Here is a 69,545-nt window from a genome sequence, read left to right as displayed (position 1 = left end):
CAGAACAGATTTGCTCTCTGTTGCATATTGTGAACCAGCCTTAATGGTCATGATGCACATCTGTAGATTATGTTGCTTTCAAGATGATCCGGTCGATTGGGTTATTTATGCTCTCAGGTTAGTTTATACAAATTGAGTGACTGTGTTGTGTGTGATCAAGGTACTAGTATTGGTCGTTACACACCAATGAAGTTTTATCAAGCATACTGGCATATTACTTTTGGCCGTGTCACACATGCAGTGGTATGGATATGAGCATGCACACACACACACACACACACACACACACACACACACACACACACACACACACACACACACACACACGTGCGCACACACACACACACACACACACACACACACACACACCTTCCTTCAACGCTACTCAGCTACGAGCTAATGACTCCTGAACAATGTATGAAAAAAGAAAAACATATTATATTGTCCGATCTTGATGTTGATGAGCTTGCATATGAGAAGCAAGTCCAGCTTTAGATCGACGTGTTCTGGACACAAAGAGTATCTCAGAGATTGTTGTATGGTTTTTTAGACGTTGCTGTGATTTCGCTTATGAGCAATAAGTCCAATTTGTGATCAACAGCCTTCATAAGATGTACGACATATATGTTGACTTGTGGTGGATCCAGTACGGATTTCATGACGCATTTGGCACTTTATCTCAATTTCTTTACTCTGTTTCTTTTAAAACTTCTTAGACCAGACATCATTTTCTCTTTCCAAGTGGAACGCTTACCTCCACACACACACCACACACACACACACACACACACACACACACACACACACACACACACACACACACACACACACACACACACGCACGCATGCACACACACACACACACACACAATTCAATCATGCCCATATGGGTTTAGACCTAGGCCTTGCAAAATAGAACACCATGCTTGCTGATTGCGGGCTAGTTCAACAGTCAAGTTGTGTAGTTTAAAATCCGTTTGCATGCAGTATCTATACCCAGCATTGTTGAGTTCCACAGGCTGGTCTTTTTGCTAGTGAAGTACGTCTACTGTGATAGACTCGTGCCCAGTTTTTCTCCGCGCTAGGTAGTTCCACCACGTGTGCTAGCTGTCACAGCTGTCACGTGTGTATAGATAGGTCCATGTGGTTTCACACGTGTGTTTGGCCTAACCTAGCGTCGAGGAGGAGTAGGCAAGAGTCTATACTGTGAATTGTATAGGTTTGTTGTCTGCCATTGTTTCAATGCCTGGTTCTCAGCCACTGTAATTTCTTTCTTTATCTGCATCGGCAGAGGCTGGGTCTTTTGCTGTGGCGAGATTTTTCTTACTAGTGGTCTTAATTATTCCACTTTGATATGTCAAGGATTGTCTTGATAAATATCACGTGAATAGTCCTTAAATTTCTAATATTCTTATGCATTGGAGCCAAAGTCTCACGTCAATATAGTTATACTATTGTTAAATTGGTAGAACCAGATACTAGAATACCTTTAGTTTGATGGCTCTAGAGAAGCTTCTCTTGCTATAAATGCTTGTTTGCATCAACAACTGAATAGGTAACAGCAGGCTGCACACGTGCAGCATTCACTTGGAAAGTTTCCAGCTCTTTGTGCTTGTATGATCGAGAGCTTACTGCATGGTTGCAATTAGCAAAATCTAAATTTATACCTTTTTACTTTAGTTGAAGAGCTAGTAACACGGCATGACTATCATTTGACATCATTCTGAAAGCCTCAAGTGTTTTTAGTTGTTCCATTTGATTTTTAGTTGTGCAGTTTTAATTACTATAACCTGTAAGAAGTTTAGTCAGTAGTTGTTGATAATACAAAGAAATACTGAATTTATCACCAGCTGTGTAGTCACTTGCTTTGTTTATTTGTATCATTATTTGCCCTTTCTTCCTCTTTGCAAGAATTTAACTCACTACACTGTTCTTTTTACTTATGTTTATGTCTGCAGATATTGATTAACTTTATTCAACTTTGCAGGTGGAGTAACCAATTGGATCGCTGTTGAAATGTTATTTAGAAAAGTGCCTCTACTCCTTGGAAGGTAGAAATATCCATTTAATGAATTATAAGTAGGAAATATTATCAACATTGATAATTGACAAATTTTACATGCTATTTTAGTTATGAGTTCTCTTTCAATCAAAGCTTTTAGTGCCGTCTTGTACTAATAAAGGGTGATTTGGGATTTCAAGTTTGTTAGTTGATTAATACCCCGGTGCTCCATTGAAGTTTAAGTTGAAATGTGTCATACTGGTCGAAATATTGATATTATTGTAATTGTAAGACATGCACTAAAAAATTGATTATTCATGACATCTAGAACTGCATGCCAGGGCCGGCGGAGCACTCCAAATGTTGGGTGGGCCATGCAGGTCTAATTGTGTGCCCAAGTCCCACCCACAAGTGAATGTAAAAATTAGCTAATCAGACGAATCTATTTAATTACTTGAACCAATATTTCCGGAAGTTGTTGCCAAAAGCACGTTGACGAAAGTCCTAATTTCATAAGTTGGGTAGGCCATGCATATAGGTATGACCCACCTGGCCCACCCTGCTCCACCAGCTTTGCATACAGTGTAATTCTTATCTAGTGGCTGTACTGATGCTATATGACCATGCATGTGTGCTCTCTTGCAGTGGAGTGGTTGTCAGACACTTTGAAGAGATTCGTGAGACACTAAAACAAACAGTGTTAGACACATTCTTTGAACCAGTCTTTATGCAGCAATACGTTGATGCCAAATCAGATGAGATTTTAGACTCATTTCACCTTGGTAAGGAAAGAGAACAAAGCAAGTCTTATTTTTTATGATTGCAAGAGCTAGTTGTTTGTAAAGAAGTGAAGTTAGAGGCATTTCTGGACACACCAGTTGTTCAAGAAATAATGGAACAACACTTCAATGATGTGTTCACTCAGCCAGAAGGTACTCACAGGCTAATGTTGCTTTTATGGTCGAATTTACTGTTTGATGAGATTTTACTATAGGTCTAATTCTGTTACTGATGGGAGTTACAAGAGAAAACCTGTGTGGTCACATGAAACCATTTATTATTGCTACAGCTCATGACTGTGCCCCACTGGTAATTTTGTAAATCTTATATATATATACACAGTGGTGGTCGAAGCATATAAAGTGGTCAGGCCTAATGCTCATTAAGAGGTGTGGTTCTAAATTAGCGCTAATAGACATGTAACCCACGTGCTTTGTCTGAGAAGACACCTTGGAAAGCTAAGGGCATCATGCAATGGGCAGCCACAGCCTTTACGGTAACAAGGAGAGATCAGGACAGTGTTCATCAAATATTGCCAGGCTTTGAGTTAGATCAATAGTCTTTGATAAATTAAAACATAATTATCTATGCAATCGTCTATACCTCTAGACTGGAAGTAGGTGCCAATAGTCCTAGCGAAAGAAAACCACTTAAAGAGTGGTCCAGCCATAGTCGATCTGACCAGCCTGACTGGCTCCGTTCTCTCTGTATATATCTAAAGCACACTATAGACAGTTGCTACCGTAGACCAACGCCATGCCACAGCTCTACACTTATGTTGCACTGAATGGTTACTAAAACTTTGAAAGAATGCATGTCATTGTGATCGATGAGCAATGGTTAATGTATGGCTTGAGCACTGCTGAGCCGGTTAATTTGCCCACAACTTTACTTTCATGTCAGTGTCTTCTTTTCTTCTTTCCAGCATACAATATCGATGTAGCTTTAGTCCATGGCCTTGTTCTTGTTTAAACTATGGATATTTGCCAAAGTCTTGGACTATATACGTAGATTAGAATATAGCATACGTAGCAGCTGCATGATCTGATTGTGAGGTCCACTTCACTGAAAGTACGTGCCCATGTCAAAGCTAGTTGATCCTCTGCATGGTGCTGACAATATAAATATAACTGTAAAAGCTGACTTGGACTGGTATAGTGACAATTAGTCTGTACAGGTGAAATATACTAAAATTTTTAGCTTTTGTTTTTGTGATATGTTTGTAGTAACTATCTACTACGACAATTTGGAGATATCATATTAGTTCTGACCTGTTTTATTCAAAGTCTGAGTCTGCCACTGCATGTCTTGACATCAGATGAGCAAGAGGTTCTTCATCTTTCACATTTTCACCGGAGATAATCTTTTGCGCTTTGACATTTTCCAGAAGTCTAATTAAACGCCACGTACTATGTGGGAAAAGATTTGGATACTGCACAAGTTCAGTGCATTGGTGACCAAGCTTAATCATTAGAGATATCAACAAAGGAGTGTTATTTGCAACATTCTCAATGTCCTTGAGTAATATGGCACTCAGTTGTAGTATAGATATACAAGGAGATTACTTTCAATAATATGCAGTAGTTGGATTGCAAGTAGAATAATTCATTTGATCAACAGCATAGCTTGGCACAAACTTTTGAAACGACCCTTATCTACATGTGCTTTCGCTAGTTACATTTTATGAGTTTAATAGCAAAATGACATTGTGAAGTTTAATTGCTGGAAATTGTAGCTACTGCACCTATAAATACTAATTGTTTGTATGCTACAGTTAATACAAAGTGTAAGAACACAATATTCAATTGATGCTCTCAAGCTTCATAAGCAAGTAACATTTACAGCTTGTAATGAGCCGTTGCACGTTATTAATATGGAAACGTTTTGCAGATTAAACAAATGATGGTTTCTAAAGTCAACGACATGTCACCTCAAAGGGTTAGGCAGGTGTGGACCAACTTGAGACAAATACTATCTCCTTAGTTTTTACTGTTGTCTCGCTATTGCAGCTTATTGAGGAGATAATGAGAAGTCACTTGGGATGGCTAGTTATTTGGGGCAATGTATTTGGTGCTGTTCTTGGAGTTCTAGCAGAAATTATTCCCATGTATGCTACAGGCAGCTCATAGCCAACATCATCTCTACACAAACTTCTATTTGGCAGCATTACATGATTTCATGAACTTTATTCTACAATCAAGACGAGCTGCTAGAAAAATATTTGAACACCAACATCATATTTAATTTTTAATCCGAAGTGTCAGTAGTTATACAGGAGGCTCATTGCTTCACCAGCCTTTCTTCTTACAATTGGTGCAGGATCTTTTAACAATAGCACCAGTGCTACACAAAGACATTGTAAATTTGAAAGAGATCGGCATTATTGCTGAACAAATATACCTCCACATATGTGCTCCTTTGATATAATCAGTCGCTCTTGAAGTGGCAGATTTCCTAGTAAGAACCCTGAAAAATACAATAAGGTCAATGTCAGTTCGCACATTATGTTTCCATAATATTCTACACAATGAGAACTGTGCATCTGCATCTACAAGCCTTTTGTGACATGGTAACAAGCAAGAGTGTGTTGGTATCTCACCTACAAACATCGCAGCATTGGCTCGGATGCCCTTCCAAACGCTTTTGAAGAAACCAATACAACCCATTGTATAAAAGCTTATTTTGTCCGGGAAGTCTGCAATCTGAGTATATTAAGGACAGATGAGATTTCAAGAGTACATCATTCTGATACGACAAAATAACTGACAATTAGTCGTGATAGGTCATTCATAAACTCTCCATAGTGCATCAGTTGAGCATCTTCCAGCAAGTGTTTTTGGAACATGTTGTTCACAGAAGTGGATCCCAGAAGAGGACTCAGTTTTCGGAGAGCTTTCTTGCATGCCTAAGAAAACAACTTTGAAAGTGAACTCTTTGAAAGGCAACAATGGTTACAACAAGGAGCAAAGCCAGATTTACCAGTGCAACCTCTGGTTGTTCCTCATTCAAGTGCATTAGCAAAGATACAAAGTTGGTGTGGATCTGCTCAAGAAAAGGAGCTCTTGACGGTCCATCACCAAACCGAGACACATTTCCAAACAGTTCGAATGCAGCGGCTCGAACGCCCGGCTTCATCTAAAGAAGGAAATTTTAGGTTCATCTAATTAGTAATTAAAGAAAGGCGACAAAGGAAGAAGAAAAACCAAGCACCTTTACAAAACATGGTCTGATCTTGAGACAAATATTGATAAGTATTGGTCGAATTTGAGCCTCATCAATCTCTCCCAATATTTTGGAAAGCCCACTCATAGCCTCAAGAGTGATGAGATCTTCAGGATCTTCTTTGTCATCCATACCCGCCATCATAGCAGAGAGCACAGTTGTTGAATAACGTTTCAACTGCAAGAACAAATAGAATTGAAGAAATTAAAATCATAGATTGTGTCACATCAGACTTGTTCTCCGCCAATACTGGCAATGTTGCCAAGACCACGAACACAAAGCATCCGAACAACATGTGATGTGTCAATCAGACGGCCCAATAAGCTGTTCATAAGCAGTTCAACTTGTGTCATGTCACCAAGACACCGCTGATTGATCAACTTCACAGTACATACAACAAAAACATGAGTAAGTCAATTAGCAGGGTCACTGGTGTCACTTCACATACTTCAGCAAAGAAAGCCGCTGCGGCTACTCGCTGTGGTTCAAATAAGCTAGACAATATAGGAGCAAGGCAGCCAATTACTTTGTTTAGCTGATCAGGAGTGAAATCACAGAGAGCTCTAATGACAGCAATGGACACGTCACGTTGCTGTACACACTAGTTCAGCATGGCAAATGCAGCCTTACTTGGCACAGAGAGTAAGACCTTCGGCAAATCTTTCCTTGTCTGCCATACTCTCCCACTTAGCCCACACGTCGAGATCAGAAAGATTCTGAAGGAACTCCTCCTGTTTTGCTCGTCGCAGCAGTTCTTTCATTGCTGTCATAGCATAACTACAAATTCTAAATCTATAATCGAATCACAAAACCTGGCCAATTCAGTGATACCTAGAACAACTCTGTTCTTGAGGTTTCTTGTTAGTCTCTTCTATAACAGCACACGATCCAATACGCACTAGAAGTGCTGAGAATAGCCTATGGAAATGCTCTTGAACGAGATTTTCTACTTCCTCAACACAGAAAAGCTCTGCAAATGCACAAGTGACCTAAACAACAAGCTCAAAATTTTTATTTATTACCGAAATTAGCAAGGGATCACATACGGCCTTTGGCACTGGCGTTGGAGACCTGGAAAGTACTTGTCCTTGACGTTGTTTCTCATTGTACGGCATGCTGCGGGCAAGAAGGTCAAGTAGAAGATCCAACGTGCTATTTGTAAGATGCTTGTCTTGACCAATGGTCTGCCATGCCTCAATGACATGCCTAAAGATAAACTATTCATAAAATCCACTGGCAATACAAACAAATCCCACTTTTCCAGTGGTAATGGGAAGTCCAAAAGAGTAGTGACAACAAGATTTAAATGGTGGTGTGTCAGGGTCCTCAGTGAACGCAGTGTTCCTGTATGAGTCTGAGCACTGGTGATACAATCAAGTTGGCTAATAATTTGCTTCACAAGATTTGATACCTAAACAGTAAATGCATTCTGAATAACTAACATAAACACAGATCTATGGATCTATGGCACGCACTTCATCTGTTAGTTCTGCACCCCTCAGTCTGCAGAAACTGTTGAGAACAACACAAGCTCCACTCGAGCTATGACTCTCCACATCAATCAAGCCATCCATAAGACGATAGATGAAAGGATTCAACTGATCAGCTGGGAGCTTCTTAGCCAAAACCTGAACATTGACATAAATGGATGAAATTGAAACAGATGAACAACTGTAATGCAAAAGTGATTTCCTTGGCCATATCATTGATGACACCAAACAAAGCGTTTGCCTCATCTTTATCTGCTCTTTCACGGAGCAGCGACACCGCATCCACAAGCTGGTCTTTCGTTTCAGGTAGAGCACCTGGCACAAATTTACAAAAACAATGACAACATACTCTCGTAGTTATAACAAAATCTCTGACCCCGATATCGAGCTGCTATTCGTAACAACAGCTGAAGAGAATCGATGGCATTTTTACGGATGGAGACCAGTCGATCAGTACAACGAGGTGTCACACGAGCTATGAGATGGCCAAGATTAATGAAGTGCACTCCCTAGTATGGAAACTCAGGTGAATGAATTGGCCAGACCAATACACCTTGAGCAGTATTACTTCCTCTGGAACCAGGTGGTCAATGTAACAAGTTAGAATAATTAGTAATGCCTCAACAGATCTTTCTCGTTCATGAACTGCAGCCGACACCATCCAGGGCTCCAAATGCTAAAGGTAAGAAATAGTCAATACGTCTTTGCCTAACATCATGAAGTGATGTACAAGAACGCTACTATTGCAAATCTATTATTCAATAACTCTCTCAAACTAACACACCTTTGTAATGCTCTCCAGGCCACCAGGTGAGATTCGCTTCATGAGGACTTCACACAAAAGTTTTGTCATGCTTTCAAATGTTTTCTTCAATATCAAATTTGATGCTTCTGCCTCCTGAGAGGAAGTGTAAGCAAAAACACCAGTCATCCAATCAAGTTTCACAACTATTCTCACAGGTTTGACTGACCTCTTTCCGGACCACATCACTCTTGCCTTTACTCTTCTCATCATGAAGAATACCACCAGCTGGAAGTTTGAACACAGCATCTGTACAAGTCTTGATGAGCTCAAACTCTTCGGCTTCAGACAAATGTGGCTCCAACATGCTAAATTTGTTCAATACATTAAAGACAGGCAAGAGAATGGTTCAAAAAACATTGTTACACTAGAGTGGCACATGCATTCATTGCCAATGAAACAGTTTCACGTGTGATGGGAAAATTTGTGGGCTCTGCCTTGATGTACGTCTGTATATATGGCAGTGTCAATGACAAATTACAAAGCTAGTGCCATTGCTATCCACTAACCTGCATATGAGCAAGAAGATCACCTCGCTTCTGAAACACAAAGTCTGCTGTTTGCAAGTGATTTGGGTGGAGAGACTTCCCAATTAGATCAACTGCACGTATCAAGTTCTGTTTCACACTTGTGTCCTAAATCAGAGACATGAATGAAATGGGAGCAAATAACAACAACTCACAACAGACTTTGACATTGACAAAATGTGGATTGATACTCCGCAAAATGTTGACTTCAATTCGAGATGTTATAAGACTTATAAGGTGAGAGACAGCACTTGAAGAAAAACAAGTTTTACAAAAGCTACAAAGTTACTCACCCAACTGGAGCAAAGAAAGTGACCTGCCCATAACATAGCATAACAGTGCTCTTTACTCTTTCGACTTCAGCCTCGGACTTATCCTATTTGTGCACAAGGCTAGAGCTCTAATTAATTACAACTATCAGTGAAAAATGAAACATGCCTTCATGAGCCCTAAAAAGCCAGTTGACTTTCTGACCATGTCGTCTTTTGCTACATGTTGAAGTTTTTCAACTGCTGCATCAAGATGTGAAGCTGCACAGAATCCGAGAGCCATGGCACAGCCCTTCACAACAACATTAAACAATTTGCATCATTTAACACATAACATTACCTCTCTCTCTATCTGGTTGGAATGGTCCACTGATGAAAACAACAAATTGAGATGATCTTGCATGAACTGGCGACCGGTTGACTTCCTTAATACAACACCAATGCACTTGAACAAGAAATTCTAGACAAGGCAGATCAACAAATTGCCCAATTTGGAAAACTTCCTGGACAACCTTCTCATTCGGGTGACCATTATAGAGGCAAATCTGAATCCCCATTTCGTACCCTAAGCCACATATCCACTCTTCATCATCCACTTCATCCAGTGTCTTGGACAGTAACTGACATGTCAAGTGCAAGCATAAACATAAGAATTCTATAAACCCCTTATGATTCTTACTTTTAAGACCATGTCTTCCCATCTTTTTTGATTCCAGTCTTTCCCATCGGCGCTATTTTCTAAATTCAGTAAACCAACAATTTACACGGTCTCAATGGCACAATGCAATACAAGTGTGATGACCTTCAAGGAACTCGGTCAGTTTTGGGATAATAGCATCCCACAAATCAACAACATTCTCATGGAGATTAGGACCAAGAGCCATGAGTAGATTCAGCACATGAATACCTCGTCCACCACTCCCATGTGGATGTCCAGCCATCACCTAATAATACAAAGGGCTAAGACTACAAGAAGAATCAGCACAAGAATGGTGTCAATACCAATAGTCTTGATATCATGGCTGGAGGTTTAGGAACATTTACTACAACAAAGACACCAAGACATGAAAACTAAAGACCGTAATATCAGACTGAGCAACACACCAAGGATTTCATAATCCAGTTCATAGTCTTCTGCTTGAATGACTCGTTTCTTGTTAGCTACCTGAGCAGCACTACGACATACAGCTGTCATGGCTTCTGTGTATGGAGTTGGAACAATGCATTCTAGAAGGTAAGGCCAAAGAACCTACACCATCATACAGTTGTGTGACAATACAGCAACAACAGTACAATTAAGTGACATTACAGATTCTGTGTGTTGTACTGTATTTGTAAGGAGCTGTAGCACGTTGTCACACATCTGTTTCAACTGACCATTCGTCACCATGTCTTGGTCAAAACCAGATTGTTGCTTCTGCCGAAGAAGCATGATAACAATACCAGATTAATGGAACGTATGTCAAACACTCTACATCTTTATACATTAATTAAGCCTGGTTCACAATATGATGCTGACGCTCAGCTGAGAGTCAAACTTCATAGACACCGCCTCAACGTCGGCGGCATCCTTTGACGCTGACACTGACGCTAAAATAGGATTCATTTCTATTGTTGGCGTCGATATCACTATTGTGAACCAGGCTTTAGACATACCTCTTCGGGTCCGACCGGTAGAGCACACTGTCTGACAATAAATTCAATCATTAGGTGGCCCCCTTCTAACTCCAAGTACTGGTGATGTGCCATTGCGATAACAACTTGTGCGAGCATCTTCTTAACCTGCATAGGCCAATGGCAATGCTCTCGCAAACAAACAGACAACATACACTTGGTTCACTTGATTATTTGTCTCTGATAACAGAATCTTCAGACCACTAACAACTAATGCTTTCTTATCCTCCATTTCATCATCTGAGCACATACATACCATCAACAAAAAGTGGATTTATGAGGCAAAGAGATTTAACCTGTTGAATTGATGAGATGCTTCAGAACATCTAATGTCCCAATGCGTGAACGTTCATCCCTCACTTCAAGTTTGTTGAGCATGAAAGATAAAACACGATCCGAATATGACCTAGCTACAAACAAAGTAGATGCAGACCCTAACCATCCATAAACGTAATGTCGACTTCTCACCCATGACATTGAAACATCGTAACAGTTCGTTGTGATTCTTCACCGTCACAGGGTTACTGAAATCTGTTGGAATGCATGCCTAAAGAGAACAACAATTACTATGATGTGGTGAGTAAAACAACAATGACTTCACCAGTGGGTGAAGATTGCAAAGAAGAACATCTAGCTGAGGATCTAATATAGCAGCATTTCTCGTCTGAATAGCATCCAAGCACATGCAAAGGCTCTGAAACAAAGAATTTAAATGGAACACCACGTTTACAATTACTGCATTTTATATATAACTACATTTGTTATAAAGTAGTGTTCATTGTGTTTCCTGTAAAGCATGGAGAGTGTTGGGATCAGCTTAGGTGTTATTTCAGCCAGTCGTTCCATTGACATTAAGTGAGTCATTGAACCGACAGCCTCAACAATAGCCAGCCGAAGCTATACACAACAGTCAGTGCATTGATGATCAAAGTGACTTGCATGCCCACAGTGTTAGACCTTTGCTTCCTTGGTTAGCAGCCAGACATTGAACATGACATCAAAAGCAGCATACATCTCACCGTGGTACATTTCGGCAGTTATGGTTTTGTCACTGGCCTTATCCATGTTTGCAAGGTAGTCAAGAATGGCATCACAGAACTTGCCCATGCCTTCACACATATTTATAACCGAGATTACGTATCCAAATCTTTGCACAGCATTCTCACTTGAACAGAATGCCCATCTAAAGTTGTCATGTTTAATGCCTGCCAGCACAGGTAGCATCCGACTAATCACATCCTTCAGTCTTGGTACCACACCAAATGCTACAAACAAAACTCAAACATTGGATGACTTGATATCACACATTTCCAGTACCATTCTCTCCAGCAAGTGTACCGAGTGTTTGTATAACAAAAAAATGAGGAACCGTCCCAGAAGGGAACTTGCTCAACAATGAATCTATGACTTGGCCACCAAACTCTTTCTTCCTCCCTAGTGCAACTAACAAGGAAGACGCAGCTGTCTGCCACTCTGGTACGACATCCTAATCACACCACAAATGATCCAGCCTGCCACCTCACTCATCACTCAACTCACTTTAGTCTGTGTTAGTTCATCAGACCCATGTCTAATGAGGAGTTGTGCTAACTCATCTGGCAAGCGATCAATAGCTTCTTTAACAATATTGTCCATAGATTGCAACAAAATGACACGATGACCTCTATCCAACTAAAGCAAATAAACGAGACACTTTTAGTACTACACAACAGTACCAGCACACCAAACAATATATTATGAATGTAACATCAATTGCTAATAAGTCATGAGACAGTTTGCTGACTGTTTACTTTTGGTCTCTTGGACAGATATCTATGGCAGCTCCTCAGAACCAGTTCTGGACAATGACTACCAATGTCAACTAATGACCTGCACAGTGTTCTCCTCACTTCCGTGTCTTTATCATAAGCAGCATCAATTATTGCTTCTACCAAACCTACACAAGGTAGAACCGACAAAATAAGCTGAGATAGATACATGTGGCCTGACTGCCCCTATTTTGGCTTTTTGTTGAAACAAACTATATAATTTGAATCTAATAATGACAAAATTAATTAAGCCAACATACAATTCCATAATCTGCAAATCTTTATTCGTATGACAATAAAGAACTAACTACCCAGACATGAATAAGCAGTCATTCAGAAAACATTCTGAAACTAACTGTCTACAGAAAACCAGAAGTCAGTAGTCACTAATAAAAATATTTTCACAAATTTACCATACAGTGTCTCTTAAATCAATTATGATGGTGTGCCAAGCGCTGAATATAAGATTTCCAAAATAATAGCAAGCATCAGAGTTTAGGGAACAATTAGCTAAATAATATATAGCCTTGGGAACGACTGCCATTTTTCTAACATAATTTGCCTAAATCTCTCAGCTACCTACTCTGGTTGCCTTCATTTACTAGAGCAGTCACTGGTAGAGGATGAGTATTCCTCATCATTGAAACATAGTCAGATGAAGCACTTAAAAAGTGTTTCTATACTGTAGTTGTTTCAATGTCTACACTTTGACATTGGTTGTTTCAGTTTCCTTCACAATTGCTGCAATTTGCGGTAACAACAACCAACATTTCTTGTCTAAACAGCCAGTCCTTTTCCACCCTGCGATGTCAGGAGCAAATCGTTCGGCAATAGACTCCACCTCATCCCAAACTCAAGGAGAAAAAGAGAACAGTGCGTTTGCACCAATAAGAAGTGACTACTGGTAGGCTTGGCAGTGGAATGAGTTAGATTTGGCTCTAATGACCAACCAGCTTAGAAACAATTATTGTTTCAAAAGGCACCATATTTTAATAGTGTCCTTAATTAAAAGAATTGCAAGCTTTGAGGATGCAAAGTTAGATGGTCACTGCAATTAGAACAATTAAGGTACTACTAAACAGTCATTCTCACTATTTTCCGGAAAGCAAATTACTACCTTGCACAATGAGCAGTCTGTTTCTTCACAAGGTGGAACATATCTCTACTGCAGCTTCAAAACATGATAGTGCTTATACTTCACAATAAACCCACTCAATGGCAATACAACGTTATGTTATCTGCATTTTCCAGTTAAGTGTCCCTGTTCCACACTTGCCTTAGTGGTCTTTGAACATCTAAATAAAGTGGTAGACTAGATTCACCACCTCTGATATCTAAGGCATTGCTGATTTTCCTCTACCCAGTTTCTTCATTTGACACGTAAAGTTCAGTGTTAATTAGTACGACTGCAGTTTGTGTACCATTTGCAGCTTTGTATTTCCAAACTAGCCTTGTGTACCCAGACTAACAATCATGTTCTAACAAGTATAAAAACATTTGAGAAAATGATGGGTAAGTAGGGATGAGTATGTACCTATTTCATTCATGATTATCTCCTACATCACAATCACATCCATAATTACACACCCAGAATACTGTCACACAAGACCACTACGTATGAATGTAAAGATTGACATGCACACAACTGCTGCAAGTGATGTAGGTAAAATATTGTCATGTAGGAGATGAGCATGAATGAAAGAACATAACTATCCCTACATACTCATCATTTGTCAAAATGTTTTATACTTGTTTGATTCATTCTTAGTTATGTAGATAAAGTGGTAGTTTGTCTCGTTCTATCTGTCTAAAAAAAGTTCCATGGACAAGAGCGAATTGTTTTGTATGACTCTCGTCATTGTAGCTGCCTTGTGTCGTGCTAGCCTGGCTAACAAACAGAAAATGTGAAACAATAAATCGTTTCTACTTGCCATGAGACGCTTTAGTGTCAGCGCTAGTAGTCTGGCTGCCATTTGGAACGTTTGCAGTCGGGCGCTAGGTGGCTCTCATATTTTTACTAAATTTTGAGAGATCTGGCTTGGATGAGTTTGGATACATTTGGGCCACCATTTTAGATTAAATGGCAGAAACGTCAGTTGTACTGAGTGGTTAAAATCTCAGACAATTGTGGCAAACATTTGCCATTTGGGCCAAATCAAAATGATTTGTTTCAGGTAACCTGACTTACACCTTTTCAGATCCAGCCAGAATCTATTTTTTATCTCAGTATTTACGTTTGCTTCAAGTCTGTACAATTGGACAGCACTGGATGTAGGAAGTTGAAATCATGCAGCACTACAAGATAGTGTTCAAGTTCACACTTTGCTTAATTCTTATTTGGCTACTGCTGCTGAGAACTGTAGGAAACATGTACAGTCACACGTAGTTATTCCTACACCTGATAATCCAACACCTACTTTCTGACAAAGGTACATGTGAAACCACTTTACATGGGTCACTGTGTATTTGTTACGACAGTTGCATCACAGCCCGACAGTTGCATCACAGCCCGACAGAAACCAACAGGACAGAAGTGGTCGGAACAAGGTCTGACTTTACTGTGTTTGGAGGACTGTCTGGGAATGCAAGAAGGTGCCAGCCTAAACATTATGGAATGCCACAGCTATGCATGTATTCAGAACTGTGTTTCATTAGATTTTTCCAGATATGTATCTTATCTATGTGCAAAACATTTAGAGCGAAATTCCCGACCAACGGATCAACCAACCACCTTTTCAATGCAACTCGAAGTTAGGATTTGTCTACAATTTCAGTGAGTAAAGTCATAACAACATATTTTATTTCCCTTTAATTTAATAATTGTACAGACATGGGCATGATTATGGAGCCACCCCCATATCAGCTGAGGCATGGAAATCAACATAACATTCCAGATTTATGAATATACCTGCTGACCCCATGATTCTACAGCAAATCATGCTATTTGAGTATTATATTGTTCTGATTGGACGCTTTGACAACCAGTAGCAACAAAAGAATAAGAATGACCAAACTAACCACCGTCACCATGCATTACCGTTTCCAAACCGTTCATGTTGTGACGTCCCAAGAGCAGATGAAAGTAGACTCACAATATGCAAGTAAACTGAAACGTATAGTCTTTGAGTATGTTTTCTGACATAAACAAAGTTATTTTATTGTTTAGAAGCTTTTTGAAAACAATTTCCATTATTAATTAACTTTCAAAATGGTTGAACTGACAGCAAGAAGCAGTCATGTAGGTCACACATGATCACCTCCAATCTCAGACATGTGGATGGCACAATCAGAGCCATTACCTCACCATTATGACTTGTTTTAATTACTAAGAAAGTGGAGCTGTTGCTGTAGATGCTGTATTTGCAGTGTCTGAGAAAGTCCAATAATTTTTAATCTAAGTCACATGGTCAGGGTGGCTCCATAATTATGCCCATGTCTGTAATTATTGTTGCAATTCCCACTTGGACGCAATGCTGGCACCATTAAAGCTGCCATGCAGTTACTGTACACTGGATTGCTAGACTGCTGCTGCTCATTCAGAAGTATGAAGTTTAGACACATCACTCATACAACCTAAGATTGACTACAAAAGTGTACCGCCTGCTTGCAAGCTTATAAAAATCTATTCTATTCAAGAATATAGTTTGGAACGAGAAGCGATATTGCGCGTTTGGGAATACAGTGTACCTACAGTTTGCTACTCAAATGCAAACGAATAAGTCAAACAGTTAGTTGGTCTACAAGCAGCTGTATGATATAATGAGAAGCGTACCTTCCACCTGTCCTCCTTCCTTTATTAGAGATCCACTCGAAGATTGACGAGCCATACCGCTTACTGCTGCTGCTACTGTCGTAGGCAGATAAGGCACCAGGTCGCTTCCTACTCTCTGGGGTGCGTCCAGTCAAACTACTGCCGTCACTAAACCTTTGCGCCACAGTACCTGTCGTTGCAACTTGACTGGCGAGATTGACAGCCCACTTTCGCTAGCAGAGCTAAGCCCCACGCGACACGTGACTACACTTTATACGGGGATGTAGCAACCACCTCTAGGCCTCCGGGTAGAGCAAAGATCGGAACTGTCGACTGTCTCTGATCAGATCTGTACACGTACTACTACTGCTACTTACTCTTTTGTATCCAGCATGGCTGGATCTGGAAGTGACTGGGTAAGCCGATTGCTTTGTGATGTTTTTACGGTTCGTGCAAGCAAGTTGTTTGTGAATCTGTATAGCAGTCTTATGATATGACTCTACGGAGTAAACATCAGTCACGGCGCTCACAGGTGCACCACGAACTTAGCCGTGAGTTGCTTTTGAAGGAAGGAGCTGAAAACCTTTTGAAGTGAGTTGCGCCGACCGACATGCATGCCATGAGAAAAGCATGAGACAGACAAGGGTGAGCAAGAGGAGCGTGTGAATTGACGAGTCACGTGTTGATTTTCAGAGCCAAGATTGATTCGAAAGCAAGGAAGAAGGCGGAGATGGAATTGAGCTTTTATAATTGTAAGGTAGAGATGCTACGTGAGGAGTTGAACGAGTTGAACAGCACAGTGCTTGTCTACCAGACCGTGAGGTGCATGTCGATATTGAATCTTTTTACCGTGTTTACACTGAAAATTGAATCGGTCCAGGCCAGCTCGGTAGACACAGAGAAGTGTGAATTATGGACAGGCGCGGGTTTTGGAGGGAGGCAGTCCAACCACGCCCATCAAGGGCACTTTACCTACTGTAAAACAAATGCACAGCAAATTTTATAAACCAAAGTTGAAGTAACGAAAATTAATCTTCCTGATTAGGCTGCAGTTTCAGTTTTGTTAGTCACTTTAGCACCAAATCTGTAATTGCTGATGGTATGCTTTATAACTAACTAACCTACCCTAAGTTGTCTTTCACCCTCTCTTTCACACCTATGTGCCCTCTCTCTGAAGAAATTATTGACTTGCTGTACTCACTGTTTGTTTCCAAACATGGTACTTGAAAATCTGTCTAAGATCATGCAAAGTAACTCATTTAATGTGACCACAAATTCCAACACTGCATGAATTGTCAATCATCATCATAATGGCATTCAAGACCTATGGGACATGGAAGTTGCCTCTGGTTAAAGTGGCTCAATCTCAAGTGTTTTATGCTTGCCTCAGACCTTACTTATTAGGTGGTGTTCATGCACTGTATGCTTCTTAGATGGTGCATGGAATGTCAGATTGCCTTGTATTAGTGAATAATAAAGCATGCATATCCTGGGAATACCATACTGTACTTATGTCAGGAGTAAGCAATACCTCTTGTACTTGCAGTTACTTGTATCAATTAGCATAGTAGAAAACTGCAGCTTCTTACATATTTTGCATTGGAACAGAGAGCTTTCAGAGACATGAAGGGATGGATAGGTTCCTATTCTACTTCTGGTGTCTTTGTAATCTACACGATGCATCACAGTTTTGTAATATTTTCTGCTACCAACCTAGCTATCTCTTCAAGTCTACTCTCTAGTGCGTCTTCGTGCCTTCTAACCACATCCCGGATCAACCTCACATGTCTTTCCTCTACTCTAATTACTGTATCTTACTACACTCCGCCCTTATTAAAAGAAAACCACAACTACAAAACACGTTAAATACAGGTTTAGTCTCTCTGGCGGCCTCCTGGTGTGCAGTGATTACCTTGGTGGAGGCTGATCTTCTTCCGCCGTTGCATTATTTTTCTTGTGCTTCTTTGGACTCATGGATGCAGCCTCAACCTTGGGCGCTGCCTCCTCTTCCTGTTGTTCTTCTTTGGTTCTTTCGGATCGGTCTGGCATGTCTCTGGGGATATGCGGATCTGGTTCAATTAACAATTTCATTTGTGGTACTGTTTTTCAGTCGTTTCCTCTCTCTTCTTGTTTACTGGGTGGGGAATTTCCTTCCTGTTCATTCCAACGTAATCTTCTTCCTATGAGCAACTCTCCTGGTGAGACGCCAGTTGTGGTATGCGGTATTGCCCTGTAAGAGAACAAAAACTTTGCTAATTTTGAATCTCCAAACTCGCAGTGTCCTGCTAGTTTGCTTAGTGCTGCTACATAATTTGATATACTTTTATCTCTGCGACGACTGTTAAATCGATACCTTAATGAAGGGCTTTGGGTTTTGGTGTTCCTTCTGTAATTTTAGGAGGTCTGCATGTCCTTTGTTCGCTATTCCTTCTTGTGCAGCCACTGTCTGGTACATTTGAGGCCTTACTTGTGCTCAGCAGAATGCCTTTCTTTCTCTCCGCCTCTTTTATTCCATAATTGTCCATTAGTAATTTGTCCATTCTTCTTTGTTGGGGTCGAAGAGCCCCACCTGACCAAACAATGCCGCCAAATGTAATATTTTCTACTAACGACTTAGCTGTCACTTCAAGTCTACTCTCTAGTGCATCTTCGCTCCTTCTAACCACGTCCAGAATGAACCTTGCATGTCCATCCTCTACTCTAATTACTCTATCTTATCTTAATGCAGTTTCACTGTAGCTTTCCTTGATGTTGATGATGAGGCAGCTAATATGTTGATGTTCAAATAGCAAGAAGTAGTGTATACACATGTGAGGTTTCGCTCTGACTTATTGTAAGGTTACTCTTAAGAAGATGCCTATTTGGATTGTGTAAGTGTACTGTATGATGGGGCTATTGAGCCATACATCTGCACAATTATGACCCATCCGCTTTAAAGTGGAACTCCAACGGAAATACAACCTGATCTCAAAATGTAGGCTTTATCGTGAAACTTTGTGCTGCGCTGCCTTCATGTCAGCTGTCGCTTTGGTAGCGGAGAAAACACATGTTATGTACAGAGCATGCGCCAGGCTGACAGGTCATTGGCCTTAAGCTCCGCCTATACCAAATTTATTGCCTGCATAGCTCAGTTATCTTGCCAGTAAACTACACGCAAACTAAACTGGAATGGTAACTATAGAGGGATCTCGTGTTTTAAGGCCTTAGAAGAGCTTTTTGTAATGAAAGTAGGATGATAGAGGCTGTTTTCTCCCAGTCGACTTGACTCTCTCCTTTCACGAAAGATGAGGCTAGCACAATAAAACTCAACAGTAATTAGCATCAGCCTTTGCGCTATTGATCTATGAGAAGAAACACGCACAAGGTTCAAGTATGTCAAGGAAGCGTAGACGTCCTCTTCGAGACACCTGCGTATGTCAACACGCCCCTTGTTGTTCTCTAGTCCTACGTCCATGTCAAATTTAGGTAGCAGTCGGTGTGCTGGCGATAAGCATGGCTTCTAGATGCCTCATGAGCTGCGATAGAGGATTGAGTATCCGGGAATGACGAAGGGGCGGTACATTGCCATGGTCACGAGTCTACACACTGTGCAAGGTGTAAACAACTAACGAACTACATTACTAGCTACATCGTCTGCATCATTGCGCTCAGGTTAAAAGTCTAAGACTTAATCGAAGCCATTCTGCATCTGTAACACTTCGCCCAGCCGCTGTTCAAAAGGGGCAAGTCCGCTTACTCAGATCTCTCCAAGAGAACCTCATTTGAACCCTCTGAATGTTTCTCTTCGTAGATCAATAGAGCGAAGGCTAACGCTAATTACCGTTGAGTTTTATTGCGCTTGCCTCATCTTCTGTGAGAGGAGAAGGTTAAGTCTGCTGGGAGAAAACAGTGTGTAGCATCCTACTTTCGTTCCAGAGCACTTTTCTAAGGCCTTAAAACACAAGATCCCTTTATAATTACCATTCCCGTTTAGTTTTCGTGTAGTTTACTGGCAAGATAACTGAGCTACGCAACCAATTCATTTGGTGTAGGTGGAGCTTAGCACCAATGACGTATGAGCCTGGCGCATAGTCCGTACATAACATGCGTTTTCTTTGCTACTAAAGCGACTGTTGGCCTGAAAGTAGCGCAGCTCGAAGTTTCACGATAAAGCCTACATTTTGAGATCAGGTTGTATTTCCGTTGAAGTTCTCCTTTCAGCTTCCATCTAAGTTTAGTGTCACTGTGGAGGAAAGTAATTGCTTTCATGTTGGCTGTTGCAGAAGGGTTGTTTCATGTGTGCATTTCTAACATGTCCCTGTGATTTGTAAGCATGAATTAGATTGTTCTGGTGAAAAGCCCTGTTATGAATATTGGTGGATGTGATTGGCTGTCTGTCAATTGTCTATGGTTGCCACGTGTGACTAACACCAATACTACATGATAGGACCATTTTGACTGAACCAAAGCACGACACTTTTCAAACAGATATAGATACCGTATTACCCTCTTATAATGGCAGTGCTCTTATTGGAACACTAGCTCACCATCCCGTTCTCCACATGGGCAGATTATAGATATGAATATTGCTAATGGTTAGTAAATTTCTATTATTATTATTATTATTATTATTATTAGTTAGTTATAGTTAATTATTGTTAATTAATTTATTGATTGTTGTATGCATTCGTGAAGTATATCTCTTTCACCCCATTCTAATTTATCATGAAGTGTATCTCTGAAGAATTCTATATAATTTCTTTCAGAGTTATCTACCCTGTTCAGTAATATCCCATTGTGATATCGATTATCTCAAAGTAGAATATATCCCATTACAGATCCAGTTCTTTGCCGGGGCTATTGTTAGAACATTTTGGTACTATGTGCCTTTGTACCGTGTGGTTAGGGAATCGGGTAGAAGCCATGGAATTTGTTAGAAGATTGCAGACAAAGAAGACATCACTGATAGCCATATTTCTGATGTTGATTTGGTTGCTTTCTGTACAATTAAATTTTCAGTGGCAACTGCTCTCATGCATCAGTTGGAAATGCTGCAAACTTTCATCAGAACTATAACTATCAGTCATGTTTTTATGTGCAATCCTCCAGGCAATTTCATGGCTTCAGAAGTTTTATCCTATTCCCTAACCACACTGTACAAAGGCACATAGTACCAAAATGTTATGATAACAGTCCTGCCCTTGTAGGCAGGGTAATACGGTAGTCAACCAAGTACGTAGCCACACACAAACTGGAAGTGCTGAAGCTCTTTTTGACTATTGGCTTTTTGTATCATCACGTGACTTTTACAGAGTCTCACAACTCATAGTTGAAGTAAGAGTGCATTTGATTGGGACCTTTCTGGAAATGAAAGACTGGGTCATTTAGGCTGTTTGAATATTGCCACTTTCAAAGCTTTCCAGTTTTCTTACCGTGAAAGTAGACAGAATGGCAGTGTGCAAAATAATAGCCGGACATCGGACATTTACCGAACAAACGAAGGATTTGTCCAGCCATTCGTGATTTCGCCGGCATTTTGTCCGGTGCGTAATGTCAGGTGTCGAATCCCGTATGACCCACCTACAGTACATCCTCGCACATCTCATTGTCATGTCAACAAACGCTGTTTCCAAAGTTCCCACATGAAACAAGTGCCACGCGCCATACGTGTCTTGTTGTCTGGTGCTGGTGGCTAGCCGTCAGGAGTCCCCGTATGTGCGCACCACATACGCTGGGGCTCTGAGGATTGCGTGCACACTAGACGGCTCTGGTGTGCAGTGGCCAGCCCACGTGCCGTTCATACGTGTACGTACACCGTGAGATAGGAAACTCAGCGATACTTGCGTGCAGTGGTTCTGTAGCAGTTATAAGAACCTGAAGACGATTGACAGGATAGCACGAAGTCACTGACTAGACGTAGACTGCCGTTAGTGCATGTAGCCTGGTGTTCTTTGGAACGATAGTTTGTAGTTTTGACCTCTAGAGGTGTAGGTATGGCGCATATACAGACGAAGATGACATTTTCAAAACTGACTGGGTATAACAGTTGAAGAACTGAATGGGCGTGCAGAATATAGGTGGATCACCGCGGCAGATGGGTTACATTTTTAGCCAGGGCGGAGTCTGTCAGAGGGAGCGATGAAAGTCTGTCTGTCTCTAAGTCTTCATTGCTATCTCAAACGATGAGCATGGCCACTGGTCATACTTTTTTGGTAATTTGTCAAGTGGGTTCACCGTTGTAGTTCTAGTAGTGGCATGATTCTTTTATCATAGGCACATAAACATCAAAGTGACCTAGCCATGAAACCTATCCTCGAGCTATAGCTGCAGTGGCAAGTGTCTTTTGTCGATCTGTTTGTGCAGTGTATCCTAAGAAAATTGGTTTAGGAACAGAGAAATACATGGACAGTGTGTTTCTATAACATGTACCAACCTCGAATCACTGAGGCAACCCACTATTGTCATGAATCCACTACAGTAATTCATGTGGTCCTCAACTAGATCTGAATGGGAAACATATACGCCTCCATCCAAACCACTATGTTCCTTGTGCGTGTATACCTTTTAGTGTGGTGAGCTCAGAAGTTGGAAAAAAGTAAACACACTCGCTTGCACGTAGCATTGCTATACACTGCTTGAAGAGTTGCGATGTCTTTACTCTGAACCAGTTTGCTTACTGGACCCGGCAATATATATATATATATATATATATACATATATATATTAGATTCTTTTAGACTCTTGGACTCTTTTAGACTCTTTGTGCTTCTGTCCTTACGGCGGATATGTGTTATCTGTGTTATCTGTATTGTATACAAATATATTTATAAATATATATATATATATATATATATATATATATATATATATATTATATTTTTAAAGACTAACCCAAAACCAACCCAAACCCCCCACTCTACAAAAAGTCTAGAACGTCATCAGAGCAATCTACAGACAATCTCTCTAGAATTATCTTTGCATTATACAACCAGAGTTTTATAGAAAGCCGTTGGTGGAAGTTAGGACGTGGCCTGGCTCATTGTGAGGTGACTGTGGAATGTTGTTCTTTTGCAGATTGATTTTAAAATCTGGAGACTAGACGGCGACCACAAGCCCAGACTTTCAACAACTAGTGGATAAAACACACCTCCATTCTCACTAACAATGTCTTTATATGAGCTGTCTTTCTCTCTTTCTCCAGCTTCTGCCGCAACCCCTGCTTGACAAGCTGCCTTTACCATATATGTTGGTTGGAGAAAATTTCTTACTGTGATGTCAAAGTAAGTTGGTCGCCCTCTCTCAAAATCTGGATGGTATACATCTCCTGGTCTTGCATTCGAGTCACCACAAAGCCGTTGCTCACGGCGACAATTGGCATTATCAGATAATAGTGCTTCTAATACTACGTCAGCAAGAGCATTGTGTCGTCTATTTCTCCAGTTTCCCTCTCCGCAACCCAGTAGATGGTCCCCATAACTGTCTAAAACCTGTCCACAAGAACAACGCTTTGAGCTTGGAGGAGGTGGGAAGAAAGGTATCCCCAACCATGTGCGAACAGCGATTATGAACTCCCTCTGGGGCATGGCAAGGCTGAGATTGGTGTTGGGTATTGCCTTTAGCCATGCTCCAGCGTGAGGAGCAGATATCGTGTTTAGTCGAGCACAATCTCAAACTTGCTTTCTCTAAGATGGTTGTTGAAGCTTGGTGTCCAGGAGACATTGTAGGTCATGTTGACTCGAGGTAAGATCAATGGTGTCAAGCGAGTCAGGCACAAGACTTCGAATATGATCCTTAGCAGCAGACTCTCCAGGAAAAGCACTAAAGTCAGGCGACGAATAATTACTATTGGGCACTGACTCCTCCAGAAGTGGCGTAATTGGTAGAAGACAAGAACATTATGACCGAATGGAGTTACAGCTGCCAATGAATGCAGAAGAGGACATTCTCACCGCCTCTCGTAGTCCTAGTCCCCCTTGACGAACAGGCAATGAAGCCTGCAACCAAGACATGTGTGTATATATATATATATATATATATATATAATATAATATAAAATATATATAATATATATACACATATATACATATATAGCTATACTAGCTACATTGCCGGGCTTTGCCCAGGTGCATTCAATTGTGAGGAATTACTATGAAAGTATCTTGTCTAGAATTTTAGTACGTTACAGTGAGATGTTCTAAGTAATTAGCAGCGATGGTTTTAGTAAATATTAAAATTAACACGTGAAATGGTCGCTTATTGGCATCAATGATGACTTTAAATTCCTGACTGTGACATGAAAAATGTCTACAGCCATGTTTAGGCTTCGTGCATAAGAGTTGGACTGATGAAGCATTGTGTGTTGTAGTTGGTCGACAATGTCTGATCCTAGGCCTTGTATGACTGTTTGACGTACAGAAGATTGGACTATATCGTCACTGACAAAGTAAATTTGAGCAAATTTAGCAGTAGAATTTTCTGGAGGAGCAAGACTTCCAACAGAATGATAGATTTGTCCCTGAAGTTTGAAACAGGGATTCTAACCAGTGCAGGCTTTAATTTCATCGCATCCAAAGGACATCATCTGAAAAGCTGAGTTATACGCTCGCGTGTTCGAGAGGAAATTAATGCTGCGCTTCAACCGATTGTCCCAAAAGTAGATCAACCAACAGGGTAGGCGGTTTGGGTATGGCGGGTAACAAAACTTTTCCACCTTTGCAGTAGATGCCTGGTGGTTCCTTCTTACATGTCAGTGCTTTGCAATGTTTGCACTTGATGTTATTTTGCCATTGTTGTTAGGAGTAGACTTCAGTGTAAGATATTTAAGAAGAAATGAGGGCGACATGCAACATAGAGGAGATACTGTACGTCAAAGGACTGTTTGTGATATTGCTATAACTATGGTTTTCCATGAGCATTGATGTCGGTATGCATTGCCAAAAATGAGACAACTTGGTTAGAAACTATAAGAATATTTTAGAAGTATGTGATTATTGACACACGTGGTAAGCACGTGTTGAGAAAGACGGAGGTGCTCATCATTAACTTTTTCATTGACTGGAAAGAAGTTTTAGTAGTAGCTTTCGCGATCCATCGACGGGCACCGCGCTGGCGCTGTGAGTCAAGCCGGCGAGTAGCTAGCTTCGTCATCTTTTCCTGTCGCAGTGATACGAAATAGCAAGACAGAGAGCGCTTTTTGGAAGGCATTTTGACAGTGTGCAGGCGGGTTTGTTGTAATGATGCAAGCGTTTGTGACGCACAATAAATGTGCGATGTCAGAATAGGTGACGTAACAATGAGTAGCCACAAGATGACATCAAGAAGTACAGATGAATGCCAGCAACGCTTAAGTATAGGACACAGACTACCGAAAACGTCACCAGTTGCTATTCCAAAGTGAGAAAAGGCTGCATGCTAAAAGAGAAGCGAAGTACAGCGGTTTGCGAGCACATAGGGAACAAACTTTTTGTGACGTTACGATTTTCAAGAAAAAACGCCAGCACAAAGCAAAGTACGGGGCACCGGCTACCGCGAAGAGCACCAGTTGCTTTTCGAAAGTAGAGAAGGTCATGTACTAAAGGAGGAGCAGAAAGGAACAGTGGTTTGCGAGCAATTACGAAACAAAATTTTTGAAATGGCTGTGCCCATGGACCACTTTCCTTTATATATATATATATATATATATATATATATATATACAGACTTAGACAAAATTATAGGGACACCCCTCTGTGGGTATGTAGCAACACAATAATTAGGTCACAATTTACCAACTATCAATATTGTTAAGAACTTAATAGTTACCGTGTTGATTGTTAGGTTTCTTGAGAATACTGTAGACCCTAAATTGTTTTCTTTACGTTTCGCATTGCGGAAAATGAAACGTAAAAGTGTATGACGTCATGACTGCGTAAGCGTCATAAGTTAGACTCTCTCTGATTTGAAGGAAAATTGAAGCCCTTCACCAGTTCCTCAGGACCGAGTGTTCCCGTCTCTCGCCCTCCTGATTGCGTCCAGACGTTGCGGAACACTTTCTGCCAAGTTCTGGACACGCGCGGCCGAAATCTGCTGCCACGCCTCTTGTAGAGCATTCCAGAGCTCAGCTGCAGTTCTTGGTTTGCGACGGTTGGCAGCAGTTTTGAGTTCATGCCACAAGTTCTCGATTGGATTCGCATCAGGCAATTTTGGCGGCCAGTCCAACAGTGTGACGTCATGCTGACGTAGCCATTGTCTTGTTGACCGAGACATGTGGATTGGCACGTTGTCCTGCTGGAAGACAAAGTCGTCTCCTATCAGTGCCGCTACGTCTGTAAGCATGTGCTTCTCCAGAACCTGTTGGTACGCCGTGCTGTCCAAACGACCTTCCAGTTTCACCAGAGACCCCACACCATGCCAACACATTGATCCCCACACCATCACACTAGCCGCGTGCTGGACCGTACGATTACAACATTCAGGGAGAAATTCCTCACCTTTGCGACGTCAAACGTACAGAGCACCATCGTTTCCTATGCTGACTTTTGACTCATCTGTAAAAAGAACAGATTTACAGTCATCTGAAGTCCACTGTATGTGAGTGGTTGCCCATCCCAGTTGCAAACGCCGATGGTTTTCTGTTAGCAGTGGTTTTTTCTAGGCCTCCAAGCGTTGACTCCTGTCTCCCTGAGACGACGACGGACTGTTCTACTTGACACCTGCTTGCTGGTTTCATCAGCCAGCTGATACGAGAGCAGTCGTGATGGTGCTCTGCGGTTCTGCAGTGCCATTGTCTTCAGTCGATGATCTTCCCGGATTGTCGTTGCCTTCCCACGTCCAGGTCGTTTTTCATAATCGCTGCTGCCATGGGAAAGCCATTGCAGGCACTGATGAACCGAATTCCTGGAGCGGCGGACAAAAGCTGCGATCTGACGCACAGAATGGCCAACTGAGTGAAGGGCTTCAATTTTCCCTCGTGTTTTTGGACTCAACTGTTTGATTCAAGGCATCGCTGCAACTCGTGAAATATCGCACGGAACAAGAGTCTGCAACTGCATGCAGCTGAACGTTCAGGCTAACTTATCGCCTAAGTTTGGCGGTCTCAAGGGCAGCGGTTTTAGTGCAGCTGACATTTTTGTGGTAGCAGTTTGAGATTTTGCTATGTAAAACGTGGACCAGAAGTGGCATGTCAATGTTCTTTTGTTGCTATAACTTTCTTAGTTTTTGTCTTAGCAGGATTTTTTGTAATTAATTAGTGTTGCATGATTTTTGAATACGTTGAAGTTTGTTTTATTGATTAAAATGGCAAAACAATTCAAATTGTGATGACATGCACGAAATCAATGCGCAAAAACAGATGATTCACCTTTTTTTCATAATGTTGATAAGAGGACCCACAAAAATTGCTTTCACTCTCTACTACAGAGCATTCTTAGAGTGTATGCCAAGAATGAGCATCCAAGAGCGATGAACGTGTACAAAGACAAGAAAAGTAGGAATGGCCGTCTTCCTTCTTCAAAGCAAACTAGATGCGCAGTAGGTAGTAAGTACAGTTGTAGTCTTGAACTCAAGCTATGTTACATACTAACAATGGCGCAATCCACGAAAAAAATTCGAAAAACATTTGGTTTGCTAGAGAAAAATTCAGTGCCAAAGTCAGACTAGACACAAAAATGCCAGGTGTCCCTATAATTTTGTCCAAGTCTATATTATTAGATATTTAAGTTTAGCCTTTGCTGAGATATAGCAGGTCAAAGTTGCTTCCGGTGCTTCAAGTTCCGGTAACGGGCGTGGTGTAGTGTACCCGTCACAGGGGGGAGACACCATGCTAACATGTACAGTAAACAAAGGAATCTGTGGCGAAAGAATGGTTCGGTGTTCCGTATCTGCAGGAGGGACCAATTCGCACAAGTCCTATGCAAGCGTATTTCGATTTCCGAAGATCTCCAAGCTAAGAAAAGGGTGGGAATCGCAAATTACGCAGAGGACAAGAGTTAGACGTTTGTGTTGTCCAGGCATCTACTACTGATTACTACGCAGCCTACTGAGTGGACAGGAGTCTATAGTAGCCACTTTAAGCCAGTACAGCCAGGTCAATTCAAGAGCTTGGTCTGGGTTATAGAAGAGTGAAGTTAAGGCCACCATTCACCATCGACCTGCCTCCACACTTCAAGATCGTAGCACTCTGGAACCTTTGCAAAAGAAAAGGAGAGCCGCTTTTGAGAAGCGGATAAAACTACTGCAAATAGCTAGGAGAGGTCAGACTCTTGATGACTAGACTTCTAGAGGCGCTCGATCATCATGCATGTAGTACGCAGTCGTGTGCGTTACGGTATTGTACAGTGAAGTCAAACCTTGTCTCAACGTGAATTCAACGCACGAACGTCAACTCTTTTTTGTTCACTTTCTCACAGCATTAGCTAATTTGCATGAACTCGATCACCAGTACGGCCCGTACCCTGTGCCATTATTGTCTCTAGAGTATTCGACGTTAGTAACGCGTCATTATTTGAGACATCCTCAGTTACGTTTGGCAACACACGCACTTTTTTTCACACGAGTACACATGTATGTATTCATCATCTCACGACGACTGCAGCTACACGTGTGATGGTTGTTTACTTACCCGGATGTGCATCAGTTATGTTTGCTACTCCTAGTTCTACGAAATTGCGATCTGTGATGGTGACAGGTTATCTGGTGGCCTGTCCTCTTCCTCGTCCGCTTCCAAGGCAGCCGACAATCTCAAAGTTTCAGAGACACTGTCGCTGAGCTCGAACACGTATGGTCTAATGGCTCCCAGCAGATCCTCATCTTGCAATTCATGCGATGACAGAACGTTATCATCACTTAGAACCTCCGGAGGGCTCTTCAGAAGAATAGCTGTTGCTGTCGTCACCTCTACCTTAGCAGCGTTGCCTTGGATATGAAGATGTAGTCATTTTTACAGGCCGCTGACTATACAGACGCACACGCGTCTCCCCTCTGTGATGTGTACACTATACCATGCCCATTACCGAAACTTGAAGAACCGGAAGCAACTTTGACTTGCTATTTCTCAGCAAAGACTTAACTTAAACATCTAAAACTATTTTTCCTGTCATGTATGCAACTAGAACTATCAATTTCCAACATAAAAGAATTTTTGATTCTTGCAATGCAGTTACCTTTTAATTGTAAGTGATAAGCAGTATTTTTATGATTGGAATGTCCGACCAAATGTTTTTAATGTTCAGCAAATTTTATAATTGACAGGACATGATGTCCGGTGGTCAGTCAAAGACTATTTCGCACACTGGAATGGATAGACAGGAAAGAAAACTGGATTATGCGATATGAAGTCCTGGAAGTGTTTTAAAGTATATCAAATGATCACCTTTCTGCTGAAGTAGTCCTCAGGATTTTGTCTCATTGTAGCACACAAGAAAGAACCGAACAAATTTGCTAGTGTGAACGGGCAATGAGTTACCATATCCTATCTGAGATTCTGATTGATTGGAAGAGTTTTTACCTTGTTCTTTTTCTCTTTCTCTTTTGTAAAGGTGCCAATTTTAAATGCATCTTAGAGACAGACTGTTCAACACTTTTCTGCCATAGTTGATGGTTTCAAAATAATATTGTGATTTATGTCAGTCCACTGAAAGACTGCTCTGCGTACAGACTCGTAACAAAGGTCACCTTATTCATTATCTATTAATATATAGTCTTTGGGAACAAGATGTTTTGGCAACTGTTTTCACTTGTGTAAGCCGACAAAGGCTTGGGCTGTGCTTAGACACTCTTCACTAGAGCTTTAATCAAATGAGTGCAACAAATTCACTTCTTGAGTAAATGTTGTTTGTGACATTTGATTGTTCATGAAGTATTTAAAGCTGTCAGTTTTGGATACCAAACAGACAAGTAGACTCAACATTGTCAATACCTCAAATTTCGATTGGTTAAATCTTGATTCAAATTATGTAAATAGGATATCTAAGAATGGAATTGTCGAAATGTGCTTTTACACATGACCTGGTGACTTTGGCATTTACATTGATGTGGTTTATTCACCTGAGTATCTTGCAGGCTGGCTGAACTATCTTCTGATGCTTAGCATTGATGTTGTCTAGACTATAAGTAACTAGTAACAATAATATAACAGGCTTACACGACTGGAAGTGCCCCGCGCCCGTTGGTCTACCTCATAGGACTGTGTCTGTATGGAATATGCTGGTCTATGTTTGTACAGATGGCATTGTATTCCACAACTCAGGTCATAATATTTACCACTCTGAGGTAGCATATCAGGAGCTTTTTTATTTTTGGGTTCATAGTATAGCCTGTATCATCCATTCATTTCTAGAGGTTTGCTATACATTGCTTTTATATCCCATGTCTCCAACTCTAGTATCTCTTTGATTGGCTTGGTTACATGTAGCCTTGGCAACCAAACTAAAGTTAGCTGGGCTGTGCTGAACATTTTGGTGTAAACACAGTATTACAAGTGCAAGTGAATATTGGCATCTAAATGATTGATATGGCTTTATTGTGTTAGAAATGCTACTACTAGAATCCCAATGTTGCCTATTGCTATGAAGGAAACTGAGCCAGCCAAGTTCAACAAAGTCATCATGGTTTGTGTTGGTGCAAATCATTTTGGTAGAATTCAAACTGGAATATATAACGTCTTAAGTCTACCTCTTGTTTAGTCCATGCTCATCAAACATTACCATGTCAGTCCTGATGATTTTTCTCAACCTCTAGAAGAAATAAACAGAATGCGAGAGGTCAGAATGTCTCTTTGTTTTGGATGAAGGTGTTGGTGATCAGCTATTTGTTTTTGCGACACAAACAAAGATGTTACAGAAGCCTAGTCGAGACAAAGCTGGAATAGAGTTGTTATTTGAATACTGCAACCAGCTATATTTTATAGACAAGAGATTTTATCCCAGCAACAAAAAGCCAGTAGCAGAAGTATATTTCCAATGGTTGAGTTGATGTTCTGTTTTCTGTTAACTGTTGATAGTATTAGTTGTTTATTTTTAGGTTTGATCTTTGGTCTGGAACTGCTTCAGCTCAACGATCAATAGCATTTGAGAAAGTTTGTTGACAAGTCAGTTATTTTATGAGTAAGCTGCACGTGTTGTGTTTTTAGGCAAATGTTATGTTTAATATCTCTGCACTATATTCTCAAATGGCAGTAGAACAGGTGCATCAGATATTGTAGTTTACAGTGTCATTTATTTGGAGTAAATAGTATGTCTCCAGGATCGAACAACTCTGCATGGACTAGAGGAAGCAACAAAACTTTTTGAACGAGCTGCAGGTTGAGTAAACTACTAATGCATTGACATAAGAAACGTGTTTGGGGATGTAGACCTCTTGTTTGTTGATCATATACTTGACACTGTTTTGGAGGTTAAGTGTATTGCTTTGATCTATGCGTATATTGATCGGAGCAAGGCTGGAGGCTTGAGGGCTAAGAGTCCTGTATATCTGAGCATGACTGTAGCTCCCCTGCTCTAGAGCGTCTTTCTTATGGCCTTGTGATGCACAGTGAAATTGTTAGTATTTGTTGTGTCACTTATGCAGGTATGTTGCAACTCATGAGTAGAGCATTTGTGAATTCACCAAGTCTTGACATTTCGAATGAATCAGTGAATGTTTTGTACTTACTGATGATGGTGAGAAATTGCATACTTGCATACCTCGTGTCATGATATTTTTTGGCTTTGTAGGCTCAGGCACAAGAGTGCAACTGGGAGCAGATTATGATTAAAGAACAGGAGGGTGATGTGGAGTTAGCAATTAACATTACCAAGGAAACCTGCCAGGTGCATAAACATTTTTGTTGTTGCTGTCATGTGGTTGGAACATAAGATGTGTTTTCTACTCAGGTAGCTGCCTCATATCGAGAAGTTGTGGAAGCTCTTGATTCGACGAAAGTTTTGAAGGAAAAGATTGCTTCATTCTGGACTGCAATGGTTAAAGTATGGAGGTTGCTTAATTAAGTAATGGTTGTAATTTTGTAACGATATGATGTCATTGCAGTTGAAACATAAGCACTTTCAAGCTCTTACTTGTTTCTATGCTGGCATTGCCCATGTAGAATTTCTTGGTCAGTTTGTTGCATTGACTTGTGATGAGTCTGCATTATATATGTTTTATGTGTGTCTAGATGATGATTTGTCCCCAGATGAAATCAAGGATCAGCACAGATTATTGATGGAGCTACAAAATGCATCAAAATCAAACATATCATCAAGACATGATCAGTTACATTTGGGTATGAATTGACATTAGCAGCACTATGGATGAGTTGTGACATTTGCAATTTAACAAGGAGGTTGTTTGCTTTCTCTTATATTGGGTTGCTATCCACCAGGCTGGAGGCTTTGGCTATAATGGGGTGGCAGTGGTAGGACATTTGAATGTTTAACAATCGGTTTGAACCACTCTAGTTTGGTGCAAGCAATGAATTGTTGTATGAATGCTTTTTGCTAATACAATAAAGGTAACTTATGCACATCTTGCATTTACCCTTTTTGGTCTTCACTAAAAGGATTCTTGGATATTGGCACCACAGTGTTTCGGATATTGACCTTCCCTGCAAGGATAATTTTGTTTTCCTGAAGATTACTCTGAGAATGCCTAATGCATGTTTTATTGCATGCTTGTTCAATACTAACCTAATGGTGCAGACTGTTCTTATGAGGTTTGTTCCCCAGCTTCATGTGTGTCTTTGTTTGGTATTCAAACTTTCCGGACAAACATCTTCAGTCTAATTTTTGTATTGCTTGGCTTACTTCTTGTGAATTATTGAGAAGGTGATGGAAAAAACTGAAAGAGCATGATCTTATTACAGTTATATTTTATGGATGGCGTCGTCACAGGTTGGAAGACAAACATGGCAAATTTTGCATAATTTTTAGGGCATCGAGTACATGTGTGCAAACATCTTTTACAAACTAACGTTGATAACAAAATATTTGTATGTTTTGATGTTTATTTTGCTCTTAGGATATCTGTACTTCAATGCTGCTGTTCAGTTACACGAAGAAAGCCAGAAAGTGGCTGATTCGAGCAAAGAAGTAAAGAAGCTGGCTGCTGTTCAAAAGGTTGGTGAATCGAAGCATAGAATGTTGTCACGATCTTTCTGCAAAGTAGACCAGGGTTCTCGCTACAGCGTGGCCATGCTTAAGTAGGAGTGCATCACGCTCAGAAACGGTAGATAGGAGACCGAAGTCGTATAGCTAAGGAATGTTTGAGAATTCCATACTACTGAAACACAATACTAAAGTGACAATAGCCACAATTATAGGCTCTTACAAATAATGCGGGATGATAGTCTCGTCCAAACGTATGCACAAGTGTTGATTGCAGTTCCGGATGAGCTGCCTCTGATTCTAGTCCCAGATGCCCTTCCAGTGACCCGGAAACTCTTGTCCAGGAAGTAGCACCTAGAATCTACTCTAGAGTAAGACTATTCATGGCTTCATGCGAAGCAACAACAGTGGTCCACGTCAATCAATGCCTGACTAGACAGACTTTCTGTAGTTTCATCATGACACTTGCACATGCCCAATCTATGCACATTGCTGAGAAGGGCTTACTGGCAATCGAAGTTGATTGCCTTGCCATGTCACTTGAACGTATGTTACACGCAATAGCAACAACGCAAAGTCTACCTCATTTGAGATCGGCTCCAGTGCACATGTCCGAGCAGATTGCATGCGTTGTGGGCTTGCCCATCCCGCCACACTCCCAAAAAAACCTGGTAGTGGGAATGTTTTATCGGTAAACATACATGGTTACTACTGGGGCAAGTTAGAGATTGCCTATAACCCTAGTTATTACATTTGAACTTAGCATACCTAAAAGTAGTTTATAGCGTGTAATTATTTGGAGGGGATTATAGCACTAAACACTAATCTATATAGTTCTGTCACCAACACAGCTGGGATGTTAAATACAGGAACTTGGTTCAAAACTCACCGTGGCTTCCTTCTTAGATAGGGTTTAGCAGGACTCTTGCACCACTGGGAGTTATACATGTTGTGTGTTTAAAGTCACACTCCAAACATGTGTGCTAGGCTACTGGCTCCATCTTCACTGGCTAATGAGACATCCATACTGACCAAGTTGGGTATCTGGACGCTATCTCAGAGCAAACCCGACAGATTTACGTTACGAACGTTTCAATATGACGCCGATGCTCAGCTGAGCGTCAAACTTCAAAGACACCATCTCGATGTCAGCGGCATCCTTTCATGTTGACACTGACACCGATGCTGGAATAGAATTCATTTCTATTGGTGTTGACGTTGATGTCGGCATCAGTATTTTGAACTTGGCTTTACTGTTGCAATGATGTTCCCAGAAACTGTCTCTCTGTTGTTTCTGTCGCTCCAAGCACAGTGGAAAGCATCGTGCTACTTTCAGACCGTCTAGGGACTGGCCTTCTTTTCGTGTGATTTATCTCTGTCCGGCATTATTCGAGAGAATTGGTGTTTTGAGAGATTCTTTGGCATTAAAAGCAATGGATGCTGTCGACGATCATGTTCTAACAGTTTACGAGGCACTCATCCTTTTGCAGGAACACTTTCGTGAATGCCCTCGATTTCTGGACTTCGCTATTTCGGTTGCACAGTACACTGCTCACTAGATGCTATGCACTTCTTTGGAGTGTGCCTTTAATAATGATAGTGTTATGTAGCATGCAAGTACACTATGTCAAAATGATGAATCATTTAGAGACACACATCGCAATATCACTGACTGTAAGTGCTAAAACAGCTATGCAGGGTATTGTTAGAAACCATATTTCCTTTCTCTCTGTATGCCAATTCAACTCAACAACATACTGGGCTGGTTTGTGTCGGAATCTTGGAGCTGAAACTTTGGAGCTAGTCATCTTTCTGCATATATTGGGAGCTGAACTTGTGTAAGGGTAGTCACTAAGTGTCAAACAACTAGCAAGATACAAGATATCGCTACAAAGGGATAGTGTGCATAGGCTATGGATAGGTATAGATTGGTGAAGAAATTGTAATAGTATTAGAGTCAGCCAGACAAATGGTTGACTGGCTGCCACTGCATTGCTATACTAATATACAAAACTGAAAGCACCAGTGTGCCAATGCTTCAGTACACAATCAACTGGGCATGACTTTATTGAGTCCTAGTTCAGTAGTACAAACACATGGCGCAGACTATTGTACACTTCTGTTCAACTGTGCATGTGCACTGAGAATCACCCATAACTCAAGAATGAAGTTTTTATCTTGCAAATCCATGAATCAAAGTCTAAGAAACAGCACTACACACACACACACACACACACACACACACACACACACACACACACACACACACACACACACACACACACACACACACAAATGGACAAATGTTAAGCCCTTCGCGTCGTTCGACATCAACCTTAATGTCAGTTATGAAGATAGCTCCCCTGCCTCTAGAGACAGGCCCTTCATGCGCTACGTGGAGGCTTAGGGCCAGCGCTATAATCCACCTGGACACGAAGGCCGCAAGTACCCGGTCTGCTGCATGCTGTTACTGCCACGTCAGCAGTCATGTCCACCCAAGTCAAAGACCAGGTACCCATGTATACTCCTGAGTCGAGAGAAGCAATTGTGTGTACGTTCCTTGCTTAAGGAAATTATGCCATAGCTCACCATCACTGTGACTTGAACCTGCAACCCTGCAAGGTCCCAGATGTTTCCATTCTCCAAATGCACTCTCAAACCAATTGAGCTACAGCACCCCCCCCCCCCACACACACACACACAGATTGTGTGGACAAATGGACAAATGTCAAGCCCTCCACGTCATTCATGGTCACCTTTAAGGTCAGCTGCAGAGATAGCTCCCCTGCCTCTAGAGACAGTGCCTCCATGGGGGGGCGGTACGTGGAGGCTTAGGGCCAGCGCTATAATCCACCTGGAGCTTGGCCGGAGTCATCCAGGGGCACTGACAACGGCGCAGCTCTGAGACTGGACACCAAGGCCCACATGTACCTGTCTGTTGCATGATGTTACTGCCAAGCCAGCAGTCATGTTCACCCCAGTCAATGACCAGTGTACTGATTTATACTCCTGAGTGGAGAGAAGCAAGTGTGTGTAAGTTTCTTGCTTAAGGAAATTATGCCATAGCTTGCCATCACTGTGACTTGAACTTGTAACCTTGCAAGGTCCCAGATGTTATCATTATCCTAATGCACTCTCTAACCAATTGAGCTACAGCACCACACACACACACACACACACACACACACACACACACACACACACACACACACACACACCAACTATTGTAAGCTCTTGCTGCACATGTGCACATCGAGGCTTAGTTTCGGAGAGACAAAGACAGTTGGTTTACTCATCCTCACTTGCGGGTGCACTTGTGGCCTCTGCCAATACAGTCTACAGTGACTGCAGCGCAGGTTTAAAAAGAAAACCACCAGATATTGTCCAGGTAACAAGCAGGCAGACAGACAGACAGAGAGGAAAGGGACAGGGGAAGGAGGGGATAGGAGAGAGAATGGATAGGGATGGAAGGGATAGGGTAGGGATAAGGTGGGGGAGGATAGGGGATGATTAGGAGAGGGAAAAGGTGTGAGTGTAAATGCATATTGGAAAGTATTCTTGGCAAATTCAGTAACACCGTGACGTGCTAGACTTACTGATTGTGGTTACCTCTCACTTTCCTTGGGATCAATAGTTAGCAGTTTGGCAACAAGTTTTCTTCACTGTGTGCCAATTTTAAATCATTAGCATTTCATAATTACAGTGTGATAATAGTCATGTAGTTTGTGTTTCTTTAGATGTTTAGACAGGTGTGAAAGACATGTACCATATTACCCCGCTTTTTGCTGCATGCCGGTATCCGCAGTTGATCAGGGTGCTGGTATACTTAGGGGTTTGCCGGCGTGCAGCAAAATGCGGAGTCAAACAACTGCCTCAAAGTACGCGCAGTTTCTTGGCAATGGTATATGATTTTCTTTCACGTGCTAGACTAGTCCAACGCTTGTTTGATGCTCTTCCACAGCAATCGTGTCTCTCTCCTGCTTCTCAAAAATGCTATCCGACTCTGCCATCCTTCTCTGCCATCATGGATTACGTGCACCATGTTAGTATCTATCGCCTTGTCTTCAGCTGTACCATAATTACTCTAATTGAAGCACCCCTCTTACCGAAGCACCATCTGGAGTTGCAATTATTTATTAGGCTCTAATTGGAGGGTCTTTTAGAAACGAAATTATTTTTAGAGGCATTTGACTAATTAGAATCATTGCAAAACAAGTAACAGTAGGTCTTGATTGATTGCCTAAATCTTACCTCACTTCTGTGTCCTGTAAAGTTTTCTAGATGGTAACTGAGCGTATTTTGAGGATTCGCAAAGCACAGGTTAGGGTGCACCTAACATATTTTCCTCTTTTTCTAGTAATGACTGTAATTACCTAGGCATCCCTCTAAGTGAGGCACCTTGTGGAGCCATAATTATTTTTATACTCTAATTGGAGAGCCATTTAGATTGATAATTATTATTCAGAGGTGCTATAATTAGAATAATTATGGTACCACCCATTGCCACAGCACTTACCGACCCTATACCAGCATGCCCCAGAACTGTCTCATGTTTGGTAAACTTCACTTATACCGTCATGCAGCAAAATGCCGGGTAATACGGTACATCATGTTTCTACTAGCTCTATATTAAACTAGTTTAGCTTAAACAAGTTCATAAACTAAGCCAGTTCAAGAAGGCTGCTGTTGCCACTAGAGAATTGTACATCTGGGATGTGCAAGTTATCCTGTGCTGTGATACATTGGGCTGCTCTGTCACCAAGTTAAAACTAAAGGTGGTGGTTCTTACTGAGACTTCTACTTCAGCATCTACATGCAGTAGCTGCTGATTTCTCTACTTTATTTGATTATCCTTCCATCTTTCAAGGCATTCCCATACCAACAAAATAATAGTATATACCATCAAAACGGGATTCTCAGAGGCCATCTTCAAGCACACACTCTGTCACATGACCGTTAACTCTGCTAAACCTACTACAAACCAGGTTTAGGGAAAGTGGTTTAGGTTGCAGGTGCAAACAGGTCAATCCTCAAACGAGTTTAGCTTAATCAGTTGTTAAACTGGTTCAAGTGCTAGTGGAAACACACCCTAGTTAAATTACATTCAGGCTTTTCTAGACTCCCTGTTATAGTGAGAATGTATCGCAGATTTGCAGGAAAGAAACGTTAAATTTGATGTTAAGTTTAAAGTTTGCTGTGTAGAAATACAAATAGGTAAACTAAGTAATATCTTTAGTAAAGTAGACACTTCTGTGAGCAACATTTTATTTATGTGAATACTACAGACAGTAGATTCTGCTCCTACCTGATAATTATGGAAATTTAAATGGTGTGGCTATTGAAAGTCAATATTTATGTGTTTTGGCCCTTTGGGATCTACAGTTATAGTGTAGGTGTACCAAGTGATTCATCAGTAAATTTATTCTCACAATCTGTTTTCTGTTAAATGGCATGCTTGTTGAAGGGCATATAGAATTTGTGTAGTCAGATGAAGACATGCATCAGTAACTTACCTTGGTTTCTTTCCTGTACCAGTTGTTTTCACCTCTTGACTTTAGATATTGGAAATGGACCGAAAAAATGCGTTATCAAAAGTCATAGAATTGAAGCACCTTGTTGAGAAGCCTATTGATTTGTCTTTACTACCCCGTGTGAAAGGTTACAGAGCAGCTAAGATTGAAAGAGCTTTAATTAACTTAGTGTGCCTTGGTGTCTATTTGCATAGGTGAAAGAGTTCTTGGAAGACCACTTGCACCAGAAAAACCAGACTTCAACAAGATGGGTGTCATTGATTTTTTTCGACGACTGGTTTGTTCCGCTTCTTGTCTTTATGGCATGATAACTGTCTTTATATACAAACATCCAACGTAATCTCGCATAGCCAGAGTCTCTCCACCATCGTATAAACGTCCAGGTGAGAAAGTGTGATGGTGGGAGAGGGTCTGGCTACACAAGACAATGTTCATCTGGACATTTGAAACAAGCAGAGTACTGAGAATGTTTACTTTCCCTAGGGGCCGTCATTAATTTTCAATGCTAACGTTGTCCTTGGACCACCACATGACGTCGCTATTACACAGTCAGATGAAGGGTTTGGTTTTGTGATCAGAGGTAATAGGCCAGTCAAAGTTCGATCTGTTGACATCGGGTCTCCTGCAGAGGTAAGTACTGTAAATAGTGACATGTTCTATTAACACGCTATTTATATCAGCTGATTGGTAGACAGCTGGTCTACTTCGTGGTGATGTCATCACTGCAGTAAATGGGGAAGTATCTAAGTTTATGACACATGATGAAGTGGTTGGAGCCATTAGATTTCGAGGTGAGCATGTAGTGTTGTCAGTGATGAGTCCTGAAAATGTTGAAGAAGTCCTGCAAGCCAGCCCCACCCTATCTCGTTCTAACAGTATCATCATTCACACTGTCAGCAATGTTCCACTAGCCAGTGACAGTCCTGAGACAGGTAGAAGGGCTTTATCGTATGTGTCTGACAGTACATCAAGCAGTGGACTTGGCCGTGTTACTGAGGAATTTGAGAACATGCCTTGTGCCAATGATAATGAATCACGCAGTGTCGACAACGAGAACAGTGGAGAAGACAGTCAAATTGATCTATTAAAAGTAGCAACCCGTGAGATGGAATTGAAAGTTATCAATGAGTCTCACATCCAGCAAGGTTCAGACAAAATTGTACAAGCTAGCAAATTAATAAATGCTGCAACCGAATTACAAAGACTCGAAGAACCAGACATGAGCAATGCGGATATAGTAGCTGTTCAAGAAGATGTATCTAATAAAGAGGGCAATCAGGAAGATAGGCAGGATGCTGGGCAAGGGGGCAAAGAGGGTGGCAAGAATGTCGACAATCAAGAGAATACTGATGAAGATAACGACGAGTATGCCGTGGCCAAACCAGTGAAACTAGATGTAAGAGTGCAACTGGCCGAGACTGTTGTAGCTGATGACGATGATGTCATGATAGATAATTGATAACTCCTTGTCATGTGTTCATGGTAGTTAGTAGCTTCATGTTTTATGCTACTCAAGGGTATGTAAATAAAATATTTTTGTAGCTTGTTTGACTAATTAATCGAATGAAATGCAGCACAGATTCTATTATGACAAGACTACACTAGAAAGTGCATATAAGGAAGCTAGCATGCAAACTCATAAAGCAGCATACATATTCACAAGAATGAATTCAATCGTTTCATGCCACGAATAGATCGACCCTTCTGCACACATCATCACAAGTAGTTGCAGTCACAGCTGCTATGACAGAGTGTTGTCTAATGCCATTTCCATGAACTGCAACCGGCAGAATTCTAATGTATGCAGACATATTCATGAAGCATGAATATGGGCTGACCTGCTCATAACTTATTGTGATGACTCCTTGCTGTTGAATGTCACGACCTCGAAACGCATCGGTCATAGACTTGAGCATAACACAGCACTGAATGAAGTCATCCAATTTCATGGTGTGTGCATGGGATCGGTCAAATAGGCGAACACACAATTGAGAAAACTCCATTGACCTGCAATAACCAGCCGAACAGTGACTCAAGAGCACAGATGAGCAACTTGTCAATGATATCACTATCTTACAGACGATAGCCAAATGTGGAGAAGGCTTGGTTAAGCTCTCCTGCATCAATAGTTCCTGACCGATCTCGATCAAAGCTATCAAATTTGTTATGACATTCAATTATACACTATTGGACATCTGATGACAAATCTGTAACATGAGAACAACCTGTCAAAGCACTGTTTCCACTCTTGTATATATTTCCATAGAGCTGAAAACTCATAGATATCAATAGTTCCTGACCTATTAAAACAAGCACCTTTATCAAGGAAAAAAATGTTACTGAAATCCCTCTAACTTGTCTTTATCAAACATCCCAATCATCAAGCGACAAGTTTCTGGATTAAAGTGACTCCAATTTCCATTCACCAGGGCCTGTCTCAACTCTTGAGCAGATATGCCACCTGACTGATCAGCATCTACAGCCTAACAAAACAACACACAGTAGACCCTCGCATACCTGACTCCACATATCCGACCCTTTTTGCAAAGCAGATATGATGTTACAAGCCCGTTTGCACAAGTACAGTGACAACGTGCAGTGATGGCGATGAAAAAACATACGGAGGCTTCTAGGATTAAAATGCATATAAAATATATCACTAGCGTATTGTACATGTTTCCGAGTTCAGACCATGTACATACTGAGACACAAAAAAGCAGACTAAAGTCCAAGCTACGGTTGAAACTCCGACACTTCGCTTGTCCGTTCTTTTCACTTACCCGAATTCTTTCGTGACATATGATATGCTAGGGTCTACTGTAATTAGTATTGTTTCAATCAGTCAATGCAATCAATTCAGCCACAAAGCGAAGATGCAATCTTGTGAAAGTGATCACAAATTTGGCTAAATAGAATAAACTGGCAAATTCTATGCATGGGAATAACTTGGCGAGATTCTAACCTTACCGTGATACCATAATTTCACATCATTCATCGCTGTCTCAAACTCTCCATGCCTAAGCAGCACTGGATCCTGAGTAACATGCACTGGTGTCAACTTCACAAAGGACTTGTGGGCTGGTGGGTAAGACTTGTTCAAGGCCTGGTTCATAATGTACTAACAGGAACTCAAGCACAACGTAGGTTGTAGCTAAAATTTATCGTGTTACATACAAAATTTTAAACAACAACTAGTCAAAGACAGAATTTGTCTGGCATACATAAGATGTAAGAACACTCCGGATGCTTATCAGTTTTTCTGGATTCAAATTTGAACAAGTATCACCCTGATTATTGTGTAAGAGGTCATTCAAAATTATCGACTTTTCATGTGCTAAAACACGTGGAGCGCACGCGAGAAGAGGACTGGGTATGGGTACTACATCTATCTATACTACTGATGAGTTAGCTCACTGACAGACAATGCCTTCTGCAGTTGCAGGAAACTGAGATAATGTTCTGCATGCTCACTATCAAAAGTAATCAGTTCTTCCATTCCAGCTCTCGAATGATCTGTCAACTGGAAGTTTCTTTGTCCTTGACCTGGCCAAAGAGGAAAATGTTGAGAAAGTCGAGGTAGAGGCAACTGGGCATTCTTACGAACCGCTGATGTTGTTCTAGAACAAATTCCAAATACACTGTGTGGGCCACTTCATTTGCAAGTCAATATATGCATGGGTAAATACCAAGTGAACACTGCTTGGCCTGACATGTTTCAGTCATGAAAATTAGACAGTGAACACTCTTCAGTCACTGCTACTGACTGACACTTTATAAGCATACAGAGGTCAATAACCCTACCCCTAGCATTCACTTTGTATGCTCGAGAAACTGTTGATAATTTTGAGTGACCCCTAAGTAAAAGTTGTGTAGTTTGCTAGATGGTGATGTTAATGGATAATTCCTATTGTAATTCTTCTTTGGCTATTGCAGCACAAGTCAAGTCCAGGGGTTTCCCCAGGCCGAGGCCCTGCCGCCATGCTACATTTTAGGGTGTGTCCATTTTGTCATCTGTACAGGAAAATAAAAAATTATTTATGAATGCTTAGGATGGCACATTATTTCTGTCGTTGTAGCTCTTTAGTACCAGTAATTCAAGTGTTGAACTCATGCATATTTCTCGCATGGTATGATATGCACAGCTGGGGACACTGTCAACTTATATGTTGGCATGCGCATAAAGTATGCTCTAATCAACACGTGGTTTTCAGAACATGTCTAGTGATGCAGAGTTCTACCTTTGATGTCAGCAAATAAATCTCGATTAGCGACACAGCTATCTACATCAAATTACTTGATTTGAGACACCACTTGAACATTCACCTTCACTGTGAGGTAGGTGCAGCTTCGTATAGTCCATGAACCGATTGCCATAGCGAGAAGTTCCACTCCAACATCTTTACAAGGAAGGTTTCTTGATTGCAACCGACAGAAGACTCAAGTTGAAGGCTATCGCACTTTGTTGGCAATTGCAAAGTGGTCGGTTTTCTTGAACCAGTATTTATTATATGTGATCAAAGCAAGCAGACTTAACTCAGTCTGGCGTGTTTGGACGTTTCTATATAATTCTATTGTAAGTCTTACATTCGAGGACTGTTTCTAATTTAATTGGTGTAACTAATTTAAAAAAATCAAAATAAGAGAAAAACTAGAAGCGCAAACTCTGTTTGGAAGTGCGAGGCAAGCCGCTTGTGTGTCAATGTATACACATGTTTCTGCTGAACTTGAAGAGATTTGTTGATGCAACTTTATGTAGTTGTAAACAATCATCTACTACTGTATAATCAGTGTAATTTATTTTACGACAGACTGTCAGTTTTTCAGACTATGCATGCGTGTCTACTAGCAATCTAGACTCATACGGTTACAGGAATTTCTCAATTAATTAAAGAAATTACGAACACTAAATGTTACACGATCAATTGTAACATTTAGCAACACAATCTGATTCATTAAAAAGCTAAAATCATTTGTAAACAATTTCGTCCTATTTCAATTTCTAACATTATATTAAATTTTGTACAAACCAGCATACTCTAATAATTGTCTCGCTTACATTTCATCGAGAACAATCAAGCTATCGGCTAAAACAGTGTTTAACATATAAATCAGTGACAGAAGGAGCACCCATGTTACTGACACATTCTTTTCACTTGCAAGCATCAGTACATTATACACATGAGAATAAGCCAAGAGGCTACTACCATCTTTCATATAATCAAAATTACACAAGCAAGACAAACCCTAGACACCTGCAGAGTAAAAGCAGAAAAGGGCATGATGAATTCACATCTGCAAACAACACTGGCTGCAGAAAGCCAGCTTTGTGCGCAAACCCACTGTCATCAACTGCAAGCACTGTTGATCAATTGCACGAATTTTCTTTGTCTTCAGCACGTACCATTCTTACTTTTTACGGTGTCAGAAACAGAAAAATTACTTAAAGCGACACTGTCAAGATTTTATCCTCGGATACCTAGCGTCTAAACGCCCCCGCAAACTTGAATTTAGGTAGAAATTTTTCAAGTTCTCCAAAACGAGGAATCGTTGGCAAGTGCAATTTTACCTGTAGTTATATTGCGTTATCTGCCACGTTTTGGCAATAGATCGACTTTTTTCGTGCTTTGAGTGCCTGACAGCCGATATCGTCGTACTTGACTAGGTCATTGCGCATGGATTTGATACGTCGTAGAAGTTTTGTAAATATAGAGCAAGTATAGCGTTTGTTTTCGACTTCGAACGGTTACTTTCTACGGCGAAAACGGGCCCTTTGCAAGCCGCACGTGATGGACAAGATTCCCGGAAGTTGTCACCGATATGACTTCGGTATCTCAGAAGAGAAGCCATGGAGGTGCACGTCAAGGGGCAGGACGTCGCCGCAAGTGCACAACAAGTGTTCTGAAGACTATTAAACTGTCGCAAGACATCTATAGTAGGCTTTGGCGATTAAAGGTTCAGTGGCAGGTGTCGTCTTTTGGAGAGCTTGCTGGTTTACTTCTGGTATTCGTTGAGTCCTGCAGGTGAGAGATTGTTGCCTGTGAATTAATCACTGTAGTATTATGTAATGCTGTGTGCATGTGTGCGCCCTCGTTCCGTATGAATTTAGTTGCCAAAGACATGAAGCACCTGAATCTGAAGACTCCTTACCATCTAAGCGAATAAGAACTGATGATTCAAGAGAGTATGAAGGTAAACAACACTAGACTGCATTGTGTGTTGATTGGACATGTACAGCCTACTGGAACTTCTCTCCCTGCAATGTACATATGTGTCACAGATGTACTAAATCTCTGCTCTACACCCAACCAGGTGAGACAAGGAAGACAACGGTTTGCCACACGTCTGAGTCCTATCAGTCAGAAATGGTAAAATATATTTTAGATGACAATTTACGTTCTTGCCCACGATATTGTATTAGTGATCGAGGCAATAGCTCATATATTTTGAAGATTGCTGCTTCTCGATTGTTTTGATAAAGTTGTTTTGTAAATTCTACATAATTTATATACTCTCTGTACATGGTTAGTGAAGATTCCTTGTCAGGGGTCGAGGATGGGTGCACACCTATCAATATTACAAGCAGCAGTCAAGGTAACAGTGAAGAAAAAGCGTCCGTAGGTGTGTGGCAGCACTCGGATGTCAGTTCATCAACATCAGGGTAGAATGCTTGTCTGCGCTGTTTGAGTAGGTCAGAAGAAGATGATGAAGAAATCCACAACCAATCTGAGTAAATCCTTCATTGGAAGCCATTTTCATGGTTGCATTACTTTCTCTGCATACATTCTGCTTGCAGGATACAGCGATTACTGGCAATTCAAGGTGAATCAGATGACACATCTGAAATTGACCATCATTTAGAAACGTACGGTACCTAGATTTCTTCATTCATTTACAAAGTTGCTTGGGCATGAATAGGGGTACGTTTGTCTGTTATCCAGTTTCAGTGATTCCTTACCTGAACTGATAGATGAAAACCCTTGCTTGGATGATGAACTTGATGCAAGTTTCTTGGATACATCTATTCTGCCAGAAAATTCAGACATAAATTCTTCAGCAGAACCAATTCCTTCTCAAAATGAAACTGAGGTTGAGAGGGTAGAAATTTATTAAGTCACATGTGTAGTATCAGAATGTTTTATAGGTTCCAATCCATTACACACGACCACATCCAGTGCTTCAAGTCAACTTTTGTGCTCATGGTAGCTCCATACCAGCACAAAGGACCATCTTGGAGGATGATTTGGAAGAGACGACTACTTGTGCTCGAGTGGTGTGTGATGCAGACAACATCTTGCAGCTTCTTGGGACAGCATGCAGGCATCCCTTCTGTCAAGAGAAGATATCAGTGAAGCAAACGTATGTTGGTGGCACACTTTGTTTACAATGGCATTGCAGAAATCGTCATGAAGGCTCATGGAGTAGCTCTAAGCGTTGCAAGGGAAGAAAGTCATATCCCTTCTTCACCAACGACCTGCTTTTTGCTTCCTCAATAGTTCTCTCTGGCAACCAGTTTGCAAAGATTGAGCTCATGTGCCGTTTCTTGGGGTTGAAGTTCCAGTCACAATCAACATTCTATCGAATTCAAAGACTCTACATTTGTCCCTCAGTTTTTGAACTTTGGTCGGAGACCAGGGAGACAAATCTTGCTGACATTGCAAACTGCCCTGTTGTCCTAGCTGGTGATGGGAGGAACGACTCACCAGGTTTCTCAGCAAAGTACTGTGTCTACTCGTTAATGGATTGTGAGAGCCACAAAGTTATTGATGTACAAATTGTTGACAAACGAGATGTAGACTTAAAGAGCATGAGGATGGAAAAACTTGGTCTTCAGCGAGGAATGACATCTGTCCGACTCAGGATCAACGTAGTAGAACTTGTCACAGATGCATCCACAAGTGTAAAAGCAATGATGGGTATAACCTTTTCAGCTAACTCACAGGTGGTACGACTCTATCTTCTTGTTTTCTACTATACTGTGTAGCACGAGATGCCGAATATAAAGAGATCTTTCATTCCCTAGATGTCTGGCATAAAGCCAAGAAGCTAGCAAAAGCGTTGTCTGAGGTTTTTAGGCTTTTGTTACAACGAATTTTATTTCAAAATCAGTTCAATAGCTTGTTTCTTTTCCAGGCATCAAAGAAAAAGGAGCTTGCAGAATTAAGACCATGGAAAAGGTCCATAGTCAACCATTTCTGGTGGTCGTGTGAACAGGCACAGGGAGACGTCCAGAAATTGAAGGTGCTCTTTTGGTTGTGTGTGTGTGTGTGTGTGTGTGTGTGTGTGTGTGTGTGTGTGTGTGTGTGTGTGTGTGTGTGTGTGTGTGTGTGTGCTATCAATATATCATGAGAAGTAGTTCCAGATTTGATAGCAGTTCACCAATTTTGGTCTTGCAAACCAAAATTTCATTCATCTTTTTTACGCATTAAAATAAAACAGAAGAAGACATCACTTAGCACCAGCAATACCCAAACTCATATCAAGCTAGGGCATGAATCAATGTCAACACCGCTCCAGTGTAGTTGTCTTGTGTTTGCTAGCTAAATGAGATATTATATCACACAGTAGGTGGCAAAAACCTACTATTTCATCAATTAATTATTAATCAACAAGAGCAGTATATGTAAGGACTAGAAAGTCACAGACTCCTCATTCTGAGATATGCAATTTTTCATTGCAGGCCATCTGGATAGGAGTGCTGCATCATGTCTCTGGTGAGCATACCTGGGCCACTGGTAGATGCCACCACAGTGAATTGACAGAAGCTGATATCAATGACACTGCAAAGACACCTCTCGGAGTAGATTCTCAAGCAATGAAATTTCTCAGGAAGATTGTTCTTGATGCAAAGTGGATGAGATCAATGGCATATTATGCACGATCTAGGTATTGGTTCTCACTTGAGATTCATTCTAGTCCAATGGTCATGATGCATGTTTGATTCTAGGCATACAGGTGCATTAGAGAACTACCACAGTGTAATCTTGAAGTATGCCCCTAAACGAACAGCATTTGGGTTATTTTGCTACTTTGTATCAATGAGTTTACCGTGGCAATGTTTCCTCATTTGTTGATGACAGGTTTGATGCATTCAAAGCTCGCTGTTTGCTTGCTGCACTGGATCACAATGTTCATGTGGACAGACAACATGCACAACCAAAAACGTCTAGTGAGAGAAGATTTCACAGAAAATACAATAAAAACTCACAACAGTGGACCGTTACAAAGGTCAAGCAGCACAAGACTTACCCACACATTTCACAGCTTATGCACAGAGTATTACTGCAAAAAGTCAAAGATACTGGATCAGTACTACAGAAGCCATTGAAATCCTCTTTTGCGCAGTCAACTATTGCTCCTGTTGCTCCTCCTGGTACCAGTTCTCTTGTAGAACAGCAGCGCAGCAGAACAGGTACAATGACCATTTTGAGTTGAAATCAAAGCAACGTTTCATATATCATATATTATATTATATGTGAAGGTAACAGCAACTCAACAGTCAATGCTCACACAACCAGAGAAATCGATGAAATCGATGACGTGGATGCGAGATAAAAGGAACAGTCAATGTATACCAAGAACCTACTTAGCTAAAGTTAGGGTACCAGGGTAGAGGAATATCCCTGTTAAACGTTGCTTACTCACTCTTGTAGCCCATGTACCTCCCATCTGGTGCTGGAAACCAATGTCTGACACAACAAACAACACAAGAAGGAGCTATTCGTCTTGTTCCTTTACCCAGATATCCATAGCGACCAAGAATGTATTGCCGATAAGCTGCCTTTCGAAATCCATTTGCTCTGTAGTTGGGTCTTTCACTCATGTAATCTGCATGTAGTCGGATGGTCAGTGTCAGCACATTATGATCTAGACATGTGGCTCTCAAATATTCTTCCGTTGTGACACACTGATCTTGTTGGCAGCAGACGTTCTCTCTTGCTCTTCCTGTACCCATGTCCCCACACCTTCCACATTTGCACGACCTAGGAGGATTTGGGTTGGGGGGTGCAGCAAACGGGTGATCTCCCACAGTGCCTTGGTCCTCAATATCAGAATACATTCTGGCAAGATCAAACGATCCTCTACCATGACGCAAGAAACTGGTCAACGTTCTTTGCAGCTGTTCTATTGTCAACCCTCTCACGAATCCCTACAAAGAACTCATGTAATACCTACCATCATTGCGAGATATTAGGACAATTGTATCAATGGGTATCTTCACAACCTGGATTTCTTCCTCTGTGGGAAATGACTCTCTAGGAGCTGTTACAGCACGGACTGTTTCTTCATCATCATTCCTCATATGTGCACCCTGTATTCAGTGAAAAAGGCACACCAATAATATTATCAACGCGTAGGTAGCCTAGCTACAAAAAGGCTCCATGCAAGCTAACGTCCAAGTGATCACAATTTCTGCAACGTTCTTGTCTGCATCCGCATAATAGAACACATCGTACCCCTGCTGCTTTACATTGACAACCTCTATTCCCCCGACGGACTCTCTGGCATGTACCCTTGCAGTTGCATCTAGCTTCTTCCTGAAAACACGCATAATCAACTCCTAGCTATAGACATCCTAGCGAAAAGTCCCATTGTCTGCGTACCGGAATAACCACTGCTCCTTCGTCAGCAGACGTGTCTGATGCACTAATACGCGTTCTATCGTCACGAAACGCCATTGCGCTGTCCTAGGAGTCCCGATGTAGGTTTGCGCGCGAAGTGTGACACGCCTAGAGCGCACAAGCATGCGCACTTGTGCGGTCAAATCTTGACAGTGTCGCTTTAAGCAAGCACAATTGCAAAAGATTGTATCAGATTACCAAATGAGCACTATACTTGTTTAAGCAGCAAGAGTACGCAGCGATGATGAGTACGAGATGACACATGAGTGCTGCTATAACAATGGAATACGGAAACCTTGATTTTCATGCTGCTGAACTGAAGTACTACGCAAGCTGTTATCGAGACTACGAATCTTGCTTGTGTAGTTAAAGAGTCCTAAACACACAATGCTTGCAAGTGGGAAGAGCCACTGCTGCATTGTGGCAGATTAGAGCAAACTGCTTTTGACAAAGCCTTCTCAAGTTTAGTGCACTTGACAGAATGAATAGTCATCTCTCAAAAAAGGACAGCCACAATGTCACAACTCCACTCTAAATATCTTGCCTTACGCGGATGAGTTCAAACGATTGAGTCATCATTTTTCCAGGTTCTAGTAGTAATTGCAGTCATCATTTGATGAGTCATCATTAATATTCGCTTTCAAGGTATTTTGCAGACGACCGTTATTTTTAGCTTGTTGTATCATTGGTACATCCAGGCTTCTTGAATCTTGAATTCTTGAAGCCCTACACGAACTTAGACAAGGCAGGTACAAAATACAATGTGACACAAGATGATGTGTTACTTTCAACAACTTAAAGCGACACTGTCAAGATTTGAGCGCACAAGTGCGCATGCTTGTGCGCTCTAGGCGTGTCACACTTCGCGCGCAAACCTACATCGGGACTCCTAGGACAGCGTAATGGCGTTTCGTGACGATAGAACGCGTATTAGTGCATCAGACACGTCTGCTGACGAAGGAGCAGTGGTTATTCCGGTACGCAGACAATGGGACTCTTCGCATCTAGTATAGATGTCTTGCGACAGTTTAATAGTCTTCAGAACACTTGTTGTGCACTTGCGGCGACGTCCTGCCCCTTGACGTGCACCTCCATGGCTTCTCTTCTGAGATACCGAAGTCATATCGGTGACAACTTCCGGGAATCTTGTCCATCACGTGCGGCTTGCAAAGGGCCCGTTTTCGCCGTAGAAAGTAACCGTTCGAAGTCGAAAACAAACGCTATACTTGCTCTATATTTACAAAACTTCTACGACGTATCAAATCCATGCGCAATGACCTAGTCAAGTACGACGATATCGGCTGTCAGGCACTCAAAGCACGACAAAAGTCGATCTATTGCCAAAACGTGGCAGATAACGCAATATAACTACAGGTAAAATCGCACTTGCCAACAATTCCTCGTTTTGGAGAACTTGAAAAATTTCTACCTAAATTCAAGTTTGCGGGGGCGTTTAGACGCTAGGTATCCGAGGATAAAATCTTGACAGTGTCGCTTTAAAACTGATGTGCAGGAGTCTACAGGGGATTTTTAGTTGCTCTATTGATTAACCGGAAATAATAGCAGGTGTACCAGACACCATTTTGGTGTCACGCAATCGTTTTAAACTCGCTCTGGTAAACCAACCATTTTTGTGAGTGTCAACAAGTCAAAATAGTTTTAGCACCACATTATCTACTATTTTATAAAGTACAACCTTCCTCTTAATTGAAAGAGTTGGAGCAAAAGTGCAGAAAATAAAAGCTTTGCATGATCAGCCCACGGACAAGTAGCGATGAGAGAAAAATGCTGGATTTGTTCGTTTTAAGTTCTCATGGGTGTATGTCTGGAACTTCGAGGAAACACGGCATTAACTTCCGCTTTGATGAGTAGTGCTGTAAAGAGACTGCAACAGGTAGGAAACTACAACACTTTCACATCTGTCATAACCTTAACCATAACCCGCCCACTAGCACTGCTTTGAAATCTCCAGATTATGCGTGACCAATCATCAATTGTCCAGTTTCTGTAGTTCTGTGCAAATGTGAGATGGCAAACGCGATGCTCAGCTGTAAGGTGTGGCTTCCATCTCTCTACAAACAATCCACCCTCTCGGAGACGCCTTTTAATAGTGGAGATGGAAATGTTTGCTCCATTGGCCTGCAAAATTCGGACCTAACCAAGGGTGCAGTTAATTGTCGGTTAGAAAGCGATATTCGGATCAGCTGGCGATCATCTCTCATGGAAGTTATGCGAGGTCCCCTGGAAATTCTCTTTGTTTCCGTATTTCCAGCTTTCCGTTGCCTTCTCGTTATGTTGGAAACTGTTTTCTGGCTACAGCCAACACATTCAGCTATTTGCCTTTGACTGTAACCTTCTTCCCACAGTGTGACAATTTTACTGCAATTCTCAGGTGACGTTCTGTCTTTTCCTGACCATTCCGCTCTGAGATAGTTCTTAGGCAATTTGCAATGCAGCAGCACAAAATTTGCTCAAATTAGTGAAAGAAATTTTCAGCTGAATGCTAGGTAGCTTAGTGGACAAAGTGTAGCAACTGGGCAGGAAAAAACGTAATCTCTGCCAAATGAAAAATAGCTACTCTAATATCTAAAATTGTATTGCTCAGGTAGCGTTGGTACTGGTAACACACAAAATTCTGCAGTTTTCTCTGCAAACAAAAATATAGTACAGCATACATGTAATTGATTAGTTTCAATACCACAATCATGTTCTGTGGGAATAGTGATGACAAATTATTGAATTATCAGCAATTACTACAAGTGAGTAATCCTTTTTGACCAGTACTGTGCAAAATTCCTCACAAGTCGCGTGCCCCTTACAAGTCTGTACCTATAAGTAACAACTGTAGAACAAGGTTGCATCACCACCCACATCCCTTGAGTAAGAAATGTGAAAGACCTTTTATCATTCTTGCAACCATTAAATTAAAAATACCACTAGATGACGGCATTTCCACACATAACAAACCTGAAACCAACTCCACAGAGTTGGATCAACTCCAGGTGGTGGACCATGACCACGATGAACAGAAGAATATCCTCCAGGGCCTCCAGACATATGTCCTCCATACCCTCCAGATCCTCCAGGAGCGCCGTATTGTTGACCTTGATACCCTACGCCTTGGGGTTGAGCTGCGATTCCGTACCCTCGTTGATGAGGATGTCCTTGTGCCGCACCTCCATAAGGAGCTCCACCATAAACCGGTGGAGGTACACTGCTGCCGTAGCCGTGCTGTTGGTATCCTCCAGTTGAAGGTGGCCCACCCTAGATACAAGTGCATCCCAAAGGGAATCCTCATAACAAGCACTTCTGTACACTTACGTATCCTCGTTGTTGAGCTGGTGGATGGCCCCAACTTGCCATAGAAGTGTCACTGGGTTGTCAACGGATCTAGGGACCGAATACCTCGGAGTACCAATGCCTGCGCAAACCGTATCGTGTTGGTCACGTGACGATATATGTTTCTGCAACAGGTTTGTCAGTACCGCAGAGTACTGCTAACTTCAAGTTTACTATATGATCCAGAGCAAATCGACACAAACCGCGTATAGCTCTACTAGCTTCAGTTTAGCGGAGACAAATGCAAAATCCCGGATACACCTGGCAAATCTTTTGGACAAAGCGTAACGCAGTAAAACAAATTAGTCCGTAACTCAAAGGCCAAATAAATCCCTGATCTATTAGAGCTATGACAGGTCAATGTTGGAAAGCAATGGATATATATCGTACTGAAGAGGAAACAGCACTCTTGCATGCCCTCCATTACCTGTATCCGTAGCTAAGCCACGAGATTATTTGCCTATGTGGTGGCTCCAGATGTCTACTCCCAAATTGAAGCTTCTTCAAATTATAACCCACAATCTTTAATTTCTTGAATTCATACAAATCATCTGACGGTGATCTAATCCTAGGGCTGGGCCTAGTGTCACTAGCATTGATAGATTCCTACAACCTTACCATGTTCTAACTATTACATATATATAAACACATCGAATCCTGACTCATTATGCATAATTATGCAGAAGTCCTGTGTACGTTAATGCAATCCATGGCTGTTGTCTTGTGGGCAAGCCTACCATAGCCTCGAGTATTCAAGCCGAGAAAGCGAGATCTGACACGATCACAACCAAGTAAATTTTGACATAATACTACGCTCATTACTCGTACTTAGCAATCTCAGTGTTTGCTTAATTAATTTGCAATTTTAATATTTTGGGGCAATCAATAGTCAAGTCCATTTGCGCGTCATGCTAGTGTACCACAAGTTTTAAAGGGAAAGTCCAACAAAAATGAACTTAACTTGTATGAGTAGATCTTACCAAGACAAATCGATAGGTGTAAGTTACTCCGTTATTTTCGCTTTGTATACGAGAACGAGCGATGTTTCTGTGACGTGCAACGCCCACGCGCCTGCTCCTGGTTGATTAAGCTCCGCCCACTGAGAACGAATCAATGCGTTTACGGATGACTGCTACGGATATATCGAGAATGACGAATGTGAATGCGAAGATATTATGAAGATCTGCCTTCTTGCCGTCAGTGGTTCCTCTCTAAAGTAAAATGGTGTCGCTAGAGCTGTTTTTCCGCCAGACTTTGAAGCAGAATTCCTCAATACCACGGTTTACCTAGAGAACGCGCTTGTGCTTGAGTATTTGTTTATCCTTGTTCTTTTAATATCCGAAGAGAAACGTTCAGCGCGCCGGATGTACAAATAGGGTCCTCCTCTGTTGCACACGCCAGACGGTGCGCTGAACGTTTCTCTTCGGATATTAAAAGAACAAGAATAAACAAATACTCAAGCACAAGCGCGTTCTCTAGGTAAACCGTGGTATTGAGGAATTCTGCTTCAAAGTCTGGCGGGAAAACAGCTCTAGCGACACCATTTTACTTTAGAGAGGAACCACTGACGGCAAGAAGGCAGATCTTCATAATATCTTCGCATTCACATTCGGCATTCTCGATATATCCGTAGCAGTCATCCGTAAACGCATTGATTCGTTCGCAGTGGGCGGAGCTTAATCCACCAGGAAGCGCGGAGCAGGCGCGTGGGCGTTGCACGTCGCAGAAACATCGCTCGTTCTCGTATACAAAAGCGAAGATAACGGAGTAACGTATACCGATTGATTTGTCTTCGTAAGATCTACTCATACAAGTTAAGTTCATTTTTGTTGGACTTCCCCTTTAACGCGCGTTAGTCCTGACCTGTTAGTTGAGGTGTCCGTTTTCCTGTTTTTGGCACTTCTATAATTGTTTTAGCAAGAACGTGTAAAAACTGACATTTCTAGAGCTGAATAGCAGTTCTAGAACTGTCCAGCGATGAGCCACCAAATACGCTTCGCATCAGGGAAGACAACCAAATCAAATGATGCGAAAGAGGTTGAAGAAAAATCTCGTGAAGGTATACATAGTAGATACGACTTAATCAATACTTGATATCTTTTGCAATCAAGACTTGATATTGTTTGCAGCGTGTAGTACCGTACAGCTAAATTTTTAATGTGCTCACGTGACGTATATTTTAGACTGTCTTGTAGCTAGATAGCACAGTAAGTACGTACTGTAGTAACGAAATGAGTATGAGTGGCCAAAATAAGTTAAATACAACTGTCTAGCTAGATAGGACGTGTTTTTCGTTTTTTTTCCGGTTTCTGAACGAAAGAGAAAGTCCAGTCTTTGAAGCGCTGGCTAGAGAAACTAAATTGCGAGCAACTCTTGAAAGAGTTTGTTCAGAGGCAATGTTACGACGTAAGCACAGTTGCACGCAAAATCAATCTGAAAGTTCTTCAATCAATGAAAGCAACGCCGGAAGAAATGGAGAAGATCCTAGAGGCTACGGAGAAGTTACAAGAGGAAATGGAAAGTAGGCCTCACACTTCTAAACAAAGCATCGCGTTGTCGCTGGAGGACGTTGACCTAAAGGTATCTCCCGTTTCTTCTCCCAAAAGGCAAGTTTAGTGTTGCTAGCTGCTGATACATGCATAATATGATTTCTAAAATTAGAACATCTTCTAGTCCATCAGAACGTGCAGGCCTTATGATAGACTTTCACGCTTTGTTGCATCGTGAATGGAAATTTGACCACCACAAGGGACACCGGATTTGTATTTATTTTGGCCACAGTTGGCTAGGTGATTGGCAAAAACCTGCTGTTGTCATGGAAGTTGGGTAAGTTTTTTACTGTTTTGTGTATTATTGTCTAGTCCTATTAATTGCTGTACTTTTGTTACGTCTTACGTTCTGTTGTTGCAGGCAGCCGAATGTGGATGGGTTTTCAAAGTTGACAGGAAAACTGCACATTCCACCTGATTTAAAATCAAAACCGATGGCTTATAAATACGTCTTTGAAAATTCTAAAGAAAAGCCAGTGTTCGAGTTTATTAAGCCAGTTATTCACAAAGGCTCCAAAGCAGTTAATCGGGTATTAGAAATTCCCAAACAGTTTCGAGACTTTCAAGAGGGTAAGCAAAATGATCTACTTATACATGTATAAATTATAATATTATTATAGAGCACGTACGTGATTAAATTGTCTATTGTATTCCACTTCTGTTTGTAAATAACTCTTTCATGACCGCTACGCAGTTCATTGTTTGTGGTTGCCATGCACTAGCGGAACTAGGATTTACTTGCAGGAAAGCCCCAATCTAGAAGTGACACGCCCCCGCATTTCGCAAAAAGTTGATATGAACGTACTTGAGCACTCATTTGGCTGCACACAGTCATAACTTCCGCCACAGAAGCGGCAGTGCCGCTCGAATAGAACCCGGATTATATCAACGTGGCGCGGCACCGCCAACCCTTGCGGTTGACGTCAGCATGTTTACCATACCCGCGCCGCCGTTATTGCGGCGCGGCCCACGCCTGCGTTGAGCTGCGTGCATCATGAACCGGTTCACAATATGTGGCATTCAGGTGAGCGGCAACAAGTGGCACACCACTCATCAGAAATGAACAGAAATGGTAACATTGTGTACAGATGCCGCGCAGCAAAAGCGGCAAGCTTCAAATGTGAGCGGCGTGCCTCGGAGGATAGGCTACTGTACTATCTCTGAGGAAAACCGCATACTTCAGCAGGTAGTCACGTGGGTAAATTTATCCGGCTATACCACGACTCGGAGCCTGACAAAGGACACAGTTGCAAGATTGTTAGTTGCTATCAGCTACTGCTGCGCGGCAACACATTCGCGCCGGAGACGTCCGCAGCCATGCATGCAGCGGTTTTCCGTGCCGCATCGCTGAAGTGAACGGCACATACATAGTTAACCAGGATTAATTATGTGACCAGGCTTTAGTAACCGCTGATATAGAATTTGCTTATATTTTGAGCAGCTCTTCGCTCCGCCTCCGTTTTCCGTTTCAGTACCTGCCGCTCGGATGAACGGGCAGTCCGTTCGCACTACCATGCAGCAGCCGCTCACACGAGCGGCTCCTAAAGTCTAGTAACCAGGCAGCTGCTGATTTTGATGTCTCGGTGTAGAATTCTTTCGCAGACATTTCCAGTTGCGCGTCTGAAGCCGAAATTGCTGCTGTTGCAGGTGATCACAGAAAGTTCATTATATATGATTTAGATGTGTGGGATGCTGGAGGCCTATTCTCCGGTTAATAGTGGAGATTGCATGGGACATGGCCTTCACAAAGTGTCTCTACACAGTCTAGAGACAATTAAAATCATAGCAAGGAAGGCTTTTTAATTAATAATAATGATGGTGGTGATTTTAATGACCAAACTAACAGTAATAGTTAGTAAACATTTTGCAACATTCTTGAACGTCTATGGCAATATACTAGAATGGTTTTGAACAGACTGTACGTGGTCTGTTCCGTCAATTTATAGAAGTGCATGTACGTGTAGCTCTAGGGCACGCTACGTTTGCTGTTAAGCCTTGTGTTTACCTTGTTGCTCTACATAAATGTTTCAACAAATTTCAGAATGCAATAACATGTCATAACAGAGAGATAAGCTAGCGCACTTAAAAACTAAAGATTTCATGGCAGAGTAGAAGCACAAATTACGCAGAAACACTAACATTTGAATAAACATTGACTGTTTGTGGTAGGAATATATCGAAAATATGACGATGTTATACGACAAGAGCCTGGCACTCTATCTGACATAACGGGAAGACTGCGTTGGGGACGATACGTCGAAAACCGAAAAATTGCTCTAGAATTACTGTTACCGAGGTGGCAAGGATTTGTTCTGGCAACAGCAGAAGAAAATGTGAATGAAGTAACTGCACAAGAAGCAATACAAGAAGTTGATACAGTTGTTGAGTCGATTAAAGGTTTGCGAGTTTGGGAAGATGGAGTTGTTGGACCATCTGCTTGGGTAGTAAACGGTTTCGATGATAATAGAGTATCCGAGGTAATTTGCACTCTTGTATCGCTTTACTTTCAACGTCTAAGTATATGTATGTGCAGGTCATTCAAAAGCACTTGAAAGATCGACTACTAAGTTTTGCCAAGCAGAACTGGACACAACGAGACAGCGCTCAAGCAATTGTCTCTGCTGTTGCAATTGCTATACTTGTACACAAATACCACATAGAACTGACATTTGAGCAACAAGTTGGTTTGCTGAGTGCAATGGCTCTCCAACCAGATGCTGCTGAAAGTACGTGTTCGGGCTATGCAAGGCTAGAAGCCGAGTTTCATGACCCAAGGTATACCGTATTAGTAATAATTATTTAATTACGCTTTTCTCACCATTGTCAATGCTTGCGCCATTTTCTGCTTGCTTTCGATTCCTACAGAGAGCATTTCGAGGCGATCGAATGCCTTTGTCAAAAAGCGTTGTCAGGTCAAAAGAAAGCTGCAGAATTCATGTTTGCATTGCCTCTTTTACATTTTATGAGAAGTGACTCTTCACCATTCCAACTACCCCCCGTTTTGCCGACGAACAGCTCTCAATGGTGGGGACTAGAAGACCTCTTTGTGCAAGTAAAGGCCTTTCGTAAAACAGAAGAACATAGAAAGTAAGAATAGATCGAAATAAAGTACATGTTATCTTTAAAAATTAAAGTATATATTTTTTTCGTTGTGTATAGATCAGTCCATTCACTGTTGGACAGACTACTGCCCTTATTTGTTGTTGATCCTTTGACTAGTCGAGCATTTCTTTATGTTGTAAGCTTAGAAGACTTAGTGACGGTTAGAAATGTGGGCAAACCGTTTGAAATAATCAATGCTCTTGAAGAGAAAGCAACCAACATTTTACCAAAATCAACGTCTTGGTTTCGTGGCAACAGCGACATCAAAACAGGAGTGAGCTGGTAACGATGACAGCAAAAATTTTAATTAATATTTGGACGTCTTATGTTTTAAAGGTAAAGTGTTTGCTTAAAATAATGGAGAGACTGATTCAACTGTCGATGGAATCGACAACGTTCGTTTCCGTTACCAGTATAGATTACATGCAAACGTAGAGTTGACATGCTGTTTCTTCTGCAGAGATTTAGAAGAGAATGTTCAACATGCTATCCGTTACGCCAGATCTGCAGTAGTAACGAGTTCCAATCTGTTGCGAACAATATCAGAAAATTTTAAAGAAAAGGTGTACATAGACCTTCTTCTAGCATGCCGAGATCTTGTTCTTGCCATGATGAAACTACTGGCAAAAGAATCCGCTGTTACAAAAGGCCAAGAAGTCACAGAAATGACAAAGCTCGAGGAAGACACTACAAAGCGGTTGCAAATGTGCTTTGAGTGTGTTGAAAAGTGGTTGATTAAGTGCACATTTATGGATTGTCAAGGAGTAACCCTGAGGGATGACCTCGAAGTAATTATCTACTAATTGTGTATAGTTATTTCTTAAATGATAGAATGAATTGCTATTAATTTAAGGTGTGGGACAAAATTGTGAATTCTGTCTTTCTGAAAGATCACTTGAAAGTCAAATGGAACGACGCCATAGAATCAAGTTTGAAGCGTCAACTCGTACATGTAAGTAGTTCATGCGTCTCCTGTATTTGCTTTTTCAACTAATTTACTGACATGACAGATGGATCCTGTTTGTCTTCTTGGGGCTTCGTCTGAATTGTCTGAATCACGCCTGCACAAGGCAATCGAGAATGCTTATGAATATTGCGAGAAAAAAGCGTTGGATCGTTTACCACCAGTCAGTATTGCATCAGGAGTTCTAAAGTATTCTCTATCTATTAACCTCACGCATGTGTTAGATTGGAAGCAAAGAGCTAGACCAACTTGTAAGGACTCTAATTGCAGACGTAGGACTACGGCAAAGTTCACGAGATCAGTCTCGCCAGGCAAGGTCGGCTAGAGTGTTGGGTTCCGTATTGGATGTCCGATTTCCTTCTCGGTCCAAACCAAAAGAAGAGTTTGTAAGACATCTTCTCACTTGTTGTACATGGAAATATCTTTTTCGACTAATCGGTCAGTTTGAATATTCATGTAATAGCTGTGTGCACTCTAAATTAGACGTGCCGTTTCAGGTGAGTTTCCTGCAGCCGAAGGGCTACTAGGTTTACATTCGGAGCAAATCACGTACGCTGTGGCCCTAGTAAAGAAACTTGTGGAAGAATTGGTAAAAGGTACCGTAACAGTGAAAGAACTATGGATGTTGATAGACATGAAGTCTAACTTTCTCGATCTATGCCGTCATGCGGATAGCAAGAAAGGCGATGATCTTAGCAAAAGAGCAGAATCGGCCTTAAATCTTCGTAACGAAGAACACGAAGAGTACAAACGACTGAGAAACTTGGTAAACAACTTTGTTTCGATGTATGCTGGTCTTGGCATTGGTCAATGCTTGGAGCTGGAAGCACTTTCTCAAGCTGCCAAATCTGATGTTGCAAAGCTTTCTATTAGTCATTTATGCAAACGTTCTGTTTCGGGCCGAATTACTGTCACTTACCTTCGAATGCCCGACAACTTGAAGTCTCTTCTAGAGCCGCTCCAGCGATTTAGTAAAAGCGCCATATTTCAATGTTTGTGGATCGAAGAAGGGGAAGAAATGAAGAAGCAGAAACAACTGATTCAGTCTTCTCAATCAGTGGCTCTGAATGAAATAATCACAGGTTTGTGTGAAGTAGTACTTTTACGATGGCGGGATATTTGTAAAACAGTGTACGAGGGATCAATGAGGCTTCGTGAGGTCTCTAGAATTTTTGGTGATTTCTTCGATGATAGGGACGGACTTCAGGAAGAACTTCAAATGATTCAGAGTTTCGACGTCTCGTATGAAAAGCGATCGTGGACAAAGGAACGATTTACGCAAATAGAGCAATACGGGAAGTTTGGACGAAGAGTTAACGCAGCGAAGACGTTGAAACAGGTGTGCTCAACATTGGAGCTTACTCAGCCTATACTGGAAATTGACATTATTAGTAATCAGGTAACTGCAAAATTGTGATTTAAAGTTTCATAAAGATATAATCGAGTGACATTTAGGACTCAGAAGAGTTCAAGGACCAGCCTATTAGCGTATTGGACGATGCTCTACTTTCGGCCAGTCGATTTCTAGACATGACAAGGTGTCAGTTAAATTGCTTAGAATTGTTTGCTTCCGGAAAAGATCTGATTGAGTGGCTCCGAAAGGACATGAAAGGTATAGAATACGCAGAATTGCATAATATGCAGTATTTTTGTATGTGTGTGTGTGTGTGTGTGTGTGTGTGTGCGCGCGCGCGCGCGCGTGTGTGTGTGTGGTGCTGTAGCTCAATTGGTTAGAAAGTACATTAGGAGAAGGGAAACATCTGGGACCTTGCAGGGTTGCAAGTTCAAGTTACAGTAATGGCGATCGAGCTATGGCATAATTTTCTTAAAGGGCCACTGCAGTGTAAAAATCATAATATATTTTATCAGCTGAATTAAAAGATCTTCCAATGCTGGCATCAAAAAGTAAAATTAGATTTCTCAAGAACACTGAAGTATAGGAACTAGTGCAAGTTGCTTCTCCCGTGTACTTCCGCAGCGAAGGCGGAATAAGGTGCTGACGTCATTGGAGGGATGACTTAAATTCTTTCACCCATACATGTGAGATATGGGGCGTCAGTGTGTGGCTGTAGGTTACAGTAGTACAAATACATCTGGAGTCACTGTGTTTCGATAACCCAAATTGATAATTCAAATCCGGCGTACGCAGTCTTCACTTCGAGAAAAACCGTCTTGATATGGATCCAGACCTGTTTGAAGGCTCTTGACTTGACAGCAGGAGGATCAAATTGAAGTCATATGCGTGCCCACTATTTCAAACGAACTACGGCATCAGCGACCAGCGCTAATCTCCACAACTCACCCGCGCCTAAGAAGAAAAAGATGCTCGAGAGATCGGGTAACCATGCTATTTGCACGGGCATGAGTGTGATGAACTGAGACGTCTCAGATTGGCTTCTAGATGTTGGAAGATGCATTGTCTGCAGATTACGAGAAAATCATGCAGATCAGGAACCCCAGGAATGCCTTGTACACGGACGAGTTGACGATATATCTGGTGCCTCATCAGTTGTCATCCAAGAAACTCTCAGAACGATCGCAGGAAGAGATCACGAAGTATGCATTACTGTTAATCCGCCCACTGTAATACGTTTAAAGCAACAGTTCATCTAGCTAGTGTCCGCGAAATTGAGGTTGTACGGAAATTTATGTTGTTGCATGAGTATCTCGTCCTGACAATTTATCATATTAACATGCATTTTTACTCCTTTCTGAAGAATTAATTAGCAGCCGGACAGAATTCTCATGAAGAATTTCGTTCAGAGTTATATCGGATAATCTTGTTCAATGATATCCCGTTCTGAGGTCGATTATCTCAAGTAGAATATATGCTGTTACATGCAGATCCCGTTCTTTGCCCGGGCTGATTGCATTATTGATTGTTAGTATCCCGTTGAAGACAAATAAAATTTAAAGACTCGGATATATGCAAAAATATCTTGCCTTTTTCTCCGTCCCAGCAATAATAAACAACACGCTCCTTTAACTAATTAAGATGGCAGCACACGTTCCCGATGACGCACTAGCTGTTGCTGTAGACGCCGAAAGAAACTCGCCCGTGCATAGTTGTACGCACTGTACAGTTTCTAAGACATTGAGAAAACGTTACCTCGTTTTCGAGATTTCTAGCGAGTCTCTTTTTGCTCGCAGGTATGTGTACGGTGACGTCTATTTCTCCTGTATTTTCGTCCTCCCGACTCTACTAGATATGACCTTGGTTCTATTGACTTCAGACACTTGGCTTGTGACCACTCTATTTCACCTGGCCGTTTCATTCGGACTGTGTTTCCTGGCTCAATAGGTGATAATGGTTTTGCCTTCTGATCATAGAATTTTGCCTGAGACTCTTTGCTTTGTGCAGATTTTCTTTGACTTCTCCAGGTGGTACTGTTTCTGGTATCAACAATTTCTTTGACATTGGCAGTTGGGTTTTAGTTCGGCGGCCAAATAGTCTGTGCTGGCGATGAGTGTATCTTTTCGGTTGGGGTGTTCCGAAAGTCTAGAAGAGCTAGATAAATGTCCGATTTAGCCTTTATCGCCTTCTTCATTAGTGCTTTGCATGACTTCACACTGTTCTCCACCTTTCCGTTTGATTGTGGGTAGTGGGGTGATGACGTTGTATGCTTGAATTGCCGTTCGTGCACAAATCTGGCAAACTCTTTGCTAGTGAATTTAGGACCATTGTCACTGCTGAGTTCATCTGGTATTCCATGACGTGCAAAATACCCTTTTAGCTTGTGGATCACGGTTGTACTACAGGCGTCTTGGAGCTTGTCCACTTCAAAAAAGGTGGAATAGTAACCCACAGCTATGACATAGTGTGTATACTGGAGCTCAAAGAGATCAACTCTTACTTGAGACCATGGTTGATTAGGAATCTTCTGTGGCAATAGGGGTTCCTGTTGTTGCTCCAGTTGAAAAGAATTGCAATGTCACATGTTGACACAAAGTCTCTCACAGCAGTATTCCTGTTTGGCCAGTATAGAGCTTCTCTGGCCCTCCTCAAGCATCCTTCAACTCCCATGCAAATGAGAACTATGGATCATCTTGATCATTTGGCTTCTCAATGTCCTTGGGATGATGACGCGATCTCCCTTGTACACTATACCATTCTGCAAGGACAGTTCAAATCTACAGTTAAAAAATGGATGGACGGGGGTTGGAGCAATACGCTTGGTTGCAGAGAATCCTGTTGATATCAACTGCATTACACGCTGGAGTTCCTCATTCTTGCTAGTGGCTTCTCTGATCTCATCTAGCTGTGTTTCTTCCTCGGGCCATCCTTCTGACATGCAGATCTCCTCCAATTGTAGGCAAAATTCACTCTGTTGGTTTGGTTCTTGCAAGAAGGCTCTGGAAAGTGTGTCAGCAACATAGAGTTCAGTGCTTTTCTTGTATGTTATCTGCAAGTCGTATCTTTGGAGGTGAAGTAACATTCGTTGTAGACGTTTAGGTACGTCTTCCATGCGCTTCTTTGCAATTGACTCCAACGGTTTGTGATCGGATTCAACTGTGACTTGTCTGCCGTATACATATTGATCAAACCGTTCACAAGCAAAGGCTATGGCGAGCAACTCTTTCTCTATTTGAGCATAGTTCTTTTCGGCTGAGGTCAATGCTCTAGATGCATATGAGACAGGTCTGCCTTCTTGAAGTAGGGTTGCACCTAACCCATTCTGTGACGCATCACACTGTATCGTGACATATTTCCTGGTGTCGTAGAAAGCTAGTAGAGGGGTACTGGCTACTAACAGCTTGATTTCATTCCACACTGTTTCATGTTTGTCTAACCATTGCCAATTGCTGCCATTGCGTTCTAATTCTCTGAGTATACTTGATCTTTCCGACAGTTTCGGTAGGAATTTGGCGAGGTAGTTGGTCATTCCTAGTGCTCGTCGAAGTGCTTTGACATCTGTTGGTGTAGGCATTTCCAGTGTAGCTTTGATCTTGGCAGGATCTGCTACAATACCTTCTGACGTGACCTTGTGGCCAATGAAAGAGACTTTCTTCAGTCGCAAACGAGATTTTTTCAGGTGCTAGCTTCAGGTTTCGTTCACGTGCTCTCTGTAGGAAAGCTTTCATATTCTGGTAGAGGTTTTGGATAGCTGCCTCATCTGTATCACCAAATCCAATGACTAAGAAGTCGTCCGCAATAACTTCCACTCCAGGTAGGTCCTCGATTATTTCATTCATTCTCCTCTGCCACACTTCGGGTGCAGAAGTTATACCGAAAGGCATTCGGTTCCAATGATAGCGACCATGTGGAGTGTTGAACGTGGTAACATAGCTTGATGCTTCATCCAGCTTTACTTGCCAAAAACCAGTTTTTGCATCAAAGACTGAAATATTCTGGCTTTTGGGGGTCTAGTTACCACTTCTTCAAATGTAGGTAGTTGGTAGTGTTCCCTCATTATTGACTCGTTCAAGTCTCTGGGATCGATACATATTCGAACTTTCCCGTTTTTCTTTTTCACAGCTACCATGACAGAGACCCAGGCTGTCGGTTCAGTTACAGGTGTTATTTTTCCTTCTGTGGTGAGCCTTGCCAGTTCTTCCTTCACAGCTTCTTTCAATGCAACAGGTGCTTTGCGTGGTGGTTATACCACAGGTTTGGCATCTGGCTTCAGTTTAATTGTGTATTCTCCCTCAAGGCATCCTAAGCCTTGGAACACGTCCTTGTACTGACGTAGTACTGGATCATTGAGAACGTTGCTGCTCAAGGTATGCTCTGTGACTACGTTTACTGTGTCACTATCAACAATCTTGATCAAACCTAGCTGCTGGCTTGATTTCAGGCTTAGTAACGGTGTTACATTTCCATTCACTATGTGACAATGAACTCGAAACATGTGACCATTTTGTTGCACGGTGATCCAGTATGTTCCTTTGGGACAAACGTGTGCGTTGTTGTGCATTACCAGGATAGTGTTGGTCTTCAACAATTCTTGGCCTTTTCTGTCTCCAGTGGTTCTAGCATAGTTTTTGAATAGCAGTACATTGCACGATGCACCAGTGTCGATCTGAAATCTGATGTCTTCATTCGTGCCAATAGCTCTGAACGTCGCAAATGCTTTGCGTGCTGTGCTGGCTGTGTCGATGACATTTAATCGTACATACTCTACTTCCTCCTGTTCTTCTACATACTTGACCGGTTTTTTGGTTGTAGTAGTGAATGTCTGTTTCGATCAGCAAACTCTTGCAAAATTCCCAATTTGTTGCATTTGAGACACGTCCTATCTGCAGCTGGACATGCTGATTTCTGTGGGGTATGATTCAGTCCACAGTAACTGCACAATTTCTTTGAGTCAGTTGTCTTCCCCATGTATCCTTTGTGTGCATGAGGCTTGAATTTGCTACTCTCTTTCGCTTGGGTTTCCTTTGGAGGTAGCCTTCTATTCTTGGATGGTGGTCCACGCCTGACTGAGTGTAGAGGTGCTGCTTCATCAACTGAAAATTCTTGTGCTCGTTGAAACGTTATCTAACAGGATCAAAGAATTTCCAGGCATTTCGCTAGACTGAGCTGCTTCTTCCCTAACAGTTTGAAACGGACAGAGTCATCAAGGATTCCGTGGACTAGACGGTCCTGGCTGTGGCTGTCCTTCAAGGTGCCAAAATTGCATGAGTCAGCGAGTTTCATAACGGCTGTTACATACGCATTGATAATTTCCTCTAGTTCCTGATTCCGCTTAAAGAACTTGTAGCGTTCGAAGGTCTCAGTGCTCTCGGGAACTAGGCGGTTCCTGAATTGCTCAAGCACTTTCTCAATGTTGTCTTTGTGTTCCGGGTGGTCTCCCCAGTCAAAAGTATCGTACATGCCTAAAGCATCATGTCCGATAATGTTCAGTAAGGCTGCTACTCTTACCTTTGGTGCTTCGATGGAGATCTTGGCGGCTTGCTCGTATATCTTCCAGTCCCGCTCGAAACGGCGCCAATTCTCACCGCGGTGCGCGCGATCTTCCACATTGAGTGGGGCAGGCGGTTTCGCTGTCAGAGCGAGGATAGCATATCCTCCATGTTGTGCTGAGCCTGGTGCGTCTGGCTGTCTTGCAGTTGCTTCCTGACTCGTGGCCATGTCGTCGAACGAAAAAGGCGGCAAACTTGTTGAGTGTTTCTCGGGCTAGACAGGCGTTGTCGAATATCCCACTCACTCTGACACCATGTGACGTGTTGCTAGTTTATTGCTTACAACACTAGCAGCTGTAACACAACTGAACAAGACTACGCGCTAACAACTGTGTCCGGCATACAAAACTGGTAGAATACAACTACTAGTATGACGTCACTCTAGTGATGTCAAGCTATCTCGTTACACTAGGCAAGATCGACATACATGAACAAAGGCCGAAAGTTCGACAGTCCCTTTGTGTCGTCACTTCGAAGACGTTGCTGGCGTTGCGGGAAACAGGTGTATCGACCGTGGTAGCTCTCGACCGGCGTAAACGGGCAAACGATTGTGGCGCTTCTTTCAAAACCCGGATATACGCAAAAAATGTTTCCTTTTCCGACGTCGCCTGCAATAAACGACACGCTCCGCGCGTACCGTTCGACGTCGGGAACGGGCAGTTTAAATTGTGTGCAGATCCGATTGGCCGTTACAGAGATATTCGCGCGCGAATAGAGACAGGTTCGAGACGAGTTCCATCGGCAAGAAATAGCGTCGCCGCGGGAGAAGTCAGGAAGACGACGACAGCTTTACTTTCGACTTCTATGGATTCGGTGTGCGCGAGCCAAATTCGGTGGAGATCAGACTCGCCTTTCTTGGAGATCCTGATTTACACACAAATATATAGTCCATAGTCTACTAACGTGTAGTGGTCCAGCGTAGTGTGGTTTGGTGCCTCAAAAGCTAAGGTCTAGACGGGGCTAGGGTGCTATTAGCAACACCCATGTAGAGGTATGTCTGCTAGAGGAGTATCAACTAGAGTTCATCACTGCCATCACCGGACTGTTCTATCTTAAGCCATAGATGGCATCTCTGATACGGCGTTTCTATACGATATGCATTGTGGCATTAAAATACTTAATTAGAGTCATACTGGAAACAAATCATGATCACATGGGCAACTATTTTAGCACATGTTCGAACTTATCTAAAATTTTAACTTAGAGCCGGTTCCCACGAGCACTTCAGTTCTACCGGACCACCACGAATCATCTCGCTTGTGAAAGGTTGTGTAGACGCGTGCTCAGCCGAGCCATGATGGAATGGCCCACTTCAAACTGCCGTGCCAGCACGGTTTGGCCCTGCTCGCACTCGAGATGTGCACGGTAACCAGGCCAAACTGCAGCCTCGCGTAGCCAGACCCTCCTCCCGCGTTATACTTGCGTTGCCAGACTTTTTCCGTCGCATATACTTTTAGCGAAACAACCAATCCTTTCAACGTATTTGATTAGTTATCGAGAGAAAAAGCGGCCAGCTCGCTTTTTCAGGGATGTTGTTACCGGGCAAACAATGCCATTTGTCAGAGCCTGACTCCGGGTTCCGCCAGTACGGAAATTATGCTAGCAATGGTCTGTCTAAACGAGACACGGAGATCAGAGCCGTCTAAATACCACTTTGCGGAAGACGACGGCTGAGCAAACGGTTGCAGCACGTGGCAGTGGAAAGTTCTTGTCCGCATTGCGGGCGTGGGTTCAAATTCCACTTCTGACTCCATGTACTATTGATGGCGAGTGGCAATGTACCCGACAACTGTATTCACTCAAGAGCCGTTAATTAGGCTAATCCTTCTAAACACTAATTGAAGCGACTGACCTGTAGGTACGCAAGTCTGGAGACGCTTTGTTTAGCTAAACGAATGCATTGGAAACTTAGCAGAGACGAGTGGGTTGGGCTATAACCTCAGTATGCAAAACATTTATCACGTGACGAGACATGTGATTACATACACCGGCCGAGGGTTTAGCACTGTAATGTGCTTTTCTATTCATTGTTAATTGTATTGACGTCAGTGGTATCAGGTATCCACTGACAATTAATTAGATCACATCTTTAAAGTCAGTAGTGGTTGCAGGAAATTTTGATATGCAGACGTCTTATTGCTATAGCTCTCGCTGCTAGATTGATATCGACCGTTTCCACTCCTAGAAATGGGAGGTTTTGCGGTTTCGAATGATGCCAAGATGGACTTTAGTATAAAGGTAGTAGAGGAGTTTGCAACCAAGAAGACCAGAAAGCTTATAATACTAGTTCAATTAATATATAATAGTATAGTTATATGCAACAATTTTTTCTGTCGACTTTATTGAAACATTGATTGGACTTTATATAGTTAAATAAGTAACCCACAATAATGACATCTGCAAATTAAATTAACTTATTGAGCATACCATTGTTTAAATTAGTATGTCTCAATGTAATTTTTGATAATAGTTTGTTTGCACAGCTACAAGTTTAGCAGTTATCTTGTCAGCCATTGTTAGCCAGCTGGAAACAATCCTGGGGCAATCATTGTGTATATGTGTCCCTCTCATAGGAGTGGCCAACACAATACAGTTACCTAGATTACATCCCTTTTCTCAAGTCAAAGAACTGTCTTACCCAACAACAACGCGCGATAGCATCTTTCTGGAGCGTCACTGCAGCAGCAGACAACCTCGACGATGGTCTCGTAGTCCGTCTACAGGGTTTTTGTTTTGGCTGTACGTAGTGGTAGTAAGGGTCTAAAGGCAGGTGACTAACGGCATACAAACTGTATCATGCGTTTGTCAAACTGTTTTAATAAATTTTTGGTAGTGCAATTTAAATAGTTTCTGGGTTTCGAGTTGTGCCACCTTGCTGGGTGTGTACACTGTATGCCAGTTGTGGGCAGAGCTAACCCTAGTCGGCAGCAAGCCTCTGGTTGTCCAGGGCTTTGGCTCCAGGTACAGGGCAGCAACATCCAAATTTGGCTCTGGCACGGGCTGTTTCGACTTGGTTTGGAAAGGAGCTCTTGTGAAAAGCCACGTCTGATAAATCTTATAGAGTCGTTCAAAGTTGACTTCTATATAGGTATAGGGTCGTGGGTGCGTGAGTATGCGTGTGTACGTGCGCGCGGGAGAGGGGGGTGCCGCAGGTGTGGGAGTCGCAGGTGTGGTTGT

At 41.8% G+C, this 69,545-nt stretch overlaps 8 protein-coding genes across 9 annotated transcripts in view; 3 read left to right on the top strand and 5 right to left on the bottom strand.

The window, feature by feature from the left end:
* Positions 1–4,924, top strand: part of LOC134179081 (uncharacterized) — an 8,640-nt gene extending 3,716 nt beyond the window's left edge. Inside the window, exons 3-10 of one of the 2 annotated variants that reach the window (XR_009969775.1) lie at positions 67–117; positions 1,988–2,051; positions 2,648–2,784; positions 2,848–2,934; positions 2,997–3,091; positions 4,009–4,613; positions 4,673–4,729; positions 4,792–4,805. Coding sequence is in view for 1 of the 2 variants with exons in the window: in XM_062645984.1 (XP_062501968.1) it covers positions 67–117; positions 1,988–2,051; positions 2,648–2,784; positions 2,848–2,934; positions 2,997–3,091; positions 4,557–4,613; positions 4,673–4,729; positions 4,792–4,911 (668 nt within the window). In the remaining variant the exon portion in view is untranslated. Of the gene's footprint in view, positions 1–66; positions 118–1,987; positions 2,052–2,647; positions 2,785–2,847; positions 2,935–2,996; positions 3,092–4,008; positions 4,614–4,672; positions 4,730–4,791 lie in introns of both variants that reach the window. The other variant, XM_062645984.1, reaches the window with a different exon arrangement.
* A 29-nt stretch (positions 4,925–4,953) lies between these two features.
* On the bottom strand, positions 4,954–16,569 carry LOC134179079 (maestro heat-like repeat-containing protein family member 1). The gene is made up of 42 exons (XM_062645982.1): positions 16,347–16,569; positions 12,557–12,702; positions 12,306–12,437; positions 12,084–12,252; positions 11,933–12,031; positions 11,724–11,875; positions 11,523–11,663; positions 11,368–11,460; positions 11,235–11,313; positions 11,063–11,176; positions 10,933–11,006; positions 10,749–10,874; positions 10,402–10,509; positions 10,197–10,341; positions 10,095–10,135; positions 9,895–10,036; positions 9,772–9,830; positions 9,605–9,712; positions 9,433–9,552; positions 9,262–9,384; positions 9,117–9,199; positions 8,986–9,052; positions 8,806–8,931; positions 8,663–8,745; positions 8,466–8,604; positions 8,279–8,392; positions 8,063–8,170; positions 7,871–8,003; positions 7,699–7,809; positions 7,480–7,634; positions 7,261–7,415; positions 7,051–7,210; positions 6,836–6,993; positions 6,635–6,781; positions 6,453–6,567; positions 6,238–6,384; positions 5,993–6,181; positions 5,762–5,917; positions 5,550–5,687; positions 5,382–5,484; positions 5,183–5,248; positions 4,954–5,125 (listed from the first exon to the last, which is right to left on the bottom strand). Exons 1-42 carry the CDS (start codon positions 16,399–16,401, stop codon positions 5,043–5,045), a joined length of 4,962 nt encoding a protein of 1,653 aa, XP_062501966.1. The 5' UTR covers positions 16,402–16,569; the 3' UTR covers positions 4,954–5,042.
* A 32-nt stretch (positions 16,570–16,601) lies between these two features.
* Positions 16,602–17,331, top strand: LOC134178576 (rhophilin-2-like). Its single transcript, XM_062645447.1, has 3 exons — positions 16,602–16,741; positions 16,807–16,916; positions 17,019–17,331. Exons 1-3 carry the CDS (start codon positions 16,718–16,720, stop codon positions 17,329–17,331), a joined length of 447 nt encoding a protein of 148 aa, XP_062501431.1. The 5' UTR covers positions 16,602–16,717.
* Positions 17,332–23,925: 6,594 nt separating this feature from the next.
* LOC134178575 (rhophilin-2-like) lies at positions 23,926–40,489 on the top strand. The gene is made up of 17 exons (XM_062645446.1): positions 23,926–24,044; positions 30,811–30,889; positions 30,965–31,042; positions 31,113–31,243; positions 31,302–31,356; positions 31,411–31,464; positions 31,524–31,581; positions 31,848–31,939; positions 31,994–32,089; positions 32,153–32,245; positions 32,307–32,373; positions 32,434–32,541; positions 33,276–33,373; positions 38,920–39,019; positions 39,087–39,169; positions 39,376–39,522; positions 39,584–40,489. Exons 1-17 carry the CDS (start codon positions 23,926–23,928, stop codon positions 40,349–40,351), a joined length of 2,226 nt encoding a protein of 741 aa, XP_062501430.1. The 3' UTR covers positions 40,352–40,489.
* LOC134178574 (programmed cell death protein 6-like) lies at positions 40,457–43,266 on the bottom strand. The gene is made up of 8 exons (XM_062645445.1): positions 43,187–43,266; positions 42,320–42,509; positions 41,855–41,926; positions 41,248–41,375; positions 41,118–41,192; positions 40,970–41,044; positions 40,731–40,899; positions 40,457–40,669 (listed from the first exon to the last, which is right to left on the bottom strand). The coding sequence occupies exons 1-8, from the start codon at positions 43,264–43,266 to the stop codon at positions 40,634–40,636; spliced, it is 825 nt and encodes a 274-aa protein (XP_062501429.1). The 3' UTR covers positions 40,457–40,633.
* A 4,922-nt stretch (positions 43,267–48,188) lies between these two features.
* Positions 48,189–49,611, bottom strand: LOC134178887 (uncharacterized). The gene is made up of 4 exons (XM_062645799.1): positions 49,494–49,611; positions 49,284–49,427; positions 49,115–49,201; positions 48,189–49,039 (listed from the first exon to the last, which is right to left on the bottom strand). The coding sequence occupies exons 1-4, from the start codon at positions 49,566–49,568 to the stop codon at positions 48,527–48,529; spliced, it is 819 nt and encodes a 272-aa protein (XP_062501783.1). The 5' UTR covers positions 49,569–49,611; the 3' UTR covers positions 48,189–48,526.
* Positions 49,612–50,965: 1,354 nt separating this feature from the next.
* On the bottom strand, positions 50,966–52,931 carry LOC134178838 (uncharacterized). Its single transcript, XM_062645743.1, has 2 exons — positions 52,833–52,931; positions 50,966–52,775 (listed from the first exon to the last, which is right to left on the bottom strand). The coding sequence occupies exons 1-2, from the start codon at positions 52,872–52,874 to the stop codon at positions 52,431–52,433; spliced, it is 387 nt and encodes a 128-aa protein (XP_062501727.1). The 5' UTR covers positions 52,875–52,931; the 3' UTR covers positions 50,966–52,430.
* A 9,965-nt stretch (positions 52,932–62,896) lies between these two features.
* Positions 62,897–63,329, bottom strand: LOC134178573 (uncharacterized protein K02A2.6-like). The gene is made up of 2 exons (XM_062645444.1): positions 63,320–63,329; positions 62,897–63,243 (listed from the first exon to the last, which is right to left on the bottom strand). Exons 1-2 carry the CDS (start codon positions 63,327–63,329, stop codon positions 62,897–62,899), a joined length of 357 nt encoding a protein of 118 aa, XP_062501428.1.
* Positions 63,330–69,545: the final 6,216 nt, after the last annotated feature.

The sequence above is a fragment of the Corticium candelabrum genome, chromosome 4, assembly GCF_963422355.1.
Source record: "Corticium candelabrum chromosome 4, ooCorCand1.1, whole genome shotgun sequence".
Taxonomy (NCBI): domain Eukaryota; kingdom Metazoa; phylum Porifera; class Homoscleromorpha; order Homosclerophorida; family Plakinidae; genus Corticium; species Corticium candelabrum.
Note: the sequence above shows the minus strand (reverse complement) of the source record. Positions and strands in the feature narration are given on the sequence as shown.

Coding starts and splice junctions, on each gene's coding strand:
- LOC134178574 (XM_062645445.1), bottom strand. CDS start 43,266: ATGGCAATCGGTTCATGGACTATACGAAGCTGCACCTACCTCACAGTG. Junction 42,510..43,186: donor CAAGTGGTGTCTCAAATCAA/GTAATTTGATGT, acceptor AATTTGTTCTAG/AACAACATCAGCGGTTCGTA. Junction 41,927..42,319: donor GTTTCCTGCAACTGCAGAAG/GCATTGTCTGTC, acceptor CATGTTACTCAG/GATCCAGTGCTGCTTAGGCA.
- LOC134178887 (XM_062645799.1), bottom strand. CDS start 49,568: ATGGCGTTTCGTGACGATAGAACGCGTATTAGTGCATCAGACACGTCT. Junction 49,202..49,283: donor GAAATTGTGATCACTTGGAC/GTTAGCTTGCAT, acceptor CACTGAATACAG/GGTGCACATATGAGGAATGA. Junction 49,040..49,114: donor CCACAGAGGAAGAAATCCAG/GTTGTGAAGATA, acceptor AGTTCTTTGTAG/GGATTCGTGAGAGGGTTGAC.
- LOC134178576 (XM_062645447.1), top strand. CDS start 16,718: ATGGCTGGATCTGGAAGTGACTGG. Junction 16,742..16,806: donor CTGGATCTGGAAGTGACTGG/GTAAGCCGATTG, acceptor GAATCTGTATAG/CAGTCTTATGATATGACTCT. Junction 16,917..17,018: donor GGAGCTGAAAACCTTTTGAA/GTGAGTTGCGCC, acceptor GTTGATTTTCAG/AGCCAAGATTGATTCGAAAG.
- LOC134178838 (XM_062645743.1), bottom strand. CDS start 52,874: ATGGCAAGTTGGGGCCATCCACCAGCTCAACAACGAGGATAC. Junction 52,776..52,832: donor CAGCTCAACAACGAGGATAC/GTAAGTGTACAG, acceptor ACTTGTATCTAG/GGTGGGCCACCTTCAACTGG.
- LOC134179079 (XM_062645982.1), bottom strand. CDS start 16,401: ATGGCTCGTCAATCTTCGAGTGGATCTCTAATAAAGGAAGGAGGACAG. Junction 11,461..11,522: donor AACACTACTTTATAACAAAT/GTAGTTATATAT, acceptor TCTTTGTTTCAG/AGCCTTTGCATGTGCTTGGA. Junction 10,875..10,932: donor TATCAGAGACAAATAATCAA/GTGAACCAAGTG, acceptor TGGCCTATGCAG/GTTAAGAAGATGCTCGCACA.
- LOC134178575 (XM_062645446.1), top strand. CDS start 23,926: ATGCTCCAGCGTGAGGAGCAGATATCGTGTTTAGTCGAGCACAATCTC. Junction 31,582..31,847: donor ACTTTTTGAACGAGCTGCAG/GTTGAGTAAACT, acceptor TCACTTATGCAG/GTATGTTGCAACTCATGAGT. Junction 33,374..38,919: donor AGCTGGCTGCTGTTCAAAAG/GTTGGTGAATCG, acceptor TCTTGACTTTAG/ATATTGGAAATGGACCGAAA.